Source organism: Cinclus cinclus, chromosome 4 (genome assembly GCF_963662255.1).
Source record: "Cinclus cinclus chromosome 4, bCinCin1.1, whole genome shotgun sequence".
NCBI classification, from domain to species: Eukaryota; Metazoa; Chordata; class Aves; order Passeriformes; family Cinclidae; genus Cinclus; species Cinclus cinclus.
In genome coordinates, this window is record NC_085049.1 from 2,070,064 (window position 1) to 2,142,152 (window position 72,089).

At 39.9% G+C, this 72,089-nt stretch overlaps 1 protein-coding gene across 1 annotated transcript; it reads left to right on the forward strand.

Moving 5' to 3' along the window:
• Window positions 1–19,748: 19,748 nt before the first annotated feature.
• Window positions 19,749–49,173, forward strand: SLC15A5 (solute carrier family 15 member 5). The gene is made up of 9 exons (XM_062492606.1): window positions 19,749–20,118; window positions 22,270–22,492; window positions 26,483–26,652; window positions 28,598–28,818; window positions 31,253–31,439; window positions 35,063–35,251; window positions 39,432–39,563; window positions 47,267–47,375; window positions 49,029–49,173. Exons 1-9 carry the CDS (start codon window positions 19,749–19,751, stop codon window positions 49,171–49,173), a joined length of 1,746 nt encoding a protein of 581 aa, XP_062348590.1.
• Window positions 49,174–72,089: the final 22,916 nt, after the last annotated feature.

Genomic DNA, 72,089 nt, shown 5'->3' on the forward strand with positions numbered 1-72,089 from the left:
GATTTTTTTTCCGTCCTTTTGCCATTTTTTTCCAGCTGTTAACATTGCACTGCATGACACACTCAGACACTTCATTGCCTTCCCAGTCCGGAGCAGCCAAAACACAGAGCTGCTCAGCAGCATAAATGAGCCCCTGTAGCTGCCCTGAATAACCTTCCAAGCCAAGGGCAAATTCTAGCCCCATACTCTTAGGTTTTATATATGTTCACCAATACATTTCATTCACGTCTTCTTTAAAACTTTCATGAAGTTACTTCAGTCATTTAATTCTGAAATTTCAGGTGTGCTATCTCATTTTTAACCTCTGAAAAGCCTCCCTGAAACTGTGCCCTCTCTACTTTTGAAACCAGTTCAGGGACTCTTATCACTCATTCTTGCCTCTCTGTATTCCCTCTGCTCTTCTCTTGACAAGGCAGATAAATTGATATTAATGCTACATAGGGGAGGTCAAGGGGACATTAGAGTGGCCTGATTTGCCTGAATTCAGTCTTTCTGCTACTGGCCTTCCACAGAAGATGCTGTTAAAACCTGTGAACATTCCATTAATTCTGTGAGAACCACTGTGAGTTTCCTTCCTTCACTAAATTTTATTGAATAAACAAGCCACCTACAAAGTTTCATGACCTTTACAATATCTTCAGAAACATCTAAAATATTGTTTAATGAGCTATACTGACTTGAATTCAAGTTTTTTGACTACTATTCTTGCAGAAATAGATGCAGTTAATTTGTTTCTTCCACTGCAACAGACCCAATCCAACTCCTATGGAACCCAACAGATTTTCTTTTTTTCCTAATTTTTAGGACATGGCTCACATCCAGCTTAAGTGACACAAGGATTTCACTCATTCTCACTGTTTTGAAAAATAACTGCAAGTGATTGGCAGCCGTAGTACAAGCAGTACAAGTAGTAGTAGTAGCAGCAGTAGTAGTAGTAGAAGTAGTGTCACTGCTTAGAACCTGAAATTTTCCTGTTGATGAAGAAGATTGAGAGTGGATGTTGAATGAGTAGGGCCTATCTGCAGCTCACCTCTCACAAGTGCAAAAAGCAACAACAATGGCATCTATTTTCTAAGAACTTTACCCTACAACAGCTGGAGATAACTTATCAGAATAAACATTGATGGGCCAAAGTTTCCAGCTCGTTAATCCATGCCAGCCAGTAAATTTGGCACCTCTGATAAAGCAGTGAACTTGATTTTTCACTTCTCCACTTTTGTGCAATAATTTTAACAAAGAACAGTGGGTGGTTCCCTGTGAAAATGTCTTAATCAGAGTTCATTGTGTAACACTGCGTGGAAGGAAAATTGTATTGTATTGTGTTGTGTTGTGTTGTACTGTATCATATTGTATTGTGTTGTGTTGTACTGTGTTGTATTGTGCTGTATTGTGTTGTGTTGTACTGTATCATATTGTATTGTGTTGTGTTGTACTGTGTTGTATTGTGCTGTATTGTGTTGTGTTGTATTGTATTGTGTTGTACTGTATTGTGTTGTGTTGTGTTGTATTGTATTGTATTGTACTGTAGTGTATTGTATTGTGTTGTACTGTATTGTGTTGTGTTGTATTGTGTTGTGTTGTATTGTGTTGTACTGTATTGTGTTGTGTTGTGTTGTATTGTGTTGTGTTGTATTGTATTGTGTTGTATTGTGTTGTACTGTATTGTGTTGTGTTGTATTGTGTTGTGTTGTATTGTGTTGTACTGTATTGTGTTGTGTTGTGTTGTATTGTATTGTGTTGTATTGTGTTGTACTGTATTGTATTGTGTTGTGTTGTATTGTGTTGTGTTGTATTGTGTTGTGTTGTACTGTATTGTGTTGTGTTTACTGTATTGTGTTGTGTTGTGTTGTGTTGTACTGTATTGTGTTGTGTTGTGTTGTATTGTGTTGTACTGTATTGTGTTGTGTTGTGTTGTACTGTATTGTGTTGTGTTGTACTGTATTGTGTTGTGTTGTGTTGTACTGTATTGTGTTGTGTTGTACTGTATTGTGTTGTGTTGTGTTGTACTGTATTGTGTTGTGTTGTACTGTGTTGTGTTTTACTGTATTGTGGTGTACTGTATTGTAATGTCTTTCTGCAGTAAGGATGGTTAAACCAGAATTTCCGCATTTCTCCAGAATGATGGTTAAAATCTGCTAGCCAAAAGTTTTCCTAACATTTTTGTCAGTTTTATTTCTGTCTTGGGGATGTTGGAGGTTTAATACCGATTGTAAAGAAACAAGTTTAATTTCTCTCTTTTTTTGGTGGTATCATTGCTCTTAAGTATATGCTGTATTAAAATAATATGAGCACAGTTGCTTGATTTTTTTACCTGGGGCAGTAGCTACAGGTTCCAGTTTAGCTACATGTTTCAAAAGCATAAAATAAAAGTCAGACCTGTCACAACACCTAAAAATGGATATATATGCTTAACTGTGCAATTGCATTAATGTCAGTAATTGCACAAAAATTTAGACATGACCATAACTCACTGCAACACTCAGGCTTATTGGAGCAGTAATAAATTTTTAAAAAATTATTTTTTCTACTCATTTAGCAAACAATAAGAAAGTGTGATGAGAAGATTCAAAACTTATATCTGGTAAAGTCTGATTACGTATTACACAACCTAGTGATGAGTCCTGTTATATTTGTGGAAATACATGAAAGAATCTGCAGAGGGATTGGATGGAAGGAGTTGAGGTATTTGTGGAAGCTCCCCTGTGTTGGCCTTACGGGGGCTGAGTGAGGTGAACTTTTCCCACAGTGCTTAACTTCTTCCTTGTAACCTGCAGCTCTTGTCTCTGCAGCTCAGAGTTGCTGATGCTTGTGATCAAGTTCTTTGATACTCAGTGTTTTTCCTGAAATCCGAGTCCTTCTGGCAGGTGAATCTCTGAGAATTTCTCTTGATAATCCTTTGTGCTAGTAGGAGAGGAAGGAGTTAAAGAACATGGCTGAGTACAGCCCTAAAGGTCAAACAACACAAGCAACACTGAGAAACCATCCTCATTCAGAATGGGAAAATCCATTATAAATATTTTCACTTAAAGACTTTGCTTTTTCTAGACCTGTTTTTTTTTTTTGGAACATTGATTTACTTCCTCAGCCAGTTCCTTTGGTTTTAACTTGGGTTCAAAGGTTTGGGAACTGTTTCCCCATATTTTTATTTTAATGAGACTATCCCTGATTTTTATATTGTCTATTAAAACAGTATTAAAAACTGCAGAGTCTGCAAGGCCTACTTTTCTGGTCAGTACAGAGTGCCCTCACATCACATTGCTCTTAATGGAAATTAATTGTATCTTGCCTATAGACCTTGGAGCAGTTTGGCAGATATTAGATTCTTAGACATCTGTGGTGTTTTATTATTGATTAAAGAATGAGAGGAAATCTCATGGTTTAAGACCTTGTAGTGGGATTTATGAATTAGTCCTTTTCCTATGTGACCCTTGGCAGGTCATTGAATCTGTCTTTCAGTTTCCCATCCGTGAAGCAGGGAATAATGATGATTTTCTGCTGCTGCTCTTTGTCCATCATGCCTGCTTAAATAGTGCACTCTTTGGAACGGGACTTGCTACTGGGTAGTGCCGAGAAATTTCATTCTGAGTTAAGATCTGCAGCTGTAATACAAATAATTAATACCAGCATTAAACAGTCAAAGGTATTACATCCAAGATGCATTTGGCCTGAGGCCCGTATAGTTGTTAAAGTGATGGATTTTTAATTGATTATTTGGAACGAGACCTTTTCTCAGACTAGCTAAATCGCTTAATACCCACGCACACCAGCTAAATTTAGAGGTGAGGAGGTGGCAGAATAATTTTTAAAGTGTTCTGTTTCTAATAACCCAGGTGAGTGACAGTCTGGGAGTGCTGCCTCTTTTAAAGCAAACATGACTCACAGCCCCCAGGCTGCAAGCATGTGCAGGTTGGAAATTGTATTGAACTGGCCACATTCAAGGAGCAAGGAAGTGCAGCCAAATTCACAAACATTTAATTTAGTAATTTCAGGTTAGTACAACAGGATAGTCACACAAATGGTTTAGCATCTCTAGCAGCAAAATACAAAAGGATTGTGTAAAATTGGGGCAAAGTTAAGGTGAATGTGGAGTAAATAAGACAATGTCTTCATCCCACAGCACATTCTGATGCTTTCAGAAAACATTCTGCAGAAATTACATTTTTGTGAGAATACCTCCAGAGTCCAAATCAAAGGCAAAATGGGAGTAGCCTTCTTGATGCACTGATATTTAAGTCTTGTTGAAATGGACACACACACCATTGGCTGCTTCCAAGGCATTTCTTGTCCCAAGCAATTCCCAGCATCCATGCATGGAGTGTGTGTCCCTCAGGGAATGTTCATGTGAAATGAAACCATGCCATCAGGAACTGCCAGGAGGGTGCACAGGAGGAGTGAGCACCACCCCGTGCCTTTTCACAACTCTGACCAAAGCTAAAATAAGCAGCAAAACAGGGCAAAACTGCTTTCCCAGTTGGAAAAGAATATTCTGGCTTCTTGAAGGATGTTTTATGTCACTTGAGCTCCTGGAGACAATGGACCGAGTTGATTGTTATTTTGTGTCCTGAGATTGTCACTGATCTTGGCACCCAGCCACATTGCATTTTCTTTTTCTGTGAGATTACCCAAGGCAAGTTCTTCTCTGGGAAACTGAGTATTGCCAGGAGCTCCCACTGATGCAACAACTTTCATCACAGGCTGCAAAGTTAAAAGTACACTTTGATTTTAAATGCAGTAACAATGCTCAGCCAGGCTCTGATGCGTAGCTGCATCTTTGTTCCAGCAGATTATCTTTAGAGAAGTTAATGGCTACATGAAAAATTAAGCTAGTTCTAGCTACTTTTCTTCTAAAGGGAATTTCACTAGAAATCAAGTATGGACCTTCTTCCCTCAGTCATTGCCTCTGTTTTAATAGTTCTAATGTCTCATTCCCAAATATTTGCATCTAGTAATTATAAAGATGGGTGGAAGACACAATGAAGAGGTTTTGGTTCTGAGTTTCCTCACCTCTCTTCTTCCTTTAGAGAAAACACTATATTGACTTTGTGGCTGCCTCCCAGTTCTGTTCCTGGGCACTGAGCCCAGGGCCAGGTGAGAGCAAGGCACAAGATCTGCTTGACAGCCAGTGCACGCCCAGCTCTGCTATGGCTCGTGACAATTCCCCATGTCAAAAAGCCAGGTAATCATTACTCAGTGGTTTTGCACCAGGCTAGGAATCTCTGTGTTTTACAGCATCTCCTTCATTTCCTGACACGTCTGGAAAATGAAGACCAGTTCCATGTTGCAGGAATCTGGTAATAAAAGATGTTCAGTGTCCTCCCACCTACCTGCAACCACACCCTCAACTCTGACCTGCTTTGCTGAGTGGTGTCTCATGTATTCCTTCACCTTTTTAAATTTGTGTGTGTAAACAACTGAATAATACTTATGTATACATCTTTCATCACGGTAAAGAGGCTGCCAAGTCCTGAAGCTACCAGGGTGCACTAGGCACAGGGTTCATCTGGTTCTTGGGGATGTTGTACAAGCTAAAATCAACTTCATAAAAGTACAGGCCAGCCTGAGAGCCACAAGAACTGCAATGTGTAGTGCTTTGTGTAACATCTCTTAACTGGAAATTTCTCCATGCAAGTTATTGCCAAAGATTCAGATTTTGTTCTACTTTCAGAAGTTCCTTTATTTCCACAACACTCCAGTTAACTATTTAGCTGGGAGGACCAAATTAGCTACTCTTTGTCTCTCTTAGCTTAAGCTGCTCAGTTTATAGTTGCTAAATATCTGAAGCATGAAATTTAATATCTTTTCCTAACATTTGTTCCTCAAAATTAATAATTCTACAGATAATTTTCATTGTCTGCATAAATATCCAGTTCGTTTTTGTACCTTGTCAAGTTCTTGGCTTCCAAGAGAAATTAATGGCTAAGTCCAATTATAAGCTGAGTAAAAAAAGTACTGTTTTCTCAGGGTTACATTTTATTCTTCCTAATGGCATTGAGCTGAATTTGTCTTCTGCTTCTGTGCTGTGAGACAGCGAGAAACTAAGCTCCCTATATCTTTGTTACTGGTATTTACTTTCAAGATTACTGTTTTTATGAAGAACAATCTTACCATCCTCATTTAACTAAGAAGCACCAGTTTCAGGGGTGGATGGAGTGATTAACGGTTGAATAATACTTATGTTTCAGGCTAATATTCTCAGGTTTTTCCTTCCTTAGTATTTGCTTTTAGCACAACCAACTTCAAGAACGACTTTCCATCTGCTTCCTGTGCCCCTCCTGCACTTTACCTGCTATATTTAACCCTTTCTGTTCCAAAAGAACTGCCTTATCTTTCTCCAAAGCCCAATAGAAACAGAGGGAGGTCCTATTGATTGCAAAACACCTGTAATCGTGTCATGGGGAGGTGAGGTGTTAAAGGGAGAGTTTTCTTGACTTTTTTTTCTCTTCTGACTCAGCCTGGGAAGATGTGGCACCATTTCCAGACTGTTGCAATCTCTCTGAGAGAGGATTAGGTTTTACTTTTGAGTTTTGTTGGTTCCTGTAGAAAAAATATAGTATGTAAGCTGAGCTTTTCTCCTAAACCCAGGATTCTTTTGGCGTGTGTTTATTCCCTTTAAGATTCTACTTATTGGTTTGTTGCCTTGGGCTGTAGGTTCTGTTTACTGCAAGGTCTAACTTGCTTCATTTGTCTGCCTCCACGATACAGGACTTTAATGTTGAAATCATATCCCCTCTAAGGCATTAGTTAAATCAGCCCAGCTCTTGAGGAAGCTGATAAATCAACAGAAATCTGAACCCCAAACTCCCTTCAAGGACCCTGTGCCAAGGGGCTTTGGAGTTCATGTCCAAAAGTAATGAGCTCTACCCTGGAAGGACAGAGAAAATATGGCTTGATAGCTGATGAATGTTTGAGATCCTTGCTCCTGAGCTGGACTGTGGTCCTCCTGCATTTCAGTAAAACACTTACAAGCTAATTTAGTCAGTGTGTTGGTGGTGGTTGGATGTGGATGCTTGACCACTAAAAACTGAACTGGCAAGCTACATGCTCCTTTCTGCTTAAAGTCACTTAAGAGAAGGGGAAGTGATTATCTAGAGTGAGCTGTCAACCTTTATGCCAGCTTTCCTCCTGATATGATTTATAAAACAGTTAAGATAACCTCTTGGGGGGAGCTTTGCAATGGAAATAGCAAGTGATTTTTGTTCTAATGAACATAACACTGTCACAAGTTTAAAGTTCAAATCTGAGGTACGAAGGTTTGGGGGGAAAAAAGAGCCCATAAAATATGAATGTGACAGCATATGTGTTCCTTTCCTGCACAGTGTATGAAACAGGAGAAATAGGCAAACTCTATTTTTCTAATGAGGTTTAAAATATTTTTTTAGTCTTTATCATGCAGAAGGTCCTCAATACCTTTTGTTTTTTGGTGGCTGAGGTTTTTTCTTTCCCTTCACAAGCTTCCCGATTAAGATGAGGCATTTTTCTCATAGCAAGCTGTGCTGTGCCCTTTGCTCCTTTAGCATTGCAAAATGTCCTGTCACAATTGGCACTCAGTAAATAACCCTTGGTTGGCAGCTCTGGCCAACAGCAGAAGGCTGGATGGACTACAGGAATTTAAACTGCTGGAGGAGGCTGGTCCTGACTAGCATTTAAAAACACCAAATGACAATCTATTGCAGAACTTATTTCTTCCCACTGTGTTAAGAAAAAAAAAAGAAAAAGGCATCAGTAACTGGGTATTTGACAGCTTTAATTGTTACCTAGATTACTTCAAAACTGCTTTAAAAAATAAAATCAAACCTTTTTCTAGAGACTTTTACATGCAAAACAAAAACAACTAATTAGAAAGTTTATACATCAATGGCAGGTTAACCTACCCCTGACCTTGCCCATATTTTTTATGATGAGAGCTGCAGGAATGCAATTTAGGCAGTGAACCATAATGTCTGCAGGCTTGCTGAGGCTGATAGCTTTTCACTTTTTAGCCAGTACCTTTCTGTCTCAAGGCTAGAGTTGTGCTACATCCTTGCTATCAGCTGAGTACAAAAGGAAAGTGAACCAAAACCTTAACAAAGCTCTAAGAATGCCTAAGTTCTGTGTATTAGCCTCACTTCCTGAAGACACTCCTCACCCTGGAACCTTGTATTAACAGGAAGCTCTGTTGTAGCACCAGCTTTGGGGCACACTGCCCAGTTGGAAATGAGGTGGTGGTGGCTCCTGATATTCAGAATTTCCATGCTGCCCTTCTCCTCAGTTGCCCAGCCTTCCCCAGCCAGGTGGGGAAGGGGACAACAAGCCTGTGGCAAACTCCTGCTCAGTGGAAACCTGAGTGGGACACCAGTGGAATGATTATGAGCTGGAAGAAGCAATACTGAATGTATCAGAAATAATTAAACAAAAAAAAAATCCTTCTGGTGGATTGGTAAGGTTGGTGTGAGTTATACAGTTCTAAAGTTGCCATGCTGAACTTCCATAACAAGAAGAAATATTAATTTAATTCCCTTATTTCTCTTTCTGTAAAAGCGCAAGCTGTGCACTTACAAAAAGGTACTAAGTAGTCTGAAAACACAAGGAGTTTAAAAAGGAGGAAGTATAGCTGTGCTTTCCAATGTGTCGTGTGCTTTCAGCTCGCTTTCTGTCATGGAAAAGAAAATAGAGTCTAAAAACCATTCTTGGGCATTATTTTCTTAAGCTTTGTCTGTTTAAGTAACTAACTGCTGGGACAGATGGTAGATTTAAAAAAAAAAAAAAAAAAAAAAAAAGAATCTCCAGGAAACCCCAAAATTCCCTTTGAATTTTTGAAAATGAAGAAAAACAACAAGGAAAATGAAGAGATCTTTCCAAACTCGATCTGTTCCCAGATGACAGACACTATCACAGCATTGGGAAGTTTGTATTTACTTTGAGAACCTGGCTGCATGAGGGACCTTCCTGACACTCAGGCAGAATAGCCAGGTGACAAGTATTCTGTCTCTCTGTGGTAAAAAATTCACTCTGAGTGGGGCCAATGCAGCTTAATTTTCTTCTCATTAATGTCTCCTGAGATATGGTCAGCACAGAGTTGGGTTAGGGTATACAAAATCTCGGTATCACAGCTTGCTAAAAAAAAAAAAAAATTCAGGAAATCACAAGGAAGTTTTTTTTTGTTTCCTTTTCCAGAAAAATATGAATTTCCAAAAGGGCAATAAAATCAGTAATTTCTGATACATCCAAAGCTTAGCATGATGAATGAAAACTTTGAAGGCAGTAAAAATAAGCAGCCTCTCTATTTTCAATTAGCAGGTGTCTAAAGTTTTCTGAGACTCCTACTGGCACAGAGAGATGCTAAATGCAGTATTTTGCCACCATCGCGGGGTGATTTATCTATGGAGTATAATTTTTTATGCAGCTGTTATACCTCAAGTGGTAAATAAGGCTTTGTCTGCATTCCAAAATTGTGCCACTTTAAATATACCGCTGTAATTAAAATCCTGCAGCCCATTGGCTGTTGTTACAGCCCTGTAAAACATCATTCTGTCATGTACTTGTCCCTGTACAGCAAGGGGAGCAGGGTGATTTTGTGCTGTGCTGCACACTGAAGCTTTTTATCGATGTTACAGTTACATCTAAAGGAAAAAGAAATTAAAAATTAAAAAAAAATCTAATTAAAATGTTATGCTGAGAGAGGTCTTGAGTGTAGATGAAGTCTAAACCAGAAAGATTGTGAGCAGCTTCAGGTACAAACGACATTTTCCTGTGGCCAGGGATGCTGGTAGCACATTATAGTCTGCATTAAATACCATTAAAAATTACAAGAGTGTGGCAAAAACGTTTCACCAAGACAGGAGAACACAAGGTTTGTGGCAGTAGCATCAGCAGCCTTACCACAGAGCACAGAAGGATTTCTTAGCATCAAACTCTTTGCAGAATTAAGACCATTTTATGTTCTCCATCAGCAGTCACATTATCATGATGTTACAAAGTCACTCCTGAGAACTGAAGCCTGGGCCATGGTAAAAAATTGCTAAATATCTTGCAACACTTGGAGCATAGCATTTGTTTTCTAATTTCAAATAAGCAGTGGAAAACTGTTTTTTGCCAAGGGTTTCCAATAAGGATTGCAGCTGGGTAAAGTTAATTTTAATGTCTGATTTAAAAATAAAAATTAAAAAAAGCGCACCACAGATTTACTTAAATCAATTGCCTTTTTGCAAGGCAGGGCAATTTAGAGATTATCTGCCTGGAAAAATTTCTGTGGGTTATTCTCCCAGCAAGACAAATACCAACATAATGTTCAGTATCAGGGCAGAAATGCTTTAAATGGTGTGCACCACACATAAAGTCCACGGTCTGTCGCATTGTTGAATATTTTGAAAATGCTTCTTTCTTTTCCCCTCTGTAATGTAAAATTTGTAGTGGCTTCGATTCATCCTTATGCAAGCAGAGTCACTATTTAGGATCTTAGTTTTCCCTCTGATCTTATTTAGGATTCTTAATTTCTATATTTGGCCCCACTGCTAATTTGCAAGGAAGCCACGGTTTCTCTGTACCATAACTGACCCATCCATAGTGTGGCAAATAACATTCCTTGCCTATCTGACAGAAACGTGCCAGACTTAATTAACAACAGCCAATGTTTTCAGAAGTGACTGCTTAGAGACATCCTGTGAAAATCGACGCTCTTCAGGATTATCAGGTTGAGCTTCTGGATACACATTCACACTGAAAATTCACAAATTACTTGAAAAACAGTTGGTGCAGTGATGAGATGCATTTTAAACACATTACTACGCATCACAGCAAATATATTAATGGTTACTTTCGTGCACATATTTTGAAACTTGATTATTTCCCTTATTCAATGCCAAAGACTCGAACTCCTACCTGCTCCTTGGTGCATTCCATTTTGTCTAGCAGAGAGGGGCAAACTGCAAAATCCAGAGGTGAGACACATTACGGACCACGAGAAGAAATAACTTTAAAACTTCAAATTTAAGCTTAGATCTGCTCAGGATTTTACAGCTCCATCAGGATTTTACAACTCCATGAAAGCGTGCTTGTGTGCCTGCCAAAATCCTTCACTGTTAAAAAAATATGTATTGTGCCTTCTTCAGCAAACTGGCAGCAGCAGCCCCTCGCAGAGCACACACAGGTGCTATGCAGCTGCTCCTGATGGATCTCTTGCTTGCTGGCCTGATTTCCTCTGGTGTTAACTCAGCACAGCACTGTAAACTTCTCCGGATGATTAGAAAACATTCCTCTGAAGTATGTGAACAAACATGAGCTACGAGCACTGTGCTGGAGATTATCTTATAAATGTAACATCTCTGCAGTGGGACAATATAGCTCTGATTTATTTTTTTTTTTTTTTCCTTCTGACAGCTGCCCGGATTTTAACACTTAGTTGCAATCACATTAAACATCTCCCTGCAATTTTTTTTTTTTTTTTTTAGCAGGAAGCATGATTCTTTTCTCTTGGAAGGAGCCAGACCAATTTGTGTGCTCTATCATCCATAAGTAACTGTAAGAACTGATCTGAATTCAGTGTTTATTTTCAGGTAGTGCAGTGTGGTAATCTGAGAGACAAACTCATTGCAAGGCTTCCATGGAATGGGAGCTTGAAATTGTGAGAAGACATTGGAACAAAAGGTGTCTTCCTCATCCCTTGAAACACTCGCCAAGCTTTTTTTCTGCTAAAACTTGAGGTTTTCTCTCTGAAATTGATGCCCCCTGTTAGACGCGGAGAAAGGCAAACATTTTGGTGATGTGGCTGTATGACTGTTAAGCACTACAGCCCGTGGTGTCTTCGTGCATCACTTGGCACGTGGGCTTCTCCTTCACCATCGCAGCTCAGCCAGGGGAGCTGGGTGAGCAAATTAGGGTGTCCTTGTGTTTTTCTTCTCCTGTGAGATCCTGATGTGATAGCCAAAACTTGGTTTACATTCCTCCACCTTCATCTCCGCTGCCGCAAATATAATTACTTGATGTTCTTCTCGCTAAGAGATTTCATATCTAACATCTTCAAAAAGTCTGTCAAGGAGAAAGCAATAAGGAGAAAAGCTGAGAAACTCGAATGTAGGTTTAGGTCAACGTGCATTATGAATGTGACAAAACTACTGATGTACAAACACTTATGTATCTAACTGTAAAATGTGAGCACCTAACACCAAATTTCTTTCTCTATTATTCCCTTTCTTTCTTTTTGAGTTTAGGCTTTCTTCCTGTAACAGTATCAATTATTTTTCAATAGTGTCTTGCATCCCATTCTTTCTCATCTCTTTTTCAGTACCACCCTTTTCTCTGCTAAATCATCAAAGATATTTTTGTTCTTTTATTGTGGCAGAGTCTGTAAACACGACCTTAGAAAGAGAATTTCTAAGTGCGAGCATTTGTGATGCATTTGCACTAAAAGCTTTGAATAAAGCTTTTATCTTTGATAAAGCTATTTGGTCTGATTATATTGTTTTGGAATCACACATTCAGGTGCACCTCTCTAAAAAAAAATAATTTTTTCAAAATGTAGTATATTGAATGTCTCGAAATGGAGGAGGATTATTTTTAAACTCACTGTATTCCATGCAAACAATTGTATTTCTGTCCTGAAATCTACACACCAGCACTTAAATTTAAGTCCAGTGTTTAAAAACCAATAACTCCGAATCTTAAAGATGTATCAAATATAAATGAAGGTAATAAATATTCTAGTTCTATTTCTCTTAAATTTCTTCCATGCTTTCAGAACTGCCTGGGCAGATGTTGCAGACATCTCTTGTATAGAACATGACAAATATTCTGTGTGAGCACCGAATAGCAGGTGGAAGAGCCACCGATGGCTCTAGTGTGATTTTTAAGTGGAAATTGAAAACAGCATTTCCAAATATGAATTCAGATCTCATGGACTTCAGTCTAAGTGGGAGTAACTGTGCTTTGGGAAATTCAGTGGTGTCTTTAAAGAGCCAAGTGCAGTTAGGAAAAGGTGTATTCACATCATCAAACAACAGAGGCCCAGAGGTGCAGCCAGCTATAAAGTTATGTGATGTGTTGTTTTCAGTGTTTGAGGCGTGGGGAAACCTCCCCTTCCTTCATGAACCTCTGCAGCTGAAAGCATCCCACTCATTCCATCAGTGGAAAGGGTTGTGTGAGCTTTCTGTCATCTGTTCTGGTCTGAATCAGCCAGGTTTAACAGCAAACCGAGTTGGAAAAGTTAATCTGGTGTAGTTCAGTTTAAGCTAATTTTGAAACAGTTCTGCTGTACATATCCCCGGGTTAGGAGTGCAACTTCAATTTCACTCATTTGAGGCAAATTGCTGACAATAAAGGACATTGTACCTGGAAGGATCACCTCCCTTAACCTCCTGACCATGCTGACACCTGTCATGAAGACCAAAAACTCAATTAAAAGTCATTTTCAATGAGAAAATATTGGCCACTACAAGAGAAACGTTTTAAATTCTGCTAGTTTCTCCCTCAGTCAAGCCAAGGGTCTGTAGTGACTCACACAGTTATCAGCTTGTGGACACTCAAGTTTGCAGATGAATAAATAAAATTATGTTGCCCTTCTTTCTGTGCTAATTTATAAATCAGAAATGTGTATGAAGAGATAAGGGAAATAAAAAAGGTTTCAAGATGACTGTCTGAAATTTCCTGCCATCAACTTTTATGTGATCATCTGTGCATGAGAATTTTACATGGGCAGACAATCTGGGGTTCATGTGACCATTGACACATCCCATGCAAATTTGTGAGATTTGAGATATTATTTTGTGGATTAAAACTGAAAACTTTGAGGTAATCATTTTCCCTTAAAGGATACTCTGCTGGCTCATTTTCTACCATTCTTGGGCCAAAACTGTACTTTCCTCAGGCACTGTCTCCTGACTGCTGAAGAATTTCTCTTCTGTAGACATAATTAAGCATAATTCTGTAGACATAATTCATTGACATGGAGACTTGCATTTGCCTCTTCCCAAATTCCAGGAGAGCAGCCCTAATCTCTAGGTTAGAAAACCATCTCCCATACACTTTACAAATCTTGACAGAATATAAAGCTCCAGCAGGAAAGATTAAAAATCCACCAGGGCACAGCAGTGGTTGGACATCACTGAGGTGATGATTGATCTGCTCTCAATCCCCTGCTCTGATGAAGATTTCCTCCTAAAAAAGATGCTGATACCTTTTCCTGGCTTCTCTGAAACCAGTTCTGTTGGACCAGGGATGAATTTAGAGCAGAGACTCCTCTACCACATAGTACTTATATATGTATTTTAGAACACTAACCACAGTCTACTAAATGGACTTGAATATAAATGAACTGTCACTGTGGGAGAATAGTTGGAATCATCTTGGATGTACAGATAATATTGTCTCAACTGTGAACTCTGCTTTAGAATCTCATTTCAGCCTCTACCTAAAAATCTATGTGTCAAAAAAAAAATATCCTGGGTGCCATCTACAAACTATAACATGACACAAAAAAGCCATCTTTCTATATGATGGAGCTATTTCTAATTTTCCCATTAGACCAAACGACACCATAAAGAATATCTGCCAACAACATGATATAAAACCACACTATGCATCATGAAAAATAATTGCAATTCAATTACTCCTGAATTATAAAACCGTCAGCTAGGTGCAATAAAGACAAAAGCCTTAGAACATATGATAAACAGCTTAGCATAGATAATCATATACGTTTGAACAAAATCCCTGAAATAAAACATGTGTGCTTTGAAGGAACACGGTAATCATGCCAAAATAATTCTCATTTATAGTAAAGCTTTGAGCATCAGCAATTTTAAAACCATCTCCCTGAAAAAAAAAATTATCAAAATGAATTAGCACTCATAGTGTGCAAAGTAAATTTCTCACTCAGAGAGGTCATGCCCAGAAACTGGGCAAGATACTTTTTTCTTCTATCATCTTGCTTAGAGTCTACTTTTCCAAAGTATTTAATGTTGCTGCTCAGCATCACAGAATGGCTGAGGCTGGAAGGAACCTCTGGCAATTTTCTACTCTATCCCTCCTGCTCAGAGCAGTCACCTGCAGCAGTTTGCTCAGCACTGTCTCCAGTCAGGTTTTTAATATCTTCAGGAATAAAGATTCTGCTTCATCCTCTCTGGGCAGCATCTTTCAGTGTTTGACAACCTCACAAGTTTTTAATTATTGCTAAATTGAGTTCCCTTTGTTTCATTGCCTCCTGTCCTGTCTCTGGGCACCACTGAGGAGAGCCTGTCTCTGTCCTCTTTGCACCTTCCTTCCCTTCAGGTATTTTTATAAATGAATGAGAGCCCCCCGAGCCTTCTCTTCTCCAGGCTGAGCAGTGCCAGCTCTCTCAGCCTCTGCTCACAGGAGGGCTGCTTCAGTCCCCTCATCATCCTCATGGCCCCTCATCATCCTCATTCACTGGACTCACTCAGTGTGCTCATGCCTTGTTCGTTCTTGTACTGCTTTAGGTACCCTGGGAAAAGCTGTGGAATTCTTGCTTCGTGTCACTTCTGTGCTTTCGCCACACTCCCTGCTTAAAGAAACAAAAATTACACTGGGGGGAAAGTAGGATGCAGGGAAAAGACAGTCTCTTGCAGGACAAGCAGAAAAAACAAAATAAAACTTTCAGCAGAGGGGTCCTCTCTGCACTCTCCACCATTGGTGTCTGGGGTGTTCTTGGCAGAGGGGTTTAATTCTCTTTCTTGCTATGCTCCATTTCAGCATACCTTCATATCTTCATACTTCAGAATGAAGAAAATGGCTTTCCCACATTATTTAGTATTATTATTATTATTCTATTAGGAAACAAATACCCTTCTTAAAATACAGCTTTTCCCTAAATTTAAAGTCTCACCTCGGTCTTGCACTTTCACAGACAAAAGTGGCCATGGAAAAAGACAGACGTAACATCCCTCCTGCAGCAAGGCAGATCTGGGTGAGGTTACCAGTTAACATTGGCTAAAATGTTGAAACTTTTACAAAAATACTTATCAAAGGGAGAATAAAATGATTCAAAGTTGATGTGGTACAATAGTTCCAGAACTTCTCCGAGAATTTCTTTTATTATCAGTAATTTTAAGAACTGATTATTTCACAGATGCCATTTTTCAGCCTTTAAAGTGTCCTTTTAAAACATTTGTGAGATCTTTGTAAAACATAAAACAATTTTATTTTAGTTGATTTGCTAGCATATTTCATAAATTGGCTTTCTCAAACTCATGAAGAATGCATTTCAGTTTCTTAATAGACCTTTTACATCTTTCACAAGCACTTGGGGTTTCCGTGTATTCATTCTTCTGGTGGGTAGTCAGACAAATATTAGTCACCACTTTTACTGATGCAGATGAAGTCTCTCAGGAGCATCAGATATGGGTTTGAAATGCTGGGAATTCCAAAAGAAGCACTGCCATACTCTGTCACAGTTCTCTTTCAGGCCAGAAAACTCTGAGACTACAGCGACAGTGCAGAAATCACTAAACTAGTTGTCTGAGGTAACAATTACAATAAAAGAAGTTTCATGATCCACCTGTGAAATAGGATGTAGGGGCATAGGAATTAGAACGTTGTCCAACATGACACCTAAAGATGAAAAAAAAGGGATAAAAAATTAATAGAAAAAGAGAAAGCTTCACCATAGAAGCTATTTATTTTTTTTTTTTTTAACTATGAACCTTTTGCTCTGCATTTCTTCTGGCTTTTAAATTGCAGCCCTCAAGTCAGTGCTCATTGACTTAGCTTCTCAAACCATGCAAGTTTATGGGAATCCTGGTGCTTACAAGAGAGGTTTGACCCACGTAATTTTTTATTTAGAAGTGTCAAAATTCTTGTGTTGCGTTGTCAGCCTTGTCCATACCAATCATGTTCCCACCCCAAGTAGTTAGCAGGGACCAAAACCACTGCTGTGATGATGGGTAGCACCTCTCACATGCTCTTTAAAAGAGTAAGACTAAAGCTGAATTAAATTTAATAAAAAATTGGAGAGTCTGACCTTTCTAGAGCACAAAGAGAGGTCTAAAGCCACTACTACCTTTTAGCTAGAAGAACTGTTGTGCTGGACACTGGTGTTCTGCCTCTTCAATTTCAGTGTTCACCTCTACAAGAAAAGCACTGACAATTATCCCTTTTCAGAGAAAATGAGTAGAAAATTTCAGTTCCAACCTGACCAGCTTAATTCACTTGTCTAATGTTAATGTGTAGGTTCTAGTATGAGAAAAAGTAATCTTTAACCTGGGATGGTAGAGCACTAAATAGTAATTCTTTTATTAGCACCCAGACCTCTGGGGGCTGACACTGCTGTGTGAGAACAAGTATTTTTATAAACCTCTCTCCAAGATGTGACTGCCACATTTTCAGATCTTTAAAGAAGATTTGTTTAAAAAACACACTGGCAGGCAGAAGTGCTGCATTTTGAAATAGCAGTTGTTTTGTGTGTCCTGTTTCTAGGAGCTTCAGTATATGTAAAGCTTCAGTATATAAAAAGTATATATATAAATATTATATATAACATGCATATGTTAATGCAAATAATAGAGGTTTTTCATCGGGCTTTATGCAGTTCTATTAATTTGTGTAAGAATAAGTAAGAATAAGCCAATTCAATGCCTGATAATTCAACAAGAATTCACTAGAAAACATGTCAAGTAAATAGACTGACCACCTATAATTACTGCAGAAGTGATTAAAAAAGTCAATCAATAAAGATCCTGTTGTTACACAGAGCTGTATTCTCTTACCATTGAACATGTCAATCATGTACTGATTGATCTGTGCCTGTCACCACCACACCCTTATTGATCACATGCAAAGGCAATTTAAAAATAATCATTAAAATCACCTGCTTCCTGCTTTCTGGGGCATTTATAAGGCTCAGTCAATTATTCCCTTTCCTCAGCTTGTAACCCCAAATTTGGGTAAATGAAGCTACCTGAGGACTATGAGCTACCCCAGTGAGGAGCCCTGCTCTTGTGCTGGATCCCATGATGTGATTTATTGAGAATTGCCAGCACGCATGAGAGCAGGTAAACTTGGCACTCTAAAGGAAAACAGAGTGTTTTATATTCAAATGTCTATTAGAGCAAGTGCTTATTTGTTTTCTTATGTTTCCTCTCTGATGTTAAAATACAGTTGTATTTGCTTAAACAAAAAAAAAAAAGTCATTTTCTTTATGAGCAGTTAGATAAAAGCAGCTTCATGCCACAGAAGATGTGTGCACCTTTGGGGTAAAATACTTTCCTCTGTCCTGTTCTGGTTTAAGATTGGCTTCTTTGGGCTTTGGTGAAGGAGCTAAGCTGAGCTATACTTTTGATTTCTCTGGCTGGTTTGCTCAAAGCAGGATCATTTTGGCTATCATGGATCAGAAAACAGAAGGAGTTCTTGGCATCAGTCACAGCTGTTTTCATCCCCAATTGAATGTCTCTGAAACTGAGGTTTTTGCTGTCTGCGTTCTTGCTTTAGGCTTGTAATAGATTTAAAAACATATTTAATTTTAGGGAATGACCTATTACTACTTTGATTTAAACTTCAGAGATTTTATGCTTTGTGAGTGAGTCATGGTTGCTTTTTTTTTTTTTTTTTTTTTTTTTTTAAGGTAATCTTGGAATCTTTATCAGTACTGTGCTGCTGTTTTGTGATGTAGTAGTTCTCATATTCTAAGTAGATCTGAACAGGTCAAATTTGAGCAGTTATAAGGACAGATGGAAACAGAGAGCAGACCCAATATCTCAAAATATGCCATCAGAAATGTGGAGAGCTCTGTTTAGAGACCCTGACCTGGTTTTCCACTTGCTTGTAACTGCGTGTGCATTTCCATTTGCACAAGATAGACGTGGGCTGCTGCCACTTGTAGGTGGGAGCATTTTGAACAGGTCTTAGTGATCTTAATGAGCTCCCCAAAACGGAGAGGCTGACCTGGGAAATCAGCAGACTTTGCTGTGGATAAAGTAGCAGGAACATTATGAAGCACTGTGACTTTGGCTCTTCCTAATTCCCTTTCAAGGCTGTAATAGCTTTTGTTGATGTGAGAGGACACTGCCTGTGACCCTGCCCCTTCTGGTGCGTTGTAGCTACAGGGCAGAATCTGCCTTAAAAAACAGCTGTGGCCTAGGCTGCTTCTAGGTTGCTCTTTTTCCTTTTGTTCAACTTACTTTATTTTGAAATTTGTTTTTTTTTCTAATTTAAACCCAGTAGTATTATTTATTTTTGTAATTACCTTTATCTGAATTTCAACCAGAAATGGAAAGAAATAGCACAATCATTGGATAATGTTAACCCTAAAAAAAAAAATAAAAAAATCCCCTGTCTTTATCTGCTTGCTGTTTTTCACATGTTTCCTAATTAAAGTATTGGATTATTTTAACCAAATTATTTTCTCAATTTATTTGAATTCTGCTGAAAATGTTAGCTTTCATGTGTGTTTAAACCTTTATCTTTAACATACAGATTGAGTTTAACATACAGTATTGGATTCACATAATTTAAAAGGTAATACAATTTTGGAGAAAAATCTCATTCCACCCCCAAATGAACTAATTAAATAAACTACTTAACTTCCTAGAGTTGCTAAATTCAGAAGGTGAAATGTTCATGTAATTCTTTGATTATTTTGGGGTTTTTTTAAAATATTCTTTGATCCTATATGTAATATCTCAAAAGTGACAGGTGCCCTAAGAAATTGTAGTAGCAGAGTGTGGAATTCAAAGCAAGAGTCTTAGCAGTCTGCTAATGACAGTGGAGGAGCACAGAAGCATACCTGTAACTCAAGCTGATCCGCTCAAACAAAGAAGACCAGCATGCCTGCTGCAGACAGGGGAGAAACGCAGGAGAAGGGGCTTTTGAACCACATGGCTGACCAGGAGCAACCACCCCAACCCGGGAGAGGCAACCGTGCTGGGAAAGTGCCTGAAGCTGAGAAGAAGCTGCACGAGGCTGTCTGCGTGCTGCTGGTGGAGCTGTGCGAGCGCTTCACCTTCTTCGGCATCGTGTGCAACATGATCCTCTTCTGCACGGCCAAGCTGGGCTACTGCAGCTACCAGGCAGCCATGGTGAACATGTGCTTCGTGGGCACCTCCACGCTGACACCAGTGCTGCTGGGCTGGCTCGCCGAGCACCGGGTGGGGAGGATCAAGCTGGTGTGCGTCTGCATGTTCCTGCACTTCCTAGGTGGGTCACGTTTTGGGGATTCTCTCGTTCTTGAGCGTTGGGTTGGGAGTCCCTGTTCCCCAGGCTTCTCGAACACCTCGTTGCTTATCTCCTCTGCAACGCACACTGCAGGGTGTGGAGGGAGCAGGGTCCCTCACGAGGCCTCCTTGGAGAACTATCCCCTAGACAAGAATTTCTCAGTCACAGTGACTGGGCTAAGAGATCCTTCTCCTCTCTTTGGACCCCACTTTATCTCCTTGTAACACTCTTGATCATATTTCCTTAGCCCCAAACCATTGGTCATTCTGTCAAGCCATACCCTCCCTATAAAAACCCCTGCTTTTACCCAGTTCAGTGGAATGCTGCCGTCCCTGGACCCCCTTTGCAGAGGACAATAAAGAACCCTGCAGAACCTCTACACAGTGCTCCCAGTCTCATTCCTCTGTGCTGGCCAAAGGTACCACCTTGTAAGCCAAGCTGAAATCACTTGGAGCTGCAATCACTGCAAGAGCTGATGGCCTGAACTCCAGGCGCTACTTGCACATTGGTACCTTGTGGCTGAAGCCTGAGACTCCAGGAGAGGCTGTTCCTTGTGGAATTCCCTATCAGGGTATGTCGGTGGCAGCCAGGGCTTGGACCCCAGGCCTTAGGCTGATACTGCAGTGTTTGTGTTCTGAGGCAGTGATTTCAAGAGAGAGCCACGTTTGTGTGTGCATCTTGTGTAGCTGGTGTAAAAACTTGGCTCCTCTGAAGTGGGTCAACTATTGGCCGCGTGGATGCTCGACTCTTAAAATTGGTCCCTAAGGTTGTTAGTGTTTGGTACAATTGCAAGGCTTCGAAGAGAGGATTTGTTAACTGCTTCCCTGATGTTAGAAGTAAGATTATATGTGAAGGTACAAGACTTTTGTATTTGGACAAGAGCAAAAGTATTAAGAACACACCAGTATAAACAAACTTTGCCGTAAGTATTCTTATACCTGCACTGAGGGCCTGCCTTCTGGTGGCACGTTCTAAATCTTCCCTGGGTATTGTTTTAAGCACAGTTTTGATTTTTTTAAAAAAAGCCCTGCTCAAACAAAATCCACCTGTTCTGTAGCAGGTAGGGAATCTCTCAGATTTTGGCTTCCTACAGTAGGGCACCTCCCAGCAGTCTGCTGATTGCTCTATCAAATTAAACCAAGTTGATAGAAATGCTTCTTGCTTGAACCAGTTCTGTTTTCTACAATAGCCAACCACATTGTTATTTAGACATGTAACAAAGCAAGTGGGGGGGAAAAAAAAACCAAACAAAAACCAGGGTAATTCCTGGGATGTTCTTGATCTGATTGCAAAGCCATTATTCAACCAGTCTGGAAAAATGTTTGCTGTTGTGTTCCACTCTTTCTGCCCTGGTATTCTGGTTTAAATCTTTCTGCCACTTTTCCTTTCAGTGTGTTTCTTAAAGTAGGAGATTGTATCTCCAATCACAATTTAATGCATTTGGGTATTGTTTTAATTAGAACATTTCTTCCTTTGGAGATAAAGCGTTAAACATTCCTGGTGTATTCAAGTTTGGTGCACAGTCATAGTAGTGGTTAATACTGGTCAAATCAATACACATCAATATATTTTAAAATTAGTGTCCCTTAAGTTGAAAAATCTATTTGAAATACTTGCTTTGCAGACTAGAAGTGGCAAATGCAATTCATGGTAGTGCTTCTATAGTTCAATTTTCTGAAAATCATATTTTCTATGAAGCTGCTATAGAAAAAATAGGAAAGAATGTTTCCCACAAAATTATTTCTTAAATTATGATTCCTATTGCAGTTCTGGTATTTTAGAAGGTGCAAAAAAAGCTGCACTTCACTGTGGGATGTTCTAGGGTTTGTTTTTTTTTTTTTTTTGTTAATTGGTGGTTCAGCTGCTAGAAGTAGCTGAATCCTTACAGTCATATCAGAGGAGGTTTGGTTTATTGGAGATCCATAGTGATATTGCCTTACTTTACAGAGCAACATCAAAAAGTTTCTGCTTCTCTGCAGAATTATGCCTCTCCCTCCTTGCTCTTTTCTCTTGTCCATCTTTGATTTCCCATCCATCTTTTCAACATACCTGCTCTAAAAAAAATAAAAAATACAACTCTTATTCTAATAAGATTCTAATTGCTTTCAAATGACAATTTTCTCTCCATTCCAGGCACAGCACTGTTGCCTGTGGTGTCATTCCCCTTTGAAGACGTTTACATCGACAGACGACACGTTCTTCTCACCCTGCCCAAAAGGGAGCAGAAAATCCTGTTCTACTTTGCACTCCTCACAGCCAGCCTGGGAATAGGAGGCATAAGAGCTATTGTGTGTCCACTGGGTGCCTACAGCCTCGAGGGTTGTGCACCAACGGAGCTGCTTTCATTTTTCAACTGGTTGGTTATTTAATGTTGGCTAAATAAATATCTGTTGGGAATGACATTACCCTGAAATTCAGATTCTATGCATGGTGGGTTTCATGTTTTGTTTTTAATGGCAAAACCTTGAGTTTTGCCAGAGTTTCCAAGAGTTAAAACTTTTCCTGACTTTTTCATTTTGCTAGTAGATGATGCTCTATTTTGGCCTCCTACAGAACTGTTCAGTCAAGAGTTTTCAGGATTAAACAATTTGCTCAAATACTCAAACCTTGCTAACCTTGTTGAAGTTGGAACAACATGCTCAGTTTGGTTTTATGCCTTTAACATGCCTATGCCTTTAGGGTATGTTGCTGTTGCTCCCTAACAGTGGCAAAATTCAATGAAATATTGGGATTTCCATCAGGGTAAATGTTTAGCAGCGACAGGCAGCAGTAGATTGCTGGTTTGCTGGAAGTCAGGATTGTGAGTAGCCTCAGACAAAACTCAGTAGGGATCTGCTGTATTTCAGCTTTGGTGCTGCCAAGTTCTGACATCTGATAAAACACTTAGCATTTGTATCTTTTAGGAAGAGTTGCTCTTAAAATGTTCTAATGTTCTTAGAAATCAGGATTGTGTTTTTTTCTTTTTTTTTTTTCTTTTTTGGTGGCTTTATTTTTTATTTTTTTTTTTTAGTATTAACTATTTCTTTCTTCATTCATTACTAGGGAGGTAATTTTTGGCTTTGTTTGCCCTTATTTGCCCCTTCTGTAGCCCTGTAGAGAGCGCTGTATTTTCTGGTTAAACCATGCTGTGAGGAAGTTGCAATGGAACTCCATATTCCTGTTTCAAGGCAGGGTGAAAGACAGCCCTAAACTGCCCCCTTTTTTCTCCTTTACACACATGGTTATTAAAATAAAAACTGAACACATTTGCATGTTAACAATGCAAGGCTGAAGAATCAATGAAGATCTTGGTGATCTTCCTTTGGGGATGGCTTTCCTGGCTATTCTTTTTTCCTCCAATTATGTTAATATCAAGGAGTTTTAAATTAAATCCAAACTTCAGTGAATAAAGTAGCTTTAGCAAAGGTGCATGAGACTGTTTAGTTCCTTAGAGCAGGTTCTTCCTCCTTGACCTGCGTATAGGAGCAAAGGAGAAAAAAATCCTTCCTTTTTACTCTATTCTGAGTTTTAATCCTTAATTAGCAACATCATTTTGATTAAATAAGACTCTGGGGGATTAGGACTGGAGAGCAATCAGTTGTTCTGAAAGATAGCTCTGGAGAGTTTATTGTACTGTGGTCTTAGCCATTCAGAATTGTGTTTAATCAAAGTGACATTTTTCAGTGTTGATTACAAAGGAGATATAATGCGGATAAAAAGTTCCTTGGGGGAATCCAAATGGGTCTGTTCTTGGAACTTTGGAAATATCAAGAAAGGCATATGTGCTATTCAAAAACTTTATTTTTTTTATGCTGGCACTCAAGGAGGGGCTGTTGGAATGCAATATCAAAAATTTAGAAAAATGGGGGGTTCATTCTAAGCATTTTTAATCTCATTAAACCCCTCAGAATATAGTCACTTTTTTGCGGTAGCCTGTTCTCTCTTGGCGGTTATTTGTTGTGGGATTGACTTTTAAATGATATAAAATGGATGGCATACTCTTGATAAGTTTGAGTCTGATCTTAGCCACGTTCTTTTCAAACAATCAGAATTATTGAATTAAAAATAGGGTTAAAAATCCTGGTAATTGCCTGTTTTCTAATTCAAACCTTCAAGATTGCTTGGCACATCTTAGGGCATTGTTCTAACCTGTAGTATCTACTATGGCTCTGACCTTATAAATAAAGAGAATATACAAATTCTAAGTGAAGAAGAAGTTTGGATTCTGTTGGATTTAATTTTTTCTAGGGCCTTCTGTATTTCCAGGGTTAAGGTTATGTACTGGTGCTATTTTGCGGGGGCACAGAATGAGAGCAAAGGGTATAGTGAGAATGAGCAGAGCTGTATCTTGTCTTACAGACTTGTTAAAATCTGCAGAGAACATGGGACCAGTGGTGTTTTCCACCCTGGTTTCCACCTCTGTTTTGTGTCCACCCACATATTGCAGATCAGTTTCTGCTGTTTTCCTCGAAACAATTTACTTTGACATTTAAAAAACCTTTTCTCCTTCTTTGGGATTTTTTTCCTCCCCACTTTGTTTTTGCAGAGAACTCCATAGTCATTCTGAAAAACTGACCTCCTCCCACAAGGATGCATAAACATAAACGATACTTTTCAATAGGAATCACCTGGGTGTTACTGCTTTAAACTTTTCACCACAAATGCATTTCTGTAAAATGTTTTAAGCAGAGTATTAGGTTTATGTGGGCTTGTGGTATTTAAGTCTGTATCCAGAGTGCATTCTTCTTGAAATGAACCTCTCAAGTTGGCTTTTGGCTCTCATTGTGAAGGGGGCTCAGAGTGCTGGAGCTTCAGGAAGGAGCTATTCCCTGCAAAGCTGGGCAAGGTATTCAGTTTGATGTATCTAACTAATCTGCCATGCCCTGGTGTGAGCTCTGGGACCTTTTATGTAATAAAGGCTGGGATACTGATCTGCTGCTGTCAGTGGGATATGAGCACATACCAGAATTCTGGTATGTGTGTTGAGGTTAGTTCATGTTCCTTGGTTTGGCCATAGGGATTGCTAAACACATTGGTTGGGGCTTTTTGTCCTCTCATTTTTGTAAGAGGACAGGAACTTCACATTCCAGTCTTAAAGAACATTGCTATGCAGCAGTGAAAAATGGAAGTGCTCTCCTGTACGCCAGGGTTTTCCTTGGATGCTCCTATTTCCAGTCAAACACTCAGTCATGGAGAATGTCAGGACTTCTGGTAATGCAGGCAAGCTTCTTTAGAAGGTTTGGGAAAAGCCACTGAAGCTTCTCACTTAAAAATTGTCTGTTAAGAATTGATTCTAAACTTTTACACGAGTTCTAGCCAAATGAGCCGTGTCATTATATTTTTTAAAGCTTTAGTTGAATAGGTCAATATTTTTATGTACAAAATCCCTCCTACTGTATCATCATTGTATAATATAATTCCAAATCTTTTGTCACTGAGAAGATAATTCTAGATTCATTAACCCAAATACTCAAGTTCAAACAGCATGCATGATGCAGAAGTGGCATTGAATGAGAAAACAAGCTTTGCTTCTTCCAGTAATATGCATTAAGCTTTATAATTGTGCATTTCACCTTTAAATGAAGCCATTTTGCTATGGCTCCAGCCAAAGCAAAGGAATTTCTTCTTGCAGTTTCTTCCAGCTGTAATCTTTGACGCACTGGGACATACTGCTCAATAATTGTGCTGTTTTCAGGGGTTACAAACTGCAGCAGGCCTCTCACTAGAGGTATGCCCTCTGCTTCCAGGAGTGTGAGATTTATCCTGTGGATGTCTTCTGTGGTTAGGAGGGCCTCAGTACTTACTTGGGAAGCATCTCTACTACCAATTACAGTCTCAGAGAAAATTGTGTTGGGGAACCTCCTTGTCAAGATATTCTAGAAGCCAGCAAAAATTCAAGCTGAGCCTTGGAACTAATAACTGCTAAATCAAATTTTAGTATTTCTTACACTTTTTAACATTTAATATTTCTTAACCAAAGGGTGTGGGCATTAAGACATTTCTCTCTTAAGCTTGAAACATATGATTTGATGATATTTCATACATGAAGCTTGTTACCAGATATTAAGTGTGCAAATGGTAAATGTTGATGTATTTAATTAATGTCACTCACAAGAATATTTCCGGTACTAGACTGATAATTTGTTCAGCTCTACTGCCTTAGTACACTTACTTTAATCATATACCTCTTGGAGCTGAGGCATTTGAGTGAAAATCTGTTTTAATTGCTGTGCTAATGTGCACACGGTACTGATGCTATCCATGATTACTATACTTAACCATGCCTTTAATTGGATGTTTTAATTTTCTGTAAAGGCTTTTATATTATTCAGCCTCTCCACTTTTTTCTCTTGTCTCTGTGTTCCAGGTTTCATTGGCTGGTTAACTTGAATTCAGCAGTGGTCTTTGTCAGCATTTCTTACATCCAGCAGTCCGTGGCCAGGAACCTTGGCTTTCTGATCCCATTTGTGTCTGGTCTTATGGCTATGATCACAATTCACATGGTTCGGGGTGAAATGATCTACAAACCCAAAACAGGTAAGAGGCGACTCTGTCTTAGGGAGTATCTTTAGAGATTACTTTCACAAAAGAAATCAACTTGCATATCTGAACTAGTCCTTCCATTACTCTGCCCTGCTTGGTTGGAGATCCTTGGGTTTTAGCCCTCCACGATCTGCATGTGAGAGATGATATCCATTCTCTGGAGATTGTGGGTGTGCTGTAAAAGTGGGAAGCAGCCTCTGGTAAGCAAATGCATGTTTGCTTTCAGTGGTGTCAGGGCATGTGCCACAGCCTCTGCTGGTGCAGGATATGACATACATACATATATACCTATATGGTGTATGTGTATATACACATGTGGTGTATGTGTATGTATATATATATATCTGGTGTGTATATATATTATATATATGACATGCCTGCTGCTGGTGGAATTGATTTTGTCATGTTTCATTCAGCCTTTTATTTCCCCAGCCCCTCCCATTGCAAAGAGAAGGAGATGGCCATGAGAGATGGCCATGAGCACCTTGGAGACCAGCTCAGCTGAGCCAGGACCCAGCTGTGCTGCTGCTTTACTGAGCTCTCTGCTGGGCTTCTCATGGGCCACTGGCTTCATCTTCTGATTTCAAACCCTTGCACAGCAGTAACACCACATTACTGCTCCTTATTCCCTTTTTGTGAATGCCCACTCTCTAGTGTAGGGCAAAGCAAAACAACATTTCTCTAACGTAAAACATCCCATTACGAGCTCTGCCAATGAGCTGAGCTAAGCCCAAATTTCCTGCTATCTTTCATTTACTTCTGAAACTAACACTGCTTTGAGAAGAACCCTGGATCCCACTTTTTTGTTGGTTGGCTTCTTAGTCAATTCAATCTGGAATTCTGCACTTTTCCTTTTTACCTTAAGATTTATTCTTAAAATAATCTAGGTCTGAAACTGAAACATCACATGCAAAGATGGGTGAGAATAGTTGCCTAGTACAGTCCTACAGGACAATAAAAACTCTACCAACTCTGTTTTCAGGTTTTGATATGCTATTTTAGATTTTATTCCATAGTGGCAATATTCTTCAGATTAATATCCCACAGCCAGGCTGTTTTTAATATTAGTATATCTAATAAAATGCCTTTACTTAGTACTTTAAAGCAAGTGCTTCCAGTAGGTGTCAATTGATATTCCTAGAAAATCATTTCCACATCAGAGATAGCAGGGAGGCATTTTCATTCTGCAATCTTAGTTCATTTTGGGTTTTGGAAAGTGTTTATTTCTAGATACTCAACTCATTGTAGTGCTTCAGCACTCAGAAAAGCATAGAAGTGCTGTAACCCCTATTTGAATGGATGGAAATTTGCCAAGGGTAAATGGACCTGCATTCCCAAGCCCGAAGCTAGCAGTTTTGTGCTCGTCCTACTTTTATTTCATCTGAGAACCAAGCTAGCAATTCCTGAACCCAGTAACCAGTCAATAAGTTTTAATATGCCAAGTACTAGACTGGAAACTCTGAAACTCCTCTTTAGTCCTGCATACTACTTGGAAGATCTGAGATGAAAATTCTGGCTTTTAAATTAATCCATGAAAAACCTTTTAACTCATCTCCGCTTTAAACTCCTTTTCTACCTTACTTTGCTCCTGCCCCTCCCTTGCTACTGGGCTTCAGCAGGCATTCAATAAGCATCCAATAAATGGAAAGAAAAAAACAAAGGAACTGAATACCTGCTCAACCAGAGAAACATATTGTGGTGTGTTAAATAACTGCTAATAAAAGGCACTTTTCCCTGTGGCTGTTGCACAGGATTGCTTTTGTAACAATTGGGTTGTGAACCAACTGGGCTACCCAATCCAGAGTAATTACATTTCCCCTCCCTAAAAAGACATAAAGGTGACTATCCCAGCTTCTCCTTTCCCTCCCAAAGTGACTTGTTGTTTATCTTGACAGCAGGTGAAGACATAGCCATGTCTAATGTCTCTGCTTGCTTGCAGACAGCTCCCTGCTGACCACTTTTGGGGTGATTTTCAGTGCCCTGAGGACGTGCTCCGTGCGCTATGGGTACTTGAGCACAGCCACGAGCAGCTGGCTGGACCATGCCAAGGAGAACCACGGGGGTCACTACAGTGAGACTCAGGTGGAAGGCACAAAGTCACTGGCCAGACTCTTCCCCTTGTTCACGTTCCAGATTCTGTACAGAACATGCGTGATGCAGGTGGGTGTGCAGCTTTACTGCAGAACTCTTGACATAAGACTCTGACACGTGTTTAATGTTGTCTCTCTAGGTGTGTGTTTTCTAGTTCTTGCTTTGCCAGCTGAGCAGCCTTGCAAAGTAGCTTTAATTGCCTAAGAATATACCTTGCTGTAGCCTCTGGTCTCCTCAAATAATGAAAACTGACTTGGTCAGGACTCATTAAGAGGCTCGTGTGAGTGTTTGCTGCTCCTTTCATGGGACCTTTTCACTGGTGAACCATCTCGTGTGAGAGTCTTGTTCCCCTGATGCCATGTCGCAGTTACCAACGCTGAGACTCGGGCTCAGTGCTCTTGAAAGATGCAATTTTCCAACTTCCTAAGCGTTCCCTCACTTTTGGGGGAAGGTAGAGCTTTATTTGCTGTTTTGGTTGCATGTTTCTCCCACTGTTTTGACAGGTTTGTGTGGCTGTTGTACCTACAGTGGAAGTGGGTGGGTTTCCATTTGTGGGAAGCAGCAGTCCTGTCACAGCTCCTCTGTGTTTGATATAAATGTGTGTCAAGAAGCTCCTGGAGCTGACACCATCCCCTCAGATTATTTTCTGTCTGGATGATCCTGGCTGAGCAGGAGTTGGAGGCAGCTGTGGTTGCCCTTTGGCAACTGGAAGGACAAGTTGATGAGCCAGCTCAGAAATCCATTTTTATTCATCGGTGTTAAAATGCTGCTTAAGGAAATTCTTACAACTATGTGGCATATACTGCTTCATTAACACTTCCTCCTGCCACCTTTCCATGTTCCCATCCGTCTGCTTCATTCTTTTTCCTCTTCCCTCCCCTCAAAAACACAAAAAATCCTGAGCAAACAAAACAAAAAAAAAAAAATTTCAAAACTAACAAACACAAATACATGACTAAGGTTATGCATTAGTGACCACATGAAAATTAAACAGATATTATCACTTATCAAGTTTATAATAAAGTATTTATCTGGAAAATACAGATGTCTTTCCACTGCTGAAATGAATTAATCCTTTGGCAGAATTTCCAACAAGTTTAAGGCTCTTTTGCAAACTCAGGGGTAGATAGGTATCTTTTTTTGTGGAGATTAATAGTATTTTCTTCAAATTAACAGCTTTCATTGCCTGTGATTCATATTGATGATATTTTAATTCCGATTAAGAAGTTAATTCTTATTTGTAATAAGCATTGGAAAAAGGGAACCAACAAAACTTGCCTCAGTTCTGTTGCTATTTATTCTCCCTTTTACAATTTGCATTTCCTTTTGGAGGTGGAATGTAGGTGAAAAATATTTCTAAGAGCTAGAATTGGAGTAATTCTTGAGCACTGACCAGACTCAGAGTGGGTAGTGTTGACTGTAACCAGTGATGAGAAGCCCTACGTGAGCTCAGGTAACAGTTATACATTAATATTCTGACAGCTATAAAGCAGCAATATTCTACCTGGATTTGAAATCACTGATCATATTGAAGAGTGTGCGGGATGCTGCAGGAATCCAGAACACAGTAAAAACAGATACAGGGTAAAAACTCCAGTCCTAGGTTGAGTTCTGTCACGACTCTGCTCTGTGAATTGCTCGAGCTGGAGTTTTCCAGTCTGAAAAATAGAGTGGATTATGGCTCCCGATTGCACATGAAGTTAGTTAATCAAGCTTCCTCAAAAAAATCCCAGACAAACAAGCAAACAACAACAAAAAAACCTGAAAAATCTGTAAATCTGTTGGTAGAAGCCATGAGGATTTTGATTTGACACTTTTATATAAAACTCAACAGCTCTTTTATATAGCCTCACACAAGCAGGAGAAATTATTTGCTTTTGTAGTGAGATAGTCTTACAAATCTACTTGATTGTGTGCCCTGTTGGGCTGCCACTGGGAGGTTCCTCATCTGCTTCTTTTTGTCTTTGGTTTGCAGTTCCCCCAGGTAAAAGGAACTCCTCTCTAAGTGCTCAGGCTGTGAGTTGCATTCAGCTGGTTCTAAGGCTGTACCCAAATCTTTCTTCGTTCCCTGTAGCTTTTAAAGTGCTCTTACCTTGAGCACACAATCCTAAGTCCAAAATCACTTGGTGCCTTGCAGTTCTCCAGTCAAATCACTCTGCATTTTGCTATTTTAAGAGTCTGTTCTGTTAAACACTGTCTGGGTGAAGTGAAGCTTTGGGTGGATTTATTCAGTGTATTGGCTGATTACTCTAATTAGGGGTGATCAAATAAACTTTTAGACTGTTGCTTAATTTGTTAAGTGTAGGAGAAAATCTTACAAAAAGAGATGTTTTGTCCTGGCAGAGACCACTATTGTCACTATCTGAAAGGCTTTCTTCATGAATTCCTTTTTTGCCAGCAGGTGTTTGGTTTAATGTGACTTTTTCAGAAGGAAAAGCTTGGAGAGGTCTCCAAATATAGTGAAAATCTTCCCCATGGATTGTGGTTTTATCCTTCAATACAGATTCCTTCAGGATATTATCTCCAAACCATGAATTCCAACTTGCACTTCAGTGGATTTTTCTTACCAGTTGCAGCAATGAATGTGATAAGCATCGTGCCACTACTGATTCTTGTTCCTATTTTGGAGTGCATTAACTCATGGCTCTTTAGCTCCAAGGACACTGGACATTCCCCAACAGTTTACATTGGTATGTAAAAAATAGATGTGTTTATACAGCTTTAATATCTTTTCTGTTTATCAAAGAGAAATTTCAGTGTGGTGAATGATCCTAGACAAGTATAGCTGACTATAAATGTTAAGAGGGACTTGGTTTGGGATGATGCTCAGAAGTAAATATGTTTCAAAGGAATTATTGAACAAAAAAACAGTCCTGAACACACTTACTAGGTAGTAAGGGAAAGGTATAGGCTTTGTACAGGACAGACTCCTCTGACCAATGAAAATTGAGGCACTCTCACAAATAACTAGGGGTCATCCTATGAAATTGGTATTGAGAGAATTAACTATTATGTAATAAGTAGTCATTAACTATTTGACTTGGTTCTCTTCTATGTGTTTCTTGGTCTACTAGGTTTTGGAAAGTTAATTTACAATCCGAGTATTTTTTAGAAATTAAAAATCCCTTCAATTAGTTGCTTTCTGATACTGGAGAAATGTGTTGTTCAAAATGATGAGTTTGCAACCAGATAGATCAGTTAGGAATAAAGGCTTTGTTTTTCTGTGATTTCTATGCTGCGAGTGCATTATTGTTAGGACTGAAGCTCATAAGAGGGAAATTGTATTACCATTAGAACAATTTCTTCCAGACTCTGCAGTTGTATCATAAATGAAATAAAAGTATCTAGGCTAATTCTGTATGTGCAGTAGGTTTTTTTAGAATGGATGAGCAAAAGGAAACGTGCAGAAAACCGTGCTAAACAAATGGGTGTGTCACTGGCTGCTGTTCCCATTGAACGGGATGAGTATTTCACAGGTGGGAGGTTACTTGGAGAGGTCCAGCCTTCCTCCCCAGCACTAAGGTTTCCATTAGAATGCCTGATATGAGGTAATTGTTCAAGTCTTTAGCATTTTCATTATTAAAATCCCTATTGTGCCCTCAGTTACAGTGAAAAGCATCTCCAAAGGTGAAGCGTTACCTCTTTCTCACAGAAATGATAGCAGGAAGTTTTCCCTGCTGTAGATTGGCACCCATTCCAGAAAAATGTGTAACCTAGAAGCAGTGATAACTTTAAGAGGAGTTGGGCTACCTTCTCTTGACACTGAGGTGGTTTTTTATTTACTTGTTTTTTAATTACCCCCCAAACCTCTTATGTTCTAGGATCTGGAGGGATCCTCTGCAACACTCCTCAGATGTCAGCTCCATGTCCTACCAGCAGTAAAGCAGCTTCCATTCTGGGTTCACTTAAAGCTATTCCCTTTCACAGATACTCTCATTAAGCTTCCTACATTTTTTATCTTCCAGCCTGCATTGCAAACCTCCGATGAAAATATTTATAAACCTCTATTTTCTCAGTGTGCTGCTATTAATTCAGTGCCCCATGGCAGGCAGCACAGCAAATACTGACACACACAGAGGTATTAATCTGACTAAATTAGCCTAATTAAGAGTGTTATTAAGTTTTATACAAACCAGAAGCATATAACACAGCAGGTTGCAATTAGCCTAGTTTTTAAAATAACATCTGCATTAAAACACAAAAAAGCACATTCAGATAATAATTTTCCTTTAAACCATGGAAATTTCAAGTTAGTATTAATGTTCTATCCTGTTATGTTAAACAGCAGTAGAATATATGCAGTGGTTTATTCTTAATAGGTTCATTTATCAAAATAGCCTCCTGTTAGGGGTGATAAAGTACCTGAGGCATGAAAATACCTGTGAGTAAAGGCAATGGCTTTAGATATCCAAGTATATGACTGCACCTGCAAGTATGGTAGACCTCTAAGTGCCAATATTTTTGCCAACAGTTAATTAGGTTCTCAATTATTTTCAGCAACAAAATTGGAAGTATAAATAGGAAGTTGGTGTTGAGCCAGCCTGTAACTATATTTTAATTCAACTCTTGTAAGAAGGAGAAGAAATTTAAATAGTTTTCTGGAAACTTTCAGTGTGTTATTCTTAACAGTTTTCAAGGATGAACCACATAGACAACTGAGATATCTGATAGCTCTGCATTAAGGCTCTACATAGAAACTGGGACCTGTTACTCTCCTTAGAGCTGTTGGTTTATTCATAAAGATCCAATGCAACCTTAGTCTCTATATAATATAAAGAACCTTGTCCCAGAATCACCCCTAGATATTACTAAAACAGCTTGTTCTGCTGTAAAACCAAAGCCTCAGCTAGTCATTCCAAGCCACTCATATTAAAGAGGACTGAAAGGAGAAGAGTAAGGACTAAAATCATATCTTCAAGGTTCTTGGTTTTTTTACCTCTGCTGCATCAAGTCTTGGGGAGGAAAAAATAAGAAGTTGAAATTTTTAAGCACCCAGAGGTTACTTTTTCAGAAATGTATTGGCTTTCAGTAAAGGAAAATGCTTCAAGTTTGTAGCACTGTTAGGAATACTGAACTGCTGGAGGTTTCTTTAGTACCAACATAATTTTTCACTAGGAGAACTCTCATTCTGGATGACTACAAGAAGCTCCTTGAGGGCTTTAGACCTGACTATGATAAGGTGCACTGGCCAGAAAACGCTGCTGAATTCCCTCCTGTCATCAATTTTCAAGCAATAATTCATTGATATTCTCATTAAGCACTGGAGGAGCCTAAACAGCAAAACAACTTCCAAGGCTCAGGTTAGGTAGGGGGGGTAGGATATTTAAAGCTGTGAACATTCAGGAAAACTGTGCTAGAAGAAGAGTGAGAGTTTGGTGATGAGAGAGGAAACAGAGGCCTGAAAAAAACACAGCAAGGCTAAGGCCACTGAGCTAGATGAGTTTTTCATCTCAGCTGTCCTGACACTGAAAAAGACAACATGTATATGTGATATAAAAATGATATGAAACAAAAGCTTTTGGCTGTTGATGTCCAATCTAATAAGTGTAGCAATTACCAGTCATGAAGGCTTGGTAAGAAAAAAACGTAGTCCAAGAATTTGAGCCAAAACTGTCAAAAGCAACTGAATTATCTTCTCATTATGGCTTAGAAGTGCTGGAAAATCTGAATTCTAGTCAAAATCAGTGGGAGCTCAAACTGTGAGAAGTATAGATAATTCAGGTTCAGAGATTTACTTGGAAATTTTGCTTTCTTTGTGTTTTTCTTTTCTGAGAGGATACAAACATTTCATACTGCCAACATCAAGAAATATAAAATAATATATTTTAATGTTATCCTTTATGCAATGGATGAAGTGTGGGGTAATTACAATACATCCAAGCTTTGGAAGAGTTTCCTGCTGCCTGGTAGTTTTGTTCCTACCCTTTCTCTTGTATAATCTCGAAGGATATTTGCCTCTTCTTTATTTTCTCCTTCTTTTTCTCCCTCAATCTTAAAAAAGAAAAATTAAACTAAAATTCTTCTTTGACTTTGGTCTTCAGACAATTTTTTGCTCTCTGTTATTCTGAACTCTGAAATTCTCTGTGCTGAGCTGGTGTCCTTTTGCCATGTATACATTGCAAGCACCTTTGCTATGTGTATTATATATGTGTATGTCTATTATATATGTGTATATTCATGTTTAAGTGTTCAGAGAAGATGATTTGGGGTGGGGGTAGGAAGCCTCTTTTGCATTTCTTAGGAGTTTGCTCCACTCTAATCCCGTGATGGTCACAGCTGCAGCCCTGGTGAAAGCTCTGTGCTCTTTACCCAGTTGTAGGTCACTTGTCTGCTGCTCTTTCTGTGATGGTTGCTGGCTTCTCTGAAATCCACCGAAAGCACTTCCCTCAGGTGGAGCAGACTCTCTCCAAGGAGGTTCTCCTGGTCTCCTCCATGCCCTGCTTCCACCTGGCTCCTCAGTACATCCTGCTTGGAGTGGCTGAAGCCTTGGTAACTCCCTCCTGTAAGTAACATCGAGTGGGCTAAAGCAAGGGTGTCCTGATTCTCAGAACTACATCAGCTTCCTAAAAATATAATTACTGTGATCTGATATTTTATCTCTGGCTCTCTTCCATTGGCTTAATGAGCAGATCTGTGCTTTACCTGCTTCAGAGAAGCATAATTTGTCTTGCTGGCTGTAACTCAGGATGAGCAGTGATGTTCCAGAATGACTGGAAGGGAGCACAGCCCAGCCAGGTCCTGGGGGGCACAATCACCTCTTTGGTCTTGGAGCTGAACTTGCTTCAGGAGGGGCTGGGCTGAGGCCCCTTGTGACCTGAATGCTCCTGTGATGATTTGATCGAGTTGGAACAAGAACACATGTGAGGGCTGAGCTGTGCTTGTGCTCTGTGACCACCTTAAAGGCCACAGTCAGAGCAAGGTGAAGAAACAGAACTTTTTATTTTGGAGCCCTAGAATTATTAAATGCTTTTCACTGGCACAGAGCACGTGTGGGCAGGTAACAGTGACAGGTTAACCTAGGGAACAGTGTAGGCAGCTGCAAGGTTTCTGTCAGTGCTCCAGTTGGGAGTCATGAGAACATACCTCCCCAGATCTTCACATCTTAGCTTGTGACTTGGAGCCAGAGACAAACCCACCTCTTTTTCAGAGCTCAGCTTGTGCCTGCCCTCCACAAGTTATGTAGTCATACTCTTGATTGTGAGTCTGAAGCTTTCCTGCTTTCCATAATTTACTTTTCTGTGTCTACACTGATATTTGAGGCTTATTTTCTTCTGAGGAGCATGCAGAGTGCTTACCAGTTTTTTACCTTGTAGAGCTTTTTTTTTTTAAAAAAAAAAAAGTTAGTACTATAAAAATAATCTAAGCAGCATTCACTTAGAGACAGAGGTAAAGTAATTGACTGGTTGATCTCTGCAGGCATTTAATTCTATGGGTTGAGTGTCTCTTGTTCCAGTACAACCCCAGAAATGTTCAGGTTTTTATTTAAGAGCAGGAAATAACTTCAGTGTCTCAGCTTCATTCTTATATTCTGAGACTGCTGAGAGCTGTGGGTCACAGTCTGTCACTAAAAAGGTAATTTTCCCTAGTTTTAAATACTTAGCACTTTCATAATGCCTCTTCATCTGATAGCTCTCAAGTACTTAACTGAGACAGGTTTCTAGGCAGGTAATTTGGTTTCTAGGTTACAGGCTAAGTGTAACTGAAAACTGTGACCTTCTCTGTTTAGCTTAACAAAAAGAAGGTTAGGAGGTGACTTGCTTACAGTCTTCTCATGCAAAAGCATGAGAAGAATATTGCTGCTAGGATAAGGCCTTTTAATCTAGCACACTGGGACACAACTGGAGTCCAGTGACTGGAAGATCACATTAGCCTTTAGAAAAAGAAATAAAGCTCCATCTTAGGAATTTTCTTTTTTCTTTTTTTCTTTATATTTTTGTTTTCTTTTTTAAAGGATTGTGGTTAGAATTTTTTAGGAAGAAAAGCTATCCTTCCCCATTTAAGTGGAGATTAAGCATCGTGCTTAGAGCTGCAGTGAGAGGTGTGACTGAAGGACCAGCTAAAGGGGATTGAGTCTGAAGGTGAGACTTGCAGATAGAAAGCTAAAGGGAGGTGCCTAAACCAGGATATTGCTGTAGCTGGTGGGGAAGAAGGCCTCCTCCACTGGTTGCATGAATTGGTGTCTGCCCTGTTTGTCGTGGCTGTGCAGGCAGGACGAGCAGCTCTCTGCAGTGTGGCACTTGCAGCAGCTGCTGGACAAGAGCCTGCCTTCCCCCAGGGGTCAGTGCAGGTGGCTGAGGTCCCCTGAACCTTCCCCAGCAGCTCTCAGGCTCTGCGCTCAGGCTTCTGAGCTGAGCTCTGGCTTTCTAGATCAGTTTAAACTGAACTGCTGTTCAGGAACCATTCCCTGAGTCCAGGGATGTTAGTGACAGCCCAGACACTGAGTTCTCACCTTTCCTGACGTTTTACTGCCTTTCATATGCAGGAGGTCAGATTCAATTATAATAATTTACTGGACCTGAAAGTACACGATCCGAGCTGAAGAGGGAAATGTTGACTCTTTTAAGCAGAGGGGACAAAGGAGGTAGCTCATTTCTCAAGAGCTTGGTTAGAGAAGTTGGATTTGGCACATTGAGCTCTTTATCTTCATTAGGATCTCTCTTACTGAGGTTGTTCAGCCTGAAAGAGAGAAGGCTTCAAGGTGACCAAATGGTGTCATTTCAGCACTTGACAAGAGCCAGCGAGAGAGCTAGAGATTATTTACAAGGGCATGTAGTGACAGGATAAAGGTGAACAACTTCAGACTGAAAGTGGGTTTAGATTAGGTATCAGGAGGAAATTATTTACTGTGAGGGTGCTGAGGTCCTGGCACAGGTTAGCCAGAGGAGCTGACTCTCCCATCCCTGGCTGTGTTAAAGGCCAGGCTGGGCTCTCTGTAGCCTTGTTTACTGGAAGGTGTCCTTGCCCATAGCAGTGGGGTTGGGACAGGATGACCTTTCAAGTCCCTTCCAACCCAAGTTATTCTATAATTTGGTCCCTGTTACTTAGAACTGTGTTTATACAATACATTTCCTTATCTTGTTGACAGGAGTTTTGAATAATCATCTGCTTCAGGTGGCAAGAGTATCTTAGAATATCTGCCACTAAGAAAGTCTTCAAAATAAAATAAAGCAATGGTATTGCTCTCTTCCACCGTGCCGCAAAGTTCTCCCTAGCCTTTGACAGGCTGAGTTTGTAACCCTAGCTTGCTTTAAACCAGGGAGCTCCAGCTCTGTTAGTTAGAGGATGTACTGGGGATGGCTTAGCCCACGGATGGAACGCCATGTTCTCCAGGGGGAAATGCAGCAGCTGTCTGATGGCTCCCAGCAGCACCGTGGGGAAAGGGAGGATTGGAGCAGGCTATTGAAGCAGCAGGGCTAATTCAGGTAAGCAGGATGCAATTAGCCAGGCTGAACTTGACCAAGATGCATGTTTTGCACCCCTGCTTTTAGAAGGAAGGAGCAACCAGAAACTTTGAAGTCTTTTGGTATCTCCAGTTAGCTTCAGGCTGCTGCATCTCCAGGTGGTGTCCCAGGCTCACCTGCCCTCAGGATTCTGGTTCCTATTGTGAATGAGGAAGACACTGTCTGTGGTATTTCTTCTTTCATGTTTTCAAAGCTCTTATTTGGATATCTAAATTTTTTAAATGGTCAAAGGTAGTGATTGCAAAGTTTCATTTGTATTCAGAAGTGCTTTGGGCATCTCAGCATCCAAACAGGATCTTCTGCTGGCAAGTTTTTCAAGCTGGAGGTCATTCTAATTCAACTAAAAAAGCAGGGAGGGAGGCTGGGGTTGGGAGTAGAAGTGTGGGGAAGAACTCAAGGAGTGAAATTAGGAAACAGAAGGTTTTGATGGAAATCAAAAGTTTCACAAAAAGAAACACTATCATAAAGTCTTGCTGTTGCAGCCAAATTGCAGCTGGTGGGATTATCTATATATATATATCTATATATTATTATTTCATCCATGCTGCAGCAGCGTGCTACAGCTTCCCCTCTCCACCAAGCTGTTGCTGCTTCTGGTTCAGCCTTCTGGCAAGAAAGTGAAGAATAAAGTCTGAAAAATGAGCCTGGGGATTGCACTCTGGGGAGCAGGAGCATTGTCCAGCCTTAAATTAATAAAGCAAGACAACTGCCCAAATCAAGGCAAAGCTCTAGATTTTGGGAGTATTTACTGGTGGCTGTGCTGCACTGGCTCTGAGATAGAAGGTGCTGCTGTTCTGCAGTTCAAGATCACATCCATTTTCTTCATGCTTACTGACTCTGGTGGTGTTTCCCTGCTCCTGCTCATCCCTGAGGTTTTAAAAGGTGCAAGCACAGGTCTGGGTCAAAGGTGTGGCACATGGACAGCTGTATGTGGATAGTTTATTAGAGATATTCATTTAAGCAGTTTAGGGAGTGCTTTGTTATAGGGTATGTGTTAGCATGTTATAGGATGCATCTGATTGCTCTTCTGCAGCAAATAGGAAATATGTAAAAAAATGTAAATTCTTCTCTGTAAAAAGTATGGACATTCACTAATAGAAATGCTTTGAATTTTTTTTTGTTATCTATGTTCTGCCATAGTTTAACTCTTTCTTTTGTTTTTGTTTGTTTGTTTTTTGTTTTATTTTTTTAACTTGTAACTGTATCTGCTTCCTTCCTAAGGTTCCTTACTTTCCTTCTGGCTTGTGCCTGAAAGAATGAGAGGGATTTCCATGCATTTTTTAGCTCTTTTTAATGGAGCTGGCTGCTTTATGGGAGCTCTCTTTGTTCAGACAGCCCACGCAGGCACTCAAGGTAAGGGTTTGCTCATGATGGGCCTTCCTGAGCAGTTTTCTAATATTATTGATTTGGAAGATCAGGCAGCAGAATTAAAAGGGATGCCAAAGTTTTATTGATTTGCTCTCACAATTAAGATGGAATTAAGATAGAAAATAGCCTTCCAGCTGTACTCATCCAATTTTAATGAGTCATCTTAGTTTTGATAGTCGGAGTAATTAGAGGATGGAATCTTGAAGGAAGTCCTCCTGTGCAATCTCTGTACTTCTCTTCTGGAAGACTGAAAATAAATTGGCTAGGGAGCACCTTTTTGTGTTCATGAAGTGCATTCATGTTATTCACACTTAAATGGAAGCCTCTGGCCTTGAGAGCGAGGTCTGTGCTTTAAAAAAATGGAGAATGTGATTGCCTGTGTGTCCCAGGGAGCAGGAGGCTGGGTTCAAGTGTCAAAGCTGTCTGGGGAGCTCGCCCTCCTGGACCCCTGGTTCCCTCTGACTTGGGAAGAGCCACGTTCTGTGACAACACTGTCTCACTGTGGGTTTGCCCTTTTGCAGTTGATTGCTGCAACTCCCAAAAAACTCCGTTTCCAAAGGAGTTATTGCAGATTCAGCCTGTTGAGGTGTATTTAGTGGAAGTTCTAAACTGAAGTTGCTCCTGAGTTGAGCCAGGAATTTCTTGAAGTCCTTTTTCCCTTGCTGGTGCATCTTTGTTCAGTACAGAAAAGACTTGTTTCACAAGTAAAGCACTTGGTTTCTTGGACTGAGGGACAGGGATCCCTTTGTTCACACGTTTGAAATGGCCCCATTTGCTGAAGGAATATTTCCAAAGCTCTGGTGGAACTCTTCCAGAGAACTGTTCTTTAGGGACCACAACTGCTGGCCCTAATGCATGGCACCACTGCAATTGCCACAGCTGTAGGATTCTGTAACTGTTTAAGGTTCAAGTTTTGGGTTCTTTTCTTTCCTATGTAAAGACTGATGTAATTCAAAAAGAAGCAGAAGTGGGTGTTTTGCAAGTGTGACAAGAATTTTTTTTTATTCCTGCTTGCAAGATCTGAACAAACGTGTCCTATTTAAGTTTAAAATTCAATTAAAATTTTATTACAAGGTACAAAACATCACCTGAAGATGAGTAAAAAACAGCAGTGTTTACACAAATGAATCAGGCAAAGAATAATTAAGCACCAAGCCATCCAGTGTGGAGAACTGAGTGCCTTGAATATCCCCCAGTGGAAAAGGTTGTTTTCCATTACTGAGAGTTCAGTGTAACACTTTAAGACAGACTGTGTTGCTGATTTTTTTTTTCTTCCTCCCCCAAATTATGGAAAGGGTTAACTTTTATGAGGTTGAAGTATTTAGGAAAACTGACATATTTTACTGCAATTTGACCTTGGAAATAATTGAAAAATTGCAAAATAATTAAGCATAACGTCAACACCAAAATACTTTTGCTTATGTTGTGTCACTATTATTTAATTTCTTTATAGAGTATTACTATACTCTGTGATAGAAGAAACCAATATTTGCATTTGATTTGCAATTCTGTAGATTTTTTTGTCTGGTTTTCTATCAAGGTGATTAATCCTTTTGCCGTGAGTCTATATATGAAATCATTTAATCGATTCAGAAAAAGCAAATGTTCTTTTCTTGTCAGAAATACTGTTTTAACTGAGATTGTGAGTTCCTGTCCTGGCTGAGACCAAGAAGGCTGAACTCTCTAAATTCTCCACAGCCTGCAGTTGCCACATTCTAACCCCTTTTGCTCGGGATTCTTGAGCAAACTGAGAAGTTTCCTGGTTAAAATATTCCTCACTCTTGGAAAGTTGAGTGTCAAACTTCTCAACATAGCTTTTCTTTTTTTCCAAAGCTGTATCTTATGTCTCCGTTTGGCATCGTCAGACCTGCTGTTCCTGTAGGTGGAATTGACTGCACCATTATCCTGTGCAAAAGTCACTCTGGAATTTCCAAGGGAGTCAGTGACAGTCTGTATTCAGATGAAGAAATGGCAATGATTGCTGCTGAGCAGGAAAACTCCTCTGCAAAACTTGAAAAGCTTTAGGGAAAATAAAGTGAAAAATATTTAGTGATTGCTCTGTGGCTGTGGTTAGAAGAGTGTTAGAGATTACTTGCCCTATTAATATGTAAACAACATATTACTGGACTGACACTTCTTATTTTTTAAAATAATTTGGTATCTCTTTCTCAGTGTTCCTGGCTTGAATAAGCTTAGTAATTCCGAGTTAGCACAATGCACTCAGCTCCCAGCTTGCAAGTGATGGTGATATTCCTGTGATGCTCCTGTGCTCTTCCCAGGCTGTTGTCCTGCTGCCTCCTAAATCAGAGCAGGCTTAGGGTCACTCTTTTGTACATGGGGATAGACAACAGCAAAACAAAAAATGCATTTTGGGCTCAGTTTTGGTTTTTCTCCTAGTTTGGTAGGAAGTGTTATACACACTTTTTTTTTTTGTTCCTCCTATATTTTTTTCTTCCAGTTGTGCTTCTTTCAATAGACTTTGTTGCTTATGACAATCAGCAAAATATTTTGGTTCAATTTATGAAAACCTAGTTGTTGTCTAATGAACCCCCTAAAGATGGCTGCTATAGGGAACAAATTTGTGGCCTCTCAAGCCAAATTACAGTCCAATGACACAAACTAAGGGTTTTTTACTCACATTTTATTTGGTGGGTTTTTTTTTTTCAGATCTGTTTAAAGAGCTTGTAAATATTCATTATCTGGACAACTTATGAAACTGGGAAAAAAGCAAAACAACCAGAACTTTTTTTTTCCTTCCTAAAAAAAGGGCTCAGCTAATTTACTAAATCATTTATTTTGGAAAAGCAAGTTTTCTCTTTTGGTGAAGGAGAGGAGGGTGTTGATGAATTGGTTCTGTGAGATTTAACAAGGCTTAGTGAGTGATGCTTGGGCTATGAATGCTTTTGTCTTGTCCCATGATTCTTGTTTCACTAAAACCTGAGCCAAGATTATTTCTGGTTCTTCCATCTCTGAGCACTGAGACCATGTTTTCCATGTTCCTGCAGCAAAGTAGATCCTCCACTGTGTATTTTGAAGTGCTGAAGCACAGAGGGTGTTGACAAAATTTAAACATTTTTTATATCCTATTTTACACCACTAGTTTAGAATTTTATTTGGGTTTTTATTGGCAAAGTTGATCAGATATCAGTCACAGTCAAATCTGCATTAATCATTTTTAACGCATCTATGGAGGATGGTGTGAATATGATAAAATAAGACTTTTTTAAAAAATCTGACGAGTGCAAACAGATGATGGGTGACAGTGATATTTTCAGTACAAGCTGGGAAACTGCTTTCTTTTGGATCTCTTACCTCTCCTAACATTTTAACGGAAGAAGATGCAAGACAAAACCTGTCCTCTTATGCCAATCATTTCAGAATATATTTCTCTAAAAATATTAATATAAATATGTAAGAAAGAAATAAAAATTTGAACGAGGTCAGAGGAAGGAAACTGTCCCAGACACAGTTTTCCTGCTTGTATTTAGAGAATCACTGTGGGGTTTGTGGTTTGAGGTTAGATTTTGGGGGTTTTCTTTTAAGTTTTTTTTTTTTGGGTTCTTCTTATCATTTTAGTCTCGTGTGATTCTAAATACCAAAGATGATAAAGCTAAAGGATATTTCTTGCAGTCCAGATGGTGGTGGCCACTGGTGCCTACTTAGCTAATAGGGATTAGATGCAGAGTGGGACTTTATTTTGGATATGATTAAACACTAAATGTATGCCCACTAAGTTGATGGAATGAAGGAAGGCAATGCAAACCTTTTTTAAAATAATTTTTTTTTCAATAATCACAGCATAGGTTGTAGGATAGCTGCAAAAAAAAAAATGCAAGAATGGTACAGGATAGAGTGATTTCTGGCATGTGGCTGTCTTGTTTGTTTCTTCAAGCTTTTCCCCCATAATAAAATAGGATGATGTTATTCAGCAGAAAATCCTGCATGCTTCCCTGTGCTAGTTTCCCTTGAACTCCCAGAGGGTGCCAGTTTTTGTTCAATGGCTGGTATTGCCAGCAGCTCCTTGCTGTCAGTCACCCACCAGAAACAGCCCAGCAAAGTTTTTGTCCATGTCCTCATCTCTGCTTCACTTCCACCCCTACCTGTTTTAGTAGGATCAGTTGTTTCCTCTTGGTATTGTAAATTATCCCTTCTTCTTGAGCTGAGTGATTTCAATGCAAAATTGATAGGGCTCAAAAATGTCAGTGCAAGTTTGCCAGGTGCTTTATTTCCATGATTGTAAGAGCAGACTTGAGGAACAGACTCTGCCTAGGCTTCGTTTTCTAACTTGTTCCAAATTTGCCATAAAATACATAATTCACCTCTACCCAGTAGAGAAAGTCTATTTAAAATTATGCACCTCAAGGAAAGTTCTGTTTCTTTGTGGTGATTCATGCTACTAAGCATTTCTATTGTTGGAATAAAAATGGAAGTCAGGAGCTTGTTGCGGAAAGTTAATTCCCAGTGAGCAATTATCTGTGTGACAAACCAACCTTGTAATTGCCACTTCTGTTGGCAATCTCCACAGAAAAGTAAAGGATGCACAGGGCCCAAAGGCAGTATCTTTTGGGGGAAAAGTGATTTGTTAGCACGTTGCATGCTGAGGAAAGGATGGAGAAGGGATGGACTCTTCAATTGCGACAGAGCCCAGGGTTCCCAATTCCAGCAAAACCAAAAAACTGGCCCAGGGAGTCCCTGATGTTCATGGCCGAGTAATATCCTGAGAGAATGAGCCCCAAAGGCAGTCCATGGAGGGTGCACACAGCTCGTGGAGGTGTTGGTGTGGTCAGGGATGAGAGCATCTCAAGAGAGTTTTGGTGCCTGAACTGTGGGTGAGGGTTTAGCACTGATGACTCTTCTCTTCTTCCTGCAAACAGAGGAGAGGATTCTGTGAAGTGACTATAAGTAGATGTAAACATAGTCCAAGTTTATCCCCCATTTCATGGGCGAGAAAAAATTTAAAAGGAAAAGTAATGAAAGAAGAGTGAGAAGTAATTTTTTGTTTTGCTGGAAGTAGGAAATTGTTATATTTATTTTTTGTTGCATCCACTGATGAAACTGGAAGGATTATAGTCTGGATATCTTTAGGACTGCTGGCATCCTTGTTCCTCTGTAGAGGAAAGCCTTTTTGTCCCTCTCTGAGAGGAAAAAAATGCCTTGATCCTACCTCTTGCTTTGGACAGAGCAGGAACCTAAAGAGAAAAATCTGTGGCAGCTGGAGCCTCGCCACATCTGGTTGTCCTTGTGCTGTTGATCATTTGAATTTTCCAAAGGCTCTCTGTCATTATCTTGGCCTCACTGTTCAAGTAATGGCAACTCCCAAAGGAAGAAGGGAGGAGACAGAGCAAGGGTCTTTGACCCAGGCCATGGAGGGAGGCCTGGGGTCAAGTGGGAAGAGAATCCAGATTTCCTGCTTGCCAAGCTGCCATCCTACCCATAGAACCAACCAGCCCCAGTTAGTGTTTTTATCTGGTGCCTGTATCAGTGATAAGACAGAGAAATGGTGCAAATGGACCTTTAAAACTCAGAAGCTGCACAATTGTTTTTATTAACTTTGTAAGTATATGTTTTCTGTCCAGGTTCCGCTGTAAGTGCCATTCCATTAGGAAGCTCCTGCTGCTCCTGTAGTTAGCCTAGCCAGGGAGAATAACCTAGCAGACAGTGTGAGCTCTGCTTTGACAAGCTGCAGAGCAGACCCCCGTGCATGATTTCTCTTTCATCACATCCACAGGCTCTGTCTCTGCCTTCTACTGGCCCCTGGGGGGTGCAAAATGAAAAACTACCTGATTGTGAATGATGATAGTGGAAGTTTATAAGCTACTAAAATGAAGTTACAGCACCTAGGAGCTCAGTCAACTTACCGTGTAAGATGATAGGTTTTTAAAACTGGCTCAGAGGTAATGCTGCAGAAGGAAGGGAGCAGGCAGAGGTGTGGCGGTGCTGCCCTGTGGCAAACAAAAAAAGTAACATGGCATGGAGAGAACTGTGGAGGAGCTTAGGAAAACTGATGGCAGTTATTCTAAAAGTCCCAGGAGAGCTCAAGGCAGCAGCTCTGAAAAGAAATGTGCTGATAACTCTAAGATGTGGAGTGAAGAGAAAAATGTAAATATATTAATGTATATTTGGCGGGGTGTCATCCTTTGACTGGTGTCTCTCCCATGCTGTGGAAGTGCTTTGTCTCTAACTAGAAAAATATTAACAATCTAAAGATGGCAACCAATGTGTAAAAAGTGGCATTAGTGGCCAAAAGATCTGTTTAGGCCATCAGGTTTTTACAATGCAGCTGTGGTAAGAAGGCTGGTTTTCCTCCTTTTCCCCATTAGCTCGTTCAAGAGGGGAATAGCCACACAATTTCAATGGGCAGGATTTGATACCAGACATTCATGCAGCAGGGAAAGGTGACTTTGGGCACACTGATGCTTGTGTAGTTCAGATCAGGGATATGCTTCTGATCTTAATCTAATCATCTCTGATTTGCATCACAGAACACTCTTGGAGCATGAAAACAACTGAATTCTTTCTAGAGGGAACTGAACAACAAAAAAACATGCTCGTGTCTGATAAGTTCCAGCTGTTAATGGGAACTGCTGTGATGTGAACCCCCCTGAGCTGTGGAGAGTGTGGACATCACATTCTCAGCACCAGCTGTTTCACACTCTGCATTTCTTCATTAATTGCTAATGAAGCCAGTCTATCTGCCTTCTTCAAAGGCAATAGATAGCCTCTATTCCCAGTCGTGTGCATGGGCATTACAGCACTGTGTAGGTCTCTGATATTCTGCACTTTCCACTGGAACTGGTTTTTTCACCTTGGTTTGATGGTTTTGCTGTAGATGATTATGGCACTCCAGGCACTGATTTGTCTTTGGCTGCAGACTGACTGGGGCTGGCTTTGTTTTTAACCATTTTGATCTCTACAGTTATTTGGTGCCTGAGCTTGTTTGCAGACTGGTTGCAGTGATCAACACTGAAAGCAATACAGCCACAAACTGGAGTGCACAGGAATGCCCAGGCAGGGAAGTCTCTGTGTGCATGTCCTCTGGTGAATGGGGTGCCAAAATGGCCCAGACACTATTGCCAGAAGCCTTGGCTGGAAAAGGTCAGATTTGTGTAAATAAACCATGACACAGGAGAACACTTTACAGCCTCATGGCTAAAGGCAGCTGTGAAGTAAGGTGAATAAAATGCCAGGTGTTGTCTTGGTAATAGAGCACCATCCAAGGCACTGAGTGAATGCTTTTTTAGTATTTTAAGTTTTAAAAATATTTTTAAATTCTTTATTATAAAGACTAAGAAGAGACTATTAAAAGCATAGAGAGATACAAGTAAAGATTTCTACAGCCCACCGTAATTCTAGCTCTTCCTGAAGTTTTCACAGTTGACTTTGATTTGGCTGTGTGCACAGGATAATACAGATGGAAGATGGTCCAGTCATTACAGCAGCAGCTGTGCAGGATTAGATTTTCCAGTATGTTCTTTATTAGGTATGTTCTTTAGTTTCTTTAGATCTCTACTGCCTGTCTGCAAAGCAAGAGTAGACTCAAACCCCCCCATGGATGCTGTGAGGATGAAATCTGTATCAGGAGCTGTGGGGACTGTGACTTGCACCAAGTTATCTTCTTGTCTTCCACATGAGCCACGTTCTCATGCTGCAAGGCAAACTAATCCTGCTGCAAATGTCTGCTTCACCAGGCAACTGGTTCCCACACTTGCTGCATGAAGGTCAATTGGAGAGATTCTTCTTCTTCTTGGCTGCCTTAATGATGGTGAACACCCTGGGGTTCTGGAGCATTGCACACAGGTACGTGTGAGAAAATTAAAACCTGATGTTTCATTTGTAAGTGCAGGTAGAAGTTCTTGTAAGATCTGTGGACTAGTGTGTAACAAAGAATTGGTGGTGATAGGTCATATGTGGGAAGAGATCTCACAGCAAAAATGTGGTGAGGTTAAAAAAAAAAAAACCTGGAACAAACTGATGTAATTAACCTTAAATACTAAGGGGTCTTGTTAACATAAAAAGCCCTGAAGAAAGAAGAGAATTATATTCTTTCTAGAAGGGTGTAAATATGTCAGCACGGAGTTCAGAAGGGAACACAAAGCTGTGAACTGCCCTTGGTTTTGTACCTGTTTGTGGGAAGCATTGCTGCTCTCCCAAGGAGCTCACACCTTGACTGTGGCACGGGGGATGCTGAGAAAGCCCCATCCCTGCAGGTCAGTGTAGCAGGACACAGGACAGCCCCCAAATATCTTCGGGTACTCTACGGGAGGAAAACAACTTCCTGCTGGAGGCACAAGAATTGCTCAGTCCCTTTACAAGGAAACAACTTTATGCCACCAACAAGCCCGGTGTTCAAGCAAGCCCGGTGTTCATTCCCTGTGTTTTGCCTGTAAAATGCAAGGATCTCACAACTCCGGGACATGCAATCCCAATTAATTTTCTGTTGTCAGCATTGTAAGCAATCCTTGAAGCCAAGCAGAGGAAGGGAAGCAGGCTGTGCCCCCAGGGGTGTGAGGGGTCTCTCTGGAAGTGGAGATGGCTCTCAGGCATTGGGAGCAGTTCTGTGGGAACCCTTCAGGAGCCTTGGTGAAGCTGGGATGTGGTGATGAGAGCAATAGAAAATTTCCAAGGGCATTGCACTCCTAGAACTCTCGACAATTTTTTTTTCTATTCCATGCAGCACCAAAGTTTACCATAGCATCTTGTTAATTATTCTGATGTGATTTCCTTGTTTTAAATGTGAGCTGGGTCACAACTAAAATAATTTTTCCCATGTGTACTTTGTATTCCTCATATGGGGTTTTATTTTTCTGTAAACTGAAATTTTCATTTGTGACATTACAGCTGAAAGCTAATAGGTTTTGGTTTTCAAAATGCTACCATAAAATTAGTTTAAGCTAAAAAAAAAGAAAAAATTTGCCAGATCTTAACATTTTTATGAAGAAATCTGTTGACCACCAATCTCCCTAAAAATAGAAAACCAAACATTTTAATTTCAAATCAGCATTTCACTTCAGAATTAAGATACCTCATTTTTCAATAATGTGAGTTTTGACTTACTAGAAATATTATTTTTTTAAATCAATTGTAATAGTTTCATTCTTTATAAGAATTCTTTGAGTGAGGACTCTTCAAGTAAACACTGGGGGGGGAATGGGCTTTAAAACTTGGAATAAGAAAAATACACTAAAATTTGAGGGGGGAAAGGCATGTTAATTATTACATTTTTTTTTAAAAAGGACACAGTATGGGTATTAATATCTGCACCCAGTTTGATCCTTCTCATCGTAAAGTTCTGACAGGCTCTAGGAAAATGTATATTTGCATTTTCCTATTTTTTTTTGGCTGCCTTGAAGTCCAGGTCTCAGAAGGCTGTAACTTAAAAAGTATTATGTATAAACAGTGGGTGAAGCTAATACTTATTTTGTTATTTTCCTTCTGTATCCTCTCCCCCAGATACAACAATCTGCATGAGGATTGCACCAATGAGTTCAGAGGAAATCTTCCTGGAGAAAAACTTCTGAAGCATGAAAAAGCCATCAAGCATTATAATGCTGTCCTGGAAAGTTCTCCCATTTTGTCTCCCGTGGAGAAAACCTGATGAAATTTAACCCTCATTTGACTAAATTTTGATTTTGTTATCCACCAGCTCTCTAATGATAAATTATCCAGGACACATAAGTGGAACCATGTATTTATGAATTATCTGATGAATAATAATGTTGTTTATAAGTTAACAAAACAGAATTCTTCATAGGACTTGGCCTTGAAGGAAGCTGCAGTATCATAACTCACACTGAGCCCAAGGAGAGCTCACTGCTTTCCACAGCTGATGGAGAGAGGCTTTTAATCTTTATATGAAAAGAGGGGTCCACATATATTTGTATTTAGGAGTAGTCAACAATTAATAAATGTGCAGACATTTGTTTAGCTAATTAGTTTGACAGTATAATTTACAGGTGATTTTGAAATCTGGTCCTGCCTGGTTGATATTTGCAGTGGTGGGACTCTTTGTGACAGTATAATTTACAGGTGATTTTGAAATCTGGTCCTGCCTGGTTGATATTTGCAATGGTGGGGGTCTCGTGCTCTGTTCTTGGCTCTTGCTGATCTCCTCCCCAGCCTTCAGCAAGCTGCTGCTTTATTTCCCTGTCAGTGAAATGGACACAAGCATATCAACCTTCTTTGTGAATTGCTTTGAGTTCTACCAGAAATGCACTAAAAACAAGATACCAGTCCTCAGTCCATAAGGTGTGCCACAAAATATTGATGTTTGAGGCATCCAGTCTCACTTGGCTGCAGCACTGTGAGATTTGCCATTCCTAAAGGATGACATAAAGATAATTTGCTAGTAGGAGAATGGGAGATTGGAATTTATTAACATGAAAATTATTGATTGGAGCCCATCTGAAGGGGGGTGAAGGGAATTAGGAAAAGAAGACTGGGAGAAGGTAGATGTAGCTTGGAGATCAGGGAAAATAATTATGAAAAGAATGTTTTCCAATTTGAACATCTTCAGTGTTAAACACTCGCAAAACTGGCTGATTCTAATTATTGTGGGAGATGATAATCTAAGCCTTAACATTTCTTTTAAAAAGTCACATCACTAAAAAGAGTGATGAGAGAAGTGGGGTCTGTATGTGATGAGGAAACCTATCAAACCCAAAAAAGTGAAAGGAGCACTTTGATATCCAGGTGCTCCTAACAGAAGGGACAGCTAAATCAGAATGCTTGCTAGGTATGAGCAATGCTCTGCCACAGGAGAAGCTACATTTAAAGGATTTCATTCACTGAAGTGACACAGTTTGTGAGCTGCAACTGTGGAAGAGCTGGTAAAGGAAATCTCTTCTGCACCACTAACCACACTTGATGTGGAATTTTAGGTTGGGCATTGTGGGAGCGGGAGAAAAATGTAGAGAATACATCCCTGCCCAGCAAGGGGCAGAGCAGTTCTCCAGAAGTGGGGCTGGGAGAGGAGAGGCAGCAGAAGGCTGAAGGATCTGTTCTCTGAGGGCACTGGGAAGTGCGAGACAGGCTGGTTTCCACATACTGGGGTAAATTTATCCATCACACCTGACAGTTATTTGCTTGGTACTATTTTCTAAACCATATTTGTACTGCAATAGACCCAGGTTGAAGCCATGAAAAACATTAGTTTCTTTTTTGAGGTGTTCTTGAACACTTGACCTTTGTCCTTGCACAGAAAAGCTACAAAAAGTGCTGGTTGGAGTCTGCTGACAGGAGGGATGTGATTGCTCTCAAAGCACTTGGGAGTTATACACAAAAGAGGAACTATTGAAAAGAAGGGTAAAATTTAAATTTTGGGTAGATGAATATGATTGGGCTGTAGAGGTTTTTATTAACTAATGATAATTTAGTATTTTTAACTGCAAAAGTAACAGTGGTTTGGAACCATTTATATTAAGAACAAGAAACTTTATTTTAAGGAAAAACGTTTAGTCTGCTGGATCCTCAGGCTGAATGGCCTCAAACTTCCCAAGAAATTTTTTTTTTCTTTCCTCCTCAGAAATTGAAACATGAGAATAAATGGCTGCATTCTGTTGGCTGCTGTCATTTGGGTTGCATTTTCTGATGAAGATTATTCTGCAAGAAAAAAAGGATTAGTTAATTCCCTGGATAGAACTTCCTTAGAATGGACTTGAGGATTAAGAGTTGAATATTGAAAGCTCCCTGCCTTCTTCATATGGATACAGGAGGAATGCTTTTTCTATCAGATTTAATAGTGAGTTTGGACTTTCAGATGGATGGCAGGAGAAAAGAGGACACTGGTTGCTGAATTTGAACTTAGTTCAGTTGGTGGAGCAGAGAAATCCACATGCAAAAATCCATCTATCAATCTCACTTTTGTGACAGAGCAATTTAGCACTGAAAACCAACAGGCAGGAATTTTTCTTACTGCAGCATCTAGGACTCCATTGAAAGCTGATGTAACCTTTTGTACATACAGGGCACGGCCTAAATTTCATAAATCTTGTGCCAGCACACAGTGAAATCACTATAAAGAACTCAAAAGGTTTGGTCCTTACTTTGAAGGAAGCTGCTTTTCACTTCTGAAAAATTTAGTTACTTTTTGCGTTAAAAAAAAAATAAATTAGGGGACAGAAAAAATAAGGATGTGTGTGTGCATACAAAATGATCCAATGAACAGCTGGAAGATGTCAGGAGAGCCTTCTTCAGTTCAGCCTTTTGTTGATCTACAGCAGTTTTCATGGGAGAAAACAAAGCTCTCAGGTCTGATTGCTTGTGTTTGAGGTCAGCTGTTGCCATTCTGGATTGCTTTGCACAAAGTTAATTAATTAATTGATCCTCACCATAAAGGTTTATAGTTTTGAAGTGTATTGTGGAAAAAGTTGCCTCCTAGATGACATTAGGAGTGACCAGAAACTTCCCAGTTCAGTTTTCTGTTTGATTACTGCCTAAATTTTCTAACTGTTCTCCCAGCACAGAGTGAAATTAGTACAAATTAGTATAAAGGACTCTAGATTCAGACTTGGCTTGATAAGAGGTTGCTTTTGTGCAGCTCTGGTTGTAACTGAGTAGCTGCTGTGCTCATCAGAAATGATGGCTTGAATAGCCAGATTTATTTCTGATTACTGCTGACAGTTTGGGGGTGTCTTTTAAATGGTTCCATATGTGTTTTATACAGTATTCATGGACACACATGCAAAAAAAATAAAATAAAATGCAAGTTCTGTCCCAGACAGTTCATAGACCACCTCAGTGGAGTCTAAATGCATGGGACACCATTTTGGGGGTGAAGAAAACTGGATGGAGAGGATGAAGATCTCCATCTGTTAAATTTGCACTGATGATAAAACACGTGCTCCCAGTTGGAACAAGATGCATTAAAAGAGCAATTTCACTTCTACTGCTTAGCACAATGTCATTGAGCACCTGCAATAGTTTAAACACTAGGCATAATTGGCTTTGCTTGACATAAATCTGTAGTTTTGTAAATAAGAGCAGTTGAGTTTCTGTGTAATACCAATTAGCTATAAAGAATGCTTTGTTTGCTGAAGCCTGCAGCTTTGTGGAGGAAAGAGGGAGTTTTTAAGGCTCAGCAGTGGTAGTCAGAAGGTAGAACCCAGATTAGACAATTACACAGGCTTTGAATATCCTTGTGCAAGTTACTTAATTTGTTTCAATCAGTTTCCCTAAGTATGAAAGAAATAATAAAATTCCTAATTATTTTTTTTGTAAAGAGCTCTGAGAATGTCTGATCAAAATACCTTGGAGGTAATTTCGCAGCACTAAACTAAACACTAAACTGTCTTGTTCTATGTTGAATTTTTTTCCCCTTCTTTTAGTGGAAGCTACTTGAAAATTCTTGAAGCATCTTGAAAAATCTTGTACATTTTCTAGAATCACTTGTTTTCTGCCAGGGATGGAGGAAAGAGGTGCATGACCCACTAGACTTGAAAATCAGTCTTGTTCAGTTCCTGTGGGAACCGTGAGCTGGAAAGGTGAGGTAGGAGAATCCCTTCCTTGGGGCATTATCAAGTAGAAGTGCAGAGCAGAACTAAAGATTTTAACTTAAGCTTGGTGTCTGTTTGCTGTAACATATATCAGATTTGTCTTGGCAAGGGCAAATGCAGCTGCCTTCCAGAGGATGTTTTGAAAGTCTGCTTTTTTTTTTTTTTTTTAATCTGGAAAAGGCAAGTCACAAGTCTCCTCATGATTTCTCTGTTCTGAATAGAATAAAAATTACTTTTCCCTGTCTATCTACCTAGTCTCCAAAAAGTCTTACCATAAAAGTCATATCCTGGTGGTGTAGTACTTTAAATTATTCTAGTTTCAATCTCTCTCTGTGACTTTAAATATAGATTTCCATGAATCAGACAAGGCTGGCATCTAAACCTTATGAAATCTACTGGTATTGGTGATGACTCTCTAAAGTTAATTAATTATAGTACTCAGTAGAATAAGAGTGGAAGAAATTGCTCTGACAGGGGTTTTTCAGTGTTTTGGAGATATTTCATCTCTAGAGAGTACTGGATATTGCACCCTAAGACTACCAAGCTGCAAATCTAGTCTATAGATTTTTTTCTTTTTAATTTCAAAAGTGAAATCAGCAGAAACTTTTTTAAAATACTGTATGACCAGCATCTTTTCCTATTTTGATTTTTTGTTGTTTTTGTTTTTTCATTTTGTTTTGAAGCTGAATTTTTGCTTGCTTGTTCTCCCCAGCTCAAATAAAGGAATTGGAGTATGTTAAATTTGCAGTTGGCTGGGGAGTAGTCCACAACCTTACCATTACCACGATTTTATGTAGAGCCAAAATGTTCTCCTTCCTGTCTAGATCACTTCTGAGAAAATGCCAAGTCTAGGAAATATTGCAGCTATTAGCTTTGTTTTTGAGGGCTAAGCTTCTTTCCTGTTAATATGGGGAACTCCTGCTCAAGTGGTTGCACTGTCACAGCTTAGCTTTGAGCAGAGGTTTGGAAACTGAGTCTTGAATACCCAGCAGAGTGTGCTGGCTGCTTGGAGCTGAATGCAGGTTAATTATTATTATTAATTATTATTAATGCACATTTTATTATTAGAAAACATACATCCTTTTTCCTTTCAGATCAGGGGAAATGTTTTGAAAGCTGAAACACTTAGCAAACAGTCTGAAAAACCCAATCAGTGAGGAGAAGTCAATGGGGACATCAACAGAAAAACAAACCTTAAAGCACTGGATGTTTGTCCTAGCTGTTTTATAGCCTGGTAAAAAGCATCTTTTGAAAGCAGATCCCGAATGCTTTCATTGTCATATTGTGTGAACTTCAGAAGCAAGATTGCCATGAGGTTGGGGGAGTAGTCATAGTAGCACCTAATACAGAGGCACAGTGAGTTAGCTCAGTTTCATTTCTTGCATGGTCAGTGGCTGTGATATGAAGATGCTGCCTGTTTAGCTGGCAGGATGGAGCAATCTTTGATAACAAGCAAAATCATTAATTCAAAACTAATGATGAATAGTAAGCCAAAGGTTGCAAGAGGATGCTGCTTGAAAGGAAATCCAGCATTACATGCGATTCTGAATTTCTTCACCTTAGTTCGTAGAGTTTTGCTGTTGTCTTGAAATCGTTCCCTTTTAAAGTATTCAGGAAGAAAACCTGAGAGATTTTCACATCATGCTGTCAGATGATAACCCCCTCAACAAGCTTTGTCACTGGTTATAAAGAGCTGTCATTTAGTGGAAACGTTCTTTAAACTTAAGCTGTTTGTAAGCTAAACTTTAAAGGTGAGAATGTTGTGTAAAACCTTAACAGCAAAAATATTATGCAGCCCTACACATTCTGTGAGAAAGAACTAGGGAACATCTGTGATTTTAAAGAAGAAACTTCACTGCAGAGGTACAAGTACAGAAATTATGTAGGCCTTGCAAAAATAAGCAAACAGTTTCAAGAACAGAGACCAGCAAACTGTATGAACAGGGGAGGGAGGTGGTTATTTGAAAATGGTGTTGTTTTATTCCTTGAAGCTTTTGATTGCTGCTCCTTGGGATAGGAAATTGATGTTTATGAGAATATGTGAGAGTGGAGGAAGGTCTTGGCTATTAAAGTGCACAGGTGTTAAAAAAATACTAAATACAGTGGCAGTAAGGGCACACCAGAAGTATCTATTTGATGATGATTATTATTATATTTAAAAATTACCAGAAAAAGCTGCTTCTGTAGTTCTGGCTTAAATAGCTGAAGATTATAACTTAGCAAATCCAGGGCTGTTTCTCCTGACAGTTAAGTGTGAATTACCAGTCAATTGATTCTTGCCTTTGCAAAGTTTGTTCATCTGATTAATGGCTGGAATGGACTATTTTAGGCTCAATTATTTGAACCAACAGCCTCTGTTGTAGCAAGGGTTAACTAAAGCAAGGTAATTTGGGGTTTGTTCTTTTCCCCCAAGTAGCATTTTCAAGCTCTTTTCCTATGCACCCAGTGATTATTGCACCTACCTTTCAACATTCTTTACTAAATGGCATTTTCACTTTCTTCGAGCCTTTTTAAGATGCAGTGAGTTCCAAACAATCACTTGTACAGATGTTCATGAGTGTTTTGGGGTGGGTTTGTTTGTTTTTCTGTGGTGGGGTGTTGTTGGTTTTCTTTTTTTTAGATACTTGTGCAGTTCTGACACAGGCTCAGGCATGTAGATCCTTCAGAAATGCTCAGAGAGAGTGGCCCAATTTAAATTATCTATTGAATGCTGAAACACAAATTGCACATGAAATCCCCAAGCTTCAAGGGTCTCTGGCAGGTCACATCCTACCAGTCAGTCAAACATTTAGTCAGTGCTACCCCCATGCACCTATGAAACTGAGGCTGTTTGACACCTCTGAGAATATTTCTCGTGTTAGATCTGTTGTAAATGAGCACATGGTCCAGAATAATTAATGGTAACACTTCAGTCCTTTTTTGACAGAGTTGTGTTTCTCATGCAGTTTGTGCTGGCCTGTCTATTTAGCTGCAATCAGCCATGCCTGAAAGACAGGAAAGAACAAGACGGACAAGTGTGTCAGTGAGTGAACCTCTTTTCTGTAATTAGAAATGCACAGGGAATAAATTATTCTCCAATTCAAGCTGTCCAGCTCACACTAATAATAACAACTCAAGAAGCAATCTGTTTATAAAAATCAAAATTGAATTTGTGAGACTCCCTAGTGCAAGACAGGATTTACTGTGTAGCCTTGTTCTGATTTATCAGGGCTCTGGGAAGGCGGTGTGGGTGTTTGAGGCTGGACTACACAGCCATTTCAGACACAAATTTTATATCACAGATGATTAGCAAAAACATTAATCACAGACAAATGCAGCAACTCTGGACCAAATTTTTCTCTGCTAAACTAATGACTGATAAGAAAAAAATTCCACAGAATAAAGGTATGACTAAACTTGGTCAAAGTCTTGTCTCTGTTTTACTTCTGTGGACATCTTGTAATGATTTTCCATTCAGTTGTCATTGGCTTGAATGGACAAACCCTTTCCTGTGGGGACACTGGAGAGGATCCTTAGCAATGCCTCAACAATCCCTGTTCTGCTTCCAGAAGTGTAATTAAACTTCTTCTCTGGGCTGTAGGCCCAAGAGACTGCATGGGCTCATGAACTTTTGAGTCCAAAACATTTAGCTCAAGGGATTTTAACTATTTGTTGCAATTATTTCTGCTATCGTTTTCTCCTAAAATTACAAGTCAGCCGTAATTTAGGCTATGCAATTGTAGCACCTGATGCTACATGATGAAAAGATGCAAAAAACTGAACACTGAAGAGTTCCTGGCCCTCTTACTTGACTTCAGCTCAGAATCAAGTGGAGATGTAATGTTTTTGGGAGTGGAGAGGTACCAGAGAGCCAACTTTCCAACAGTGACTCTGAAAATGAGAGCGCGGAGTCTCCCTTCCAAACCTGGGAAAGTAATCAGAACTGCTCAGAATCTGAGCAGCTGTCATAAAGCATCCCTGACATTTTTGAGCAATCTCAGATCTTTGGATGAAAAGCCACGGTAGTAACTCCACTTTTTGGAAGTCTGAGATGTACACAATGAATTCTGTCTGTCAGACAAAATGCTGCAAAAGCTGGTGGTGACTACCAGAAGTCAGCCTAACAGGTAACAGTATTTTTCACTTACTATTACTGTGAAGTCTCAGCAAATCTCTTTATCCATTTTATTCTTCATACAAATTGTCTGTATTATGGTCAGGCACTGATCTGAAAGTACAGATGAGATCAAGGGGAGGGAACAAAAGCTATCGAGGTTTTTCTGGCACATTTGTAGATATGCATCAATTCTAAATAAGTAGAATAAGCTTGAAGACATTGTCCAGTAAGTCAGAGTGCCTAATTAATTTAATTGCAAACCATTAAATCCTCAAAATAATTTATTATTCAAATATATTCATGTGCTTCCCTCCCCCAGGGCTCTTCCTCTCAAAGCCCCTGCCTTTTCAGTGCAGCTCAGTTTTGTGAACATCTGAAATCTGAACAAAGGAATATCCACAGTGCGTCAGGCCAGTCATCCTTTTACACAGTGTGTGAGGGAGGAAATAAAGGATAAAACAAAAGCCTTCTGAGTAAATCCTTTTAGGAACCCAGGCTGAAGGAGTGCCTTTACTTCTGTGTTTCTGCTGTCCCAAAAGCTTTTGTAACAAATCAGAATGCAAACAATAGCTAAACATAATCCTAATTGCCAGCTGGGCATGATTTAGTTTAATGTTCAATTCAGGCACTTGTTTCCAGCTTACGTTTGATTTTAGTATCTTTCTGTTAGTACTTTTACTCATGGGGTTTTTATGCCTTGCTTTTTGAAGTCCCAGGTGAAACCAGCTGTGGGACAGACACTTCCCTGATCAGGCTTCTGCAAGTAGTAGGAAGGGGATTTTGGGTGGAGGAGGGAGAATAAGCTCTCACATCACCTTCATGGAGCGCACACTCTTCACATATTATTTTGTCTGAGCCAGCGCTGCCCTTCCCATAGCTTTGTAGCTCAGCATCTAATGTCAGGGAGCTGTGCTAATGACAGGAGCTGGGGACGCCTCTGGTGCTTTTTGTGGTGTAACTTCTCATTGCAAGAGTGAAATAAGTCATAAGTTATCAGAGCTCGAGCTTTCTTAAGTCCACAAAATAGACACATGGTTGATTTGAAGTTATCTTTAGAATCTATTTGTAGGAGATCCCTTCCTTTAAAAACAGGATGAGATATTTCCTTTTTATCTTAGCAAGCAAGGCACTTGGGTCTTCTCTGATGGAAGAATTAGGTCTAGCTTTTTGTCACATTTGAAAACAAATAGAAATGAGTTGATGCTAACACCTTGGCTTCTAAACCTTCACGTGAACTTAAACCTTTCGTGACATGATCTCAAAAGGAGGATGTGTGCAGGTAGTTTCCTTTTGGGGTATTTTGGAGTTTGTTTTGTTTGCCTCTGCCTTCTCCAGCTTTCATCCACCAGTGCCCTCAAAGCTTTGATATGAAGAGCATCCCACGGTGTTACAGATGTTCTCCTTGTGTTTTCAGCTCTTTTGGCTGAATTGACAGGCAGCTCTCAGCAGCCTTGTGCTGGCATCCCTGCTCCCATTCACCTTTTCTCTCACCTGTTGGGGCACGAGGGTCTTTTTTGTGTGCCCCGTGCCACGCAATGCTCTAATCCAGGTTTCCTTCACATCTCCTCAGAAGCAGCTCTGCTCTCCTGGCTCCCTCTGAGGATCTGTCACCAGCCTCCCTCGCTGTTGCATTATTAACCACCAAGCAGGCACCGAGTGAACCCGGTGGAAGCTGCATTCCAAGAGCGTTCTGGTGCGTGTGTGACCTGCTTTGTTCCCCTGCTCTCTGCTTTGCTCCCACGCGTGCCTCTGCTTGCATTGGGAATTCTGTAGCAATCCTCGGTGCCTGTGTCCTTGCCTGCTCGCCACTCTGTCCGGTGTCCTGCTTTTGGAACTTCCAGGGAATTTGGGTCTGTGCCTCATTCCAGGAACGGTGGGGACATCCAGTGGTCACATGGGTTATAATTAATTACTCTCGATCCCATCAGAGAGAACAAATTTCCAAGCTTTCTTGTTTTCCCAGCGTTTGACTTGTTTTTCATCATAGCTCATTATGCTGTAAAGTGTCTGACAGAAGGTTGGGATGACTTGTTTTCTCTCGTCTTTTTTTCCCCTTATGTGATGCTGCTTCGTATCTATCAGCAGCAGAAATCAGGAAGTTGAGACTCTCGCAGACAAATATCTGGGGATATCTTTTAATTGCTTTTCAAATTGAGGATTTGGAAGAAAGAGTAAAGAAAACACGAGCTATTCTTTTGAATGCATAACACTGGAATAGCTGGTAAATAAATGTTATTTCTAGTGGTGACAAGGATTTTTTTTTTTTTAAAGCGGTGACAAATAATCAAAACTTAAAGTTTTTATACAACTTTTCAAATTACCTCATGCATAATGCATGTGCACCTTGGTTCATCTGGCGTCTGTAATGAGGCTGAGAGGAGCTGTCTCCTTCCCTTTTCTGAACTTGGCAGTGATCAGATTCAGTCCCTGCTCGTCGCAGAAGCAGAGCCTCCCATTTTCCTGACTGTTTTTTTTTTTTAATTTTTTTTTTTCCGGAATGATTCTGAACAAGATAGATTTTAAAATATACAAATAAAAATAGACCTGTTCTGTGGTTGTCACAATATAGCATAACTGTGAATTCCAGACCTTTCCATCAGAGAATGGGAGATGCTTCTTATCCTGCCCTGCTAATTGTGTACTACAGGTGCATATGTGTGTGTGTGTATATATATATATAATTTAAGTTTAATCAATTTAAATTAATTATATATATATATGTTGTATAGTCATGCAGAGGATCCAACTGTCCTTTGCTCTCTTGGTAACCCCAGAAATGGCACAAGCTGATTCTAGCATCAGAACAGCAAAACGTCTTTTTTCTCTGAATCAGTGTGGTCAAATTCTGCTCCCTCATATTTTTCAGAAATATTAAAAAAAGAGTATGACTCCTCCAAGGATTGAGCGAGCACATAAAAATCTTATTTTAAAAATTAATTTATTATAATCTCGTGTAATATTACTACGTATCTCTTAGCCCATCCAATAGTGGAAAAGACTACTTTTATTTTGTTGTCAAATTACAAATCAATTAAAAGAATATGATTGTTCCTCTGCTGTTTACCATTTCCACATTGAGATAAAATTTATGGAAGCCATGGGAGAAATTCTAGTAAAGGTCGCTGGCCTAATCATAAAATGCCTTTAAAAGTTTTATGATCCTTTAATGGAGTGCAGTATGATAATCCCTCCTGGAAAAATCTAGCTCTGGAACAAAGCCTTTGGAGGGAACACAGCAACTTTGGTACAGCAATTCTTTTCCTCAGGTTTGCTTGTGGTACCATGGTGGTAATGACCAGCCAAAATGCTTCTATCATTTGGGAAAAAAAAAAGGATGCACAAATGAAGTTAGAAAGAAGTAATGGATATTAAATTTTACCTCTGTGGATGATGGTTTCAACACGGCAAACTCATATAAAGGAAAAAAAAATCTAAAATGTATTTCACATTCAAGCAAATTGTATTGAATTACCTTCACTTTATTTGTGAAATAACTGGGTTTTCCCAGTGTGTCATGATGATTAAATTTCAACAGCTCCTTAATTTTTCCTGGGTGATGGAGATGGTGGGGAATATCAGACTGGAAAAGCTGCAGCATTCTCTTCTTTTCTCCTCTTCCCTGCTGGTATTTTCCCATGCAAATTCATTTTCAACACCTACTTCAAAAATACGGATGACCATCCTAAGTTAAGTGATGGGCAGGACTGAATTTGCCAGAAGTGGGCACTTACAGAGCCTAATTTTTAAAATCCACTTGTCTGTGCCTTTTACTGTGTGGTGGAAATCTTCTGAATGGTGAATTATGGACGGAAATCTTCCGAAGGGTGAAAGAAATGCATTTCAAAGGTCTGAATAAACATTCTGTACGTGGCCTTTTCCATGTTGCTGACACTGCAGTAGAGATTGTTATTATTTCCTTAAAATGAGGTGGGATTGTGGACATTTGAGGGGAAATGTCAGGAGCTCTCCGGGCTGTACATCCTGTGCATCAAGCCATTAATCAGCTCGCGAGCGGAGTGGAACCTCACCTGTTTCCTCCTCCACTTCCTTCTGCAGGGAGCTGCTTCTCCTCCTTGCTGCCTCCCAACAGCCCTCAGGAATATACATTTCGAGTCCTGCCAAAGGCAAGTGCAGCAGTGTTTGACAGGAGCAGCGGATACCGTGAAGGTTGGGGGCTTTTTTCTGTTTGTTTTCTCGTGTCTCGAGATGAGCCCTTCCGCTCGCGCTTGAAGTTTTGCTTGATTAATGTATTCATTAGAGAGGAGTGACGGTAATGATTAAACAAAAACATCTTTAAAATGCAGAGTTCATTTCAACCCATTTGGTTTTCTTGCACACAAATTGGATTGGCATTGCATCCTGCACAGCGGGTACACCACTTGAAATCAAAGACAGATGCTTTTATAGGATTAGAAAGGATATCTTGAGGGGTGGAGGAAGAGATTGAGGGTGTGGGGGGCTTCAGTTGCTTCTTCTTGTTACTTTTAAGTAATAATGGTGAATGAATAATGATAATACTTCTGTTTTGTCTGCTTTGAGCACTAATAATACTGTTTGCTTACAATTAAAAGGAAATAAAAGCCTCATTGTAACCTTAATTCTGAACAAATCAAGGATACTTAATTGAGATTCTTTCCCTCATAAATAACTAATGGCACCTGAGACTGAATTTTAATGCTAAATGGCTCTGAATGAAAATATTTGATTGCTGAGTCATGTCAGGTTGCCAGAGTCTTTTTTTCTCTTTTTTTTTAATTATCTGACACCATGTCTTTTAAGAGCTTCACAAGTTACTTAAGCCTGGTCTTTGCCCAGATAGAAACCTAATGAGAGAGCTGGAGCTTGCAGAGGATGGCAGTTGGTTGAAATAAATGCAATTGAAGTGCAGGTCTTTGGAAAGAGAGACCTCAAAGATTGAGTTGAGCTGCTGAATTTGATCTTCCTCAAATTCATCGCAGCCACAGATGATTGCAAGGAGAAGGGAAGGTCTAGGATCACTTCCATGGCTCTGGCAGGGCCTTCCAGTCAAAATTCCCCTTTGGGCTGTCCTTGAGGAGGTGTGGTCTGGAGGAGTCACCAGCACCCCGTGAAAATCGGGTGAAACAATGCCTCGAACACCCAGACCCCGTTTGTCAGCACATGAGCAGCCAGCATTTCCCACTAAAACACTTTCAGATTGCTTTAAAAATTATCCTAGCCTCATCTAGGCTTTGGGGCTCCTGACTTGAAATACCTTCCTTCCAATCTGCTCTGCTTAATCATTGGGTATTTCTGCACACTGTAGCTTGCACTGTTTACTGTTTTCCACGTTCCAGCCACATTTTTGGCTCCACAAACTATTTCTTATTTAGTCTGTTTTTAAATACATAATTCAGTTAGTTTCTCCTGTCTCTTGACACCACAAAGCATCAAAAACCTTGGGTTTTCCTAATGAAACTGTAATATTTTTATTTTTTTTAATTGTGTACTATTTTTAGACAACACTTCGCCTCACCTGTACAGGAGAGAGTTGAAGAGGGGGTCAGCTTGCTAAGAATATTCACCTTTTTTTAGTGTCACTGTTGCTTTCCTCAGTGTGTCCAAAAAAATCAGATTACGTGCAGGGTTGGCTTCTCTGTGTGTTGTTCAAATCCAACAGATGGAGAGTGTCTAACCTCAGGAACTCATCGTTGCCTTATGAAACAATAAAACCAGAATTCTGAGAAACGGGAGGAAAATATCTTGTATCCCAACCAATTAAATTTTTTCTCCAGCTGATGCCATTTGACAGCACGGCTCCATGTGATTTCAGTTTCCTCTCAGCTGTTGGTGAAAGCTGTTTTAGATCATGAGAATCATGACTGCACTGACCCCTTGTTCAGGTTTAATATCTGGTTCCATTCTGCTGCCTGGCTTGACCTGGTCATTGATGAGCAGCAGAGTGTTCCTGAAGGTTGGACTTGATGGTCCAAGAGGGCTTTTCCATAATGTGATGTGATCTATGGAGTTTTTCAACCCTATAAAATCCTAACGTTGCTCTAAGGTTTTGTTTATTATTGTTATAGGGTTTGGGGTTTTATGTTTCCTGCATTTTATCTGCCATGTATATGGTTTACAGAAGAACAGGACCTAAATTTAGATTTTTTTTTTTTTTTTTATGATCAAACCAAAGTAAGGTCTGTCATTTTGTCATTGATGATTTTACTGCAGCAGAAAATTCCTGAAGTCTGGGAATCTGCAAATAATAATTACTGTCCCCCAACTCTGACCTCTCTGACCGGACTTTATTTTCAAAACTGGTCAGATATAATCTTGTATTTTTCTTTTCAGGTTTGCCTAGCACTAAATTTATCTGTTGTCTGTATTAACTCTTAGGTTGGTAAAGTCAATTCTTGGTGGGGGCTGGTTTGGTTTTCAGAATAAAGCATCTTAACCTATACAGTTCACATAAGTTGGACCAAGGGGATAAATCAGTAAGCTTCTATTCCACATCTATGGTCCTGTTTAAGAAATTAACTTTTCCATTTAGGTACATGCAAAGCAATTATTATTATTTCTTTTGTAGCAACTCCCTCATTCCAGTATTAATTCAACCTGCAGATTGCAGAGGAAGATGTTCTAAAAATGAATAGACACCTGGAAAGCAAAAATAGAGGTCAAGATTCATAGAGGTATTTTTTTTCTGTTTCCAATACTTTTGCATGGGAGTAACTTCAGGGTTTTTTCTGCCTCCAGTATTGGTATATAAGCTCTTTAATTGGCTGAGATTTTAAAGAACACTCTAATCAATGTTTGCTTCCATTGAACTTTTGAGAGAGAGATTTGTGATGCATTCTCTTAAAATCATGAACAGAAAAGCAGTTTGCTTACTCAAAAACAGTACCCCATTGAAGAAAGATGTGGTGTTTATCATTCAGCAATCAACTTAATTGCCTTCCATTATGAAATTGGCTTGGGTTTTTGGGTTTCCGCCATAACAGTTTTTAATAGCACAAATGAATTTTTCATAGAATGAGAATGGAAAAAAGTTCCAAAATGCTGAATTCAAAGATGCATTCCTCCACTGCGCATTCTTCCATGCTCCTGCTGGAAATCATCGAGTCATATGTTGTTATTGCTTGTCAGAAGACCCATCCAGATGGGCAGTCCTTCTATTTTATATTAGTAGAGACTGTAGGGAGCCAGAAATAGGAAAGTGGAGACAGCCTTGCCATCTTCCAAAACTGAATACAAGAGGAATGTAATCAGCCTCCCATGAGAACTTGGGAAGTTTTACTTATTCCTTGCTTCAGTAGCTCAGTTTCATCTGTGGAGTCGTTCCACTGTGGGCCTTGATCTGCTTTTTAATGTTTCTTTTCTCCATTGTAGAGGGAGTATCCAACAGTTCCTCTCCTCTAGGAAATAATGGCCACAGCAAATCCACAAGTAAGGAATGAAATCCACAACAGCCTGTTGCTGTGGGTGGTTGTAGGGATGCAGATCAACAGACAGACTTGGGGAGTCTCTTTCTCAAAAACTTTTTTCTCCTTCTCCTTTTGTATTTTTTTTTTTTCTTCTTTCCTCTGCTTGAGAACCCCATGGTTCCTCCAGTGTTGGTTTGAGCCCTTATTAACTGCAAAATTGACATCTTAGGGGGCAGCAGAAGCAACAGAAGCAGTATGGGGGCTTTCCTGGAGGCTTTGCTTAGTGAGGTGATGTCACTAAAGTTTCTGAAAAAAAACCCCAAAACCAACAAAATCTTTACTTGTAGGAAGTTGCCCACATTTTGAAGATGCAAATGTGCAGCTCTTTCAATATACCTCCCATGAATGCAGTAGGGTCCCTTTCCTATTGGTACAAATAAAAATTTTCTCTCTAAGGTTTTCCACACTAGAGGATCTACATTGGTTTATGCTGATTAAAGTGTGACCAGTTAACACTTGATAGTAACACAGCTCTTTAATTTTAAAAAGTAATTGAAATAACCCCTTAGCTTTCTGGCCTGGAAATCAAATTTTGGCTAGCTGTTGTATTTTGCTGCAGGACCTGGTCTTCACAAATGGTATTTCAGTGAATATTTCATTATTGATTTCTGCCTTTCTTCACTGCTAAGGTCTGAATATTAAAATGTCACTGCAGTTAATTTTTAGAGAGATTGAGGGCAGTTTCTAAAAAGAAACATTTTGTAGGATGATGCAGGATTTAAAAAAAAAAAAAACCCAAAAGACATAATTTCAGTGCTGCTCCTGCTTTGTGAGCATTGATTTCCTGGTTGGATTTGTTGATTGGATTGGGTTTTTTAACTCGGTATTTTTAATGCAATTTTTTTTAATACCACTGATGTTCATGGTTGTTATTGTATGATTATTACAGAGGCATTCAAAAACCATTTCTAAGCAAAATTTTAATTTCCTCATCCCTCGCATGTAAACTGCAGTGATGAAAGCAAATGCTGCTATTGAATTTCATGTTCTTTCTTCCAGAAGAAGAGAAAAAAAATTAAATCTTTACTGGGAGAAAATTTTAAGGGGTTTTGCTGGGTATTCTTTTTTTGGAAGAGGGAAGCTGTCACAAGAAAGCAGAAAATAGGTGGACATTTCAGAATCTCTGTTTGCCTAAATTCCTCTGAAAATTAATTCTGAAGCTAAAGTACTTCGGGAATCCTATAATCTAGGAAAATCAGACTGGTATCCAACACACATTAGTGGATTAGTGGATGCTGACTTCTTCCAGTGGTAGCTGTCAGGAGATCGTGTGGATGCATTGTCTGATAATAGCTGTATTTTTTACTTACCTGTCAGATCTGAAAGGCTGAATTGATGGTGTGTGAGGTTTACACAGGATGGATGTGGATGTGTGCAGTACTTGTCTGTCAAGGAAAGCTGGAAATGTATGAGTTAATTGTATACTGTTTTGTGGTTGGGTAAATTTTTAATCACATTGCATGTATACTTTTTTTGTGAAGGAGGTAATTGATATTTGGGACACAGAGGGATAGAAATATTTTATTCGGTCTCCTAAAAATAAAAGGAGTCATGTGGGTTTCTTTAATGAACTTATATGTTTATAAGGTTTAAGATGAAGGAATTTATTCATGAATGTTGAGATTGAAAAATACCATCAGCAACAGCAGCTGCCTAAATCAGTTGAGACGGTTGTGACTTACACAGTTTTGCTTTATATCTGCTTTTACTTTTGAGGGCAGGGAGCTTGTAAACACTCACACCTCTGAAAACAAATGAAAATCTCTGTAGGTGGTGACACACCTCCTTTCCCTTCATTTACTAAACCCCATCCCCAGTTCCTGCATTCCCATCCCTCTTTGGCACTGATGATGTGGTGCAGAGTTACTGATATGAGCTGCAAGGATATTGTCTGGATATTTTGGAAAGAACTTACTTTCTGAGGCACTAATTGGTCTTTTCTTGACAGAGCAGAAGTGTCTCAAGCCATCGTACATGGTGTTCTTTTCTCTAAAACTGCATCCACTGGGGCTTTTCTTAGGCTGAGAAACCTTGTTATGCTGAAATCATGAGTGGGGCTTCAGGACACAGAAGCATGATGTACTTAGTGTGGCTGTATGTAGGGGGTTTTTTTAAGGTTTTGCATTCAGGTACTCAAAACCACAAAGTGACAGTGTTTGATTTATTACAGAGATGAGAGAGAGGTTTCAGGTTAGATGCCAGTGGTGATCATTGGTGGACATTGCCAGGGCAGGGAGCTTTGTACCTACCAGCAGGCTCTGACTCAGGAAAAATGTGCTTAAAGCAAGAAGTGTAGCAAAAAAAAAAAAAAAAAAAACTATTAATAATCCCCATCATAATCTCTGCGTGCACAAATACAAATCTGAGCTGGAGAGGAAAGGTGATGGGATGGGTGCAGGTGTGCTGGAGAGGTGTTAGCATCCTACTGAGTGCTGTTAGCTGGGGCTTGTCAGCCCTGTCCTCTGAACTCAAACCCTGCATGGTTTAACAGACAATAAATCAAGAATTGCTTTGAAAAACTCACCAAAAGCAAGCCTAATGGACTGTCTAAATCTGATCAGCACATTGCATTGTCCTCATTCCTCTTTACCCAACTTTGATAATGCTATAATTGGTCCCTCATGAAAATATTTGGCTTAAAATCTCTGTTTTAGCATCAGCAGTTTGGTATTTTGGTAGTTCTGGGGATTTTTTTCCCCCCTCTCTTTTTGCTGCTTGCTGCCATTTGAACGCAGCTTGTTGTTTGCCTGTGGAAATATAGATTGGGTGATCTGTCTCTTTTAGACCATTCAGTGATGAAATTTCTACTGTACCACTTTATTGTGACATTGCCTGACTAGATAAAGCCATTTTCTGTCTGAGGAGGGAAAGAAGCTGGCAGTGTCTACATAAATCCTGTTACTCATTTCATGCTGAGACAGGGGTTCCCAAAGGGAGATCCTCTGGGACACGTCCCTCCTCAACAGAAAAACAGAGGCACAGCATGTTTCTGAAATCAGTTTTATAATGTTGCTGTTATTGCAATAAACAGCTATTGCAGTTTAGTTTAACAGGTATCCCAACAGCTATTACAAGTAAAGCACATATGAAAGAAATACAGCCTCTGCCTGCTCCCTCCTTTCCCCAAAGCACTTGGCATCACCCTTGGACTCCAGTTGCAGAGGAATGACTGCATATCTTAAAATAATGTGAAGTGGGTTTGTTCATGCCAGAATTGCTGCTTTGTCTGGCCCATTTGAATACCACTGTCCAATATTAGAGCCAGGCAGCTCTCAGATCCGTTTGTGAAAGCACCAGTTTTTAATAGCTCTTTATTTTGTGAGCTGCTCACCCTTAGATCCCGATGTGCTTCATAAAAATAAGGTAAAATTCTTATCCTTGTTTTGCAGATGGAGGACTGTGGTTTTTAGAGATAGATAACTGAATAGGGGAGCTGGACGGGATTTCTGGCAAAAGCTATTTTTTGTCAGGAAACATTGATTCATTAAAGCTCTTTTGCAGAAGCATATGCTTTGATGAAACTCCTGGCATGAAGTTTTCCTGAAGCGTGGGACTGAATTTAAAGGCAGATTTTCTGTGCTGGCAGAAAAGTGAGCACGGACTGTGCTCTGTGGCTGAGAGGGGGCCTGGGTCACTCAGCTGGGTTGTTCAGCCCCTGCCACAGCACCAGTGGGAATATCCAGGGATATTCTGGGATATAAAATTATCCAGGGATATTTGCTCTCCTCTCCAGGTGCTGAGACCTCCCAGTGTGGTAGGCAATGGCAAAAGATTTTCCAAATTTTTTTTTTTTTTTTCTTGCTTTGAAAGACCTGTAGTCTGTCCTTCCCCTGCAGGCTGTCCAGGTCTGCCTTTGTGTTCTTGGAAAACACCTGGAAAATCTCTGAGCTCGAATGCAAAGCAGCACAAAACAGTGTAAAATTGTATAGCCCAAGAAGTTAGAACTCTCAGGAATGTTTTTCTTGACAGAGAAAATTTTTTGCTTTGTTCTGTCTTACTGGTAGTTACTGGGAAAAAGCTCCCGACAGCATCCTAGAAACCAGCAGCTGATGGTATTTCTGGTGAGGCTGTGTGGACACCCTTCCTGCTGCTCTGAGCCTCTAGAAGGAGCCTGTTACCCTTCTGCTGGAGTCCTTGATCTGCAATGAGCAGCCACAACCCTGACAATAATATTCTGCACGTCTCCAGTTACTGCAACTCGCCTCAAAATTCCCTTTCAGAGCCTGCACGAAACAACCTGATGTGCCTGAGCAGTGGGTAGGAGAGTCAGTGTCTTTCCAGTGTTTCTCCAGGGGGAACTGGAGATCTGACAGACTCGGTGATGTGCCCAGAGTCACACGGGAGGGAGGGCTGCTGTGCACCAGAGACAGGACAGAAGTGTTCTCCTCCAGCATGCAGAGCTCACCTGTGCTCCTCAGGCCTCCCTGCCCACATTGCCACGTCCCCATCTAGAGGGTCAGTACTCTAGGATGAAATTAAAATGGGGGGGAAGGGAAAAAAAACAAAAAAAACACATAAAAAAAAGACAAGAAAACACCCAAAACAAAGGCAAACAAACGACATAAAAAAACCACAAAAAAACCCAAAGAAACACAAAAAAACCAAAGACAAACAAAAAAAAAAAAAACAAAGCAAAAGAAGAAAAATTAAAATACATATTAAAAACCCACAAAAAACAAAACCCAGAACCAAACAAAAAGAAACCAAAATTTAAAAAAAAAAAAACCCCACCCAAAAAAATTTAAAAAAACACAAAAAACCCCAAAAAATTAAAAAGCCAAAAAATCCCAAACAAAACACTGCCTCTTCTACCAGAACTGGTTTGGGTTCTTTCTTAAACATAACCCCTTTCATATGCTTTTCTTTTCCTAGTTTTCTGTGTGTGTGCCCACTTTGTTTTCCAGCTCTACCCAAAGCACCCAGGACTGTGTAGTTGGCTGATTGGTGTCTTCTGGGGTCTTTTCTCCTTTGATAAAATGCTGCTGGCTGTTCTGTACCTGCTACTTTATATCCTTCTCCCTCTCATACATAGCTACCTATATCATATGGAAAGGATCAAACAGTTTTGATTTTTCCCAATGATACTGAGAAATGCAATATTTATCACAGGTTACTTGCAGAGAAGAAGAAAGGAGAATCTAAGAGTGTTCCCTTCAGCTGTTTTTCTGTCAAGGCATGGTGTGTGTCCCAGTCCACTTGTTTTGCTCAGTGTGTTAGTTCTGCTTACTACCAGTTCTAATGCAGCAACACTGATAAAGTTGGCTGCCTGTTAGCCATGTGAAAGAGAAAAAAACAACCAAAGCTGGTTGTTAGTTATCCCCACTAAAGTGCTAAACAAATCTCCCAGCAGCTAAACTCCCTTCCCATTTTATTACTTACTGTACCTTGTAAATCAAATATTTATTAACTGAAAACAGCTTTGCTCACTGACTGATCTTGCAAACATGGGACAAATTCACCACAGCTGGCTAGTGGCCAATTGCTTATTCAGGCTGCTCTAGGAAACCAGCCTGGTGGAAAGACAAACTCTGTGATGATGTTTCTTGCCCCCTTCCCCACTTCCCAGGAACAAATGTCTCACATCCCTACTTTGTCTGCCACATTTACCTTTCATGAAAACGAACGCGTCTGAATGAGGTCACTGCTACCCTTTTTGAAGAAGACTTTATTTTTGTTGTGCCTGTGTGGATAAATGAATCTTTGGTGGTTTGAAAAGGCAGGAGCAGACGCAGGCACTGTTTCAATTAGCATACTGGGTCTGTATTAGCACACTGGGTGAAATGGAAAGATCCTTTAAGCAGCTGGTTTTGCTGTCTGATCATCTCTTGCTGTCTCCTGGTTTTGTGTTAACCTGTGGGGGTCCTCAACAGCCCGACCGCAGCAAGCTTGAAGCCCTTTGGATGCCCAGGGATGACAGGATGCCAAGAACAAAACTGAATTCACACTTGCATTCTCTTCCTCTGCAAGTGCTGCCGGTAAAATTGAAACCTCTTCGCATCATTCCAGGCTATGATTTTTGGTTGCTGTAATGAAAGTGAGTTGCTGACGGTTGTCTCATAAACATCCCCTGGAATGACAGCAGAGTAGTGCTCTTTCCCTGAAAGGGGAGGCAGAGAACAAGCAGGAATTGCAGGAGTTTAAGAGAGGCTCTCCAAGGAGTTGTTCAGGGATGCCGTTTTCCCTCCCTGCCAAGGGTCACCTGCTGCTAGCACGTGTGTTGCAGTAAATGCACACAGCAGGCTGGGTGGCAGCAGGAAATCCATTTTCAGTGACTCATTTGGGGTTTTGGGATCCGCTCATTGTGCCTGAAGTTTTGCTCAGCATCTCCATGCTGATGCTCAGCAGCAGTGGTTGCATTGGTTTTACTGGTTATTGCCAAAAGGACTTCAAATATTATTAATGTTTTGTGTCATTATCTCTGCTCTCTCTCTCTCTCGGATTAATTGGAAGGATTTTACAGTAATTCTCTCCTCCCAGCAGCACTTTCAGCCAGCCTGCTCCTGGATGCGTGTTCTGTTCCCCCCTGGTACCTGGGGGCTGCTCTTTTCCATCAGGTACCTGGACACTGGGAGTTGTGAACTTTCTGTGCTGACAAGCACTGACCCCCAAAAAGAACACTGCATTTGACCTGAGTCCTTGGAGAAGGCCTCCAAAATTGAGTGATATAGCTAGAATCACTGGTGTGTAGTTTGAATAGAAGTGTGTAATATTACATGGTGAACATTTTAGAATTGGGGGTTTTGAAATATAGCAATATATGGAGGGCAAAATGGAGGGTTTAGGGTGGAGGTTTCTCTCCTCTTCACCACCTTCTTCATGGGTCCAAGCGACACCTTTGTAATTAACTAAAAAATACCATACTGCGAGTCACAGATTATTGGGTCAAAAGCAAAAATAATTTAGGTCTTAGCTCTTAATTGGACATTTTAGGCTTAAAAGACCTTGTAATGAGACAGATAAATTGCCATTTTGTCATTTTTAGCTTGTTAACTAGAAGTGCTGTAGTACTCACTTTAATACAGATAAGAATTAATAAACATCTGAGTCCAAACATGAAATACTGTCTCTTGAGCTTTTAATCCCGACTCTGGCAGGAGACAAAAGACAAATTAAAAAGCAATATGGTGGCTTGGGAGGTCCTGCAGCACATTCTCCTGGAGAGCAGCAGGAAGCCATCAGTTCTGCAGGACTTGGGAAGTCCTTGGAATCTGTGTGACTGTGCAGCAGTGGTGGCCTCAGGAGCAGAACTGAGCTGGATATACTCTGTCTTTAATCACTTTGCCAAGATGGAAGTATTTGCGTATTTATATATTAAAAAAAAAATCTACATTTTATATTTGTGATAAGATGCATGAGCATTGCTGAGTGAGAAGCAACTGCTAGAACCCACAAACCTCAGTGCTAATTTTACATCCACCAAGCAGGGCTGATATATTTTATAAGTGTGCATTAACAAGATGGCCATCAGGGACTGCTTATTTAG

What these genes read in the sequence shown, in the direction of transcription:
- SLC15A5 (XM_062492606.1), top strand. Translation starts at nt 19,749, where the DNA reads ATGCCTGCTGCAGACAGGGGAGAAACGCAGGAGAAGGGGCTTTTGAAC. An exon ending in CTGCTTTCATTTTTCAACTG is followed by an intron (nt 22,493 to 26,482) that starts GTTGGTTATTTA and finishes TCTGTGTTCCAG; the next exon opens with GTTTCATTGGCTGGTTAACT. An exon ending in AGCCCACGCAGGCACTCAAG is followed by an intron (nt 39,564 to 47,266) that starts GTAAGGGTTTGC and finishes CTGCTTCACCAG; the next exon opens with GCAACTGGTTCCCACACTTG.